The sequence below is a fragment of the Oncorhynchus mykiss genome, chromosome 5 (assembly GCF_057628025.1).
Source record: "Oncorhynchus mykiss isolate SJ-2025 chromosome 5, ASM5762802v1, whole genome shotgun sequence".
NCBI lineage: Eukaryota > Metazoa > Chordata > Actinopteri > Salmoniformes > Salmonidae > Oncorhynchus > Oncorhynchus mykiss.
The window spans coordinates 17,824,019-17,891,147 of NC_143026.1; the positions used below are offsets into that span (position 1 = coordinate 17,824,019).

A 67,129-nucleotide genomic window follows, 5' to 3' on the forward strand; every position below is an offset into this window, starting at 1 on the left:
CTGCCAATCTATAAATTATTTATCCGTAATCTAGCATGGGTCGGATGGTCATCTGAATCAGGGTTAGTTTGGCAGCTGGGGTGAAAGAGGAACGATTATGATAGAGGAAACCAAGTCTAGATTTAACTTTAGGTGGGTTGAGCACACATTAGATTGTATTACTTCAAGCTGCTCTACAGATTCAAATTTGTTGTATTTATTAGCAAAAATGATAGCAGATGAAATACAGAGTGAAAAAGTAAAAACATGGTTTACAAAGAATTTGCAGGTGAGGTGAAAAAGCCTGTAATATTACTGTTAAAACAATTGTTTACTGCCGCAAAGTACACATCAGGGTCATATCGGTTGTTCCAAAATGTGAGGTGTGATGTTGCATGCAGAATGGTTTGCCACAGTGACTTAAAAATACTAAATACTCAAGTTGTACATCTGATGTACAACACATTGACAAAACAGTTGAGGTACAAATAAATAGTTTTTCTGAATCAAAATAATTACACAAACATAGTGGAGACACCACACAATGGTTGTGTAAACATTTTTGTGCAGAGTGACTCTCCGTTGAATCAAAAATATGCTGTGCATCAGTTGTAAAACCTCAGTGTACAGTCCACTGTGAGGTGTAAAGTAATTGAATGGTTTAGATCGTGAATCGTTTGTATACAAAATGGTGTAGATACAGGGCGGTTTATATAGAAGATGGTTAAGATACAGGACAGTTTGGATACAGGGCGGTTTGGATACAAGTCAGTTTGGATACAGGATGGTTTAGATACAGGACAGTTTGGATACAGGGTGGCTTAGATACAGGAGGGTTTGGATACAGGAGGGTTTAGATAATGGACAGTTTGGCAAAGTGACAGAAGATCCGGTCAGGAGGAGGGTTTTATAACCTCTATTTCCAGGTATACTTGGCTGACTGTATGCAGAGACATAAAAATGTTATCCACGAGTTTATATGTCTCTGGGTAAGCAAAAAAAACATGAAAGGTCTCTGGTTCGAATAACCAGAAAAATCGGAGAAATCTGAGAACTCGAGAAAGGCACTTTGCTCCAGGGGCCCTGTACTACTATGGCTGACCCTGTAAAACAACATATTTCACTGAACCTACCTACCCAGTGTCTCCTAAAAATCTCAAATTACCTGGTAGAACTGATACAATTAAATGAATCATAGGGGTCTTATAACTTATTCCATTCTACAGGAATTTGTTTTGGCTCATGTCTCTTTATATTCATGTATACTTGGGGCTATATAGCATCTTATCTGCCATGTTTGGAGTTGTGTTTCTCTGTTATGCAAAGACTTGAATGTTTCTTTACAGTTGAGTTGCCCTGGTCATGTCAGTATACAGTAATTTATTCGGACTCCCAATCATGGCCGGATGTGATACAGTAACTGAATTCTGTTAGTGTCTGCTGTGTCAGGTGGGAAGATGCAAGGTACCTGAAAAAGATCTAGTCTCTCAATGTTCTAATCTCTCAATGTTCATCTCAAAGTGCACCAAACTCATGCATTTAGCTGTTGAAATTCCTTATTTTTTGTCTGGGGAGGATGCCCCCAGACTCCCCTACTGGCTTTGAGCTAAGCCACCAATGTCTTCAAATCCCCAAAATGCCCCTGGCATCTGGTGGTTTGTTTAACATAAATTACCAACAACCAAGGAGTGAAACCAAACTTCTCCTGATATTATGCTATTATCCTTAACTATTATCAATAACAACCCCATTAGCTGAATATTTTACTGTGATCGTTTAATGACAAAACAGAGTGGGATACATTTGCTTTAATTAAGGCTTAGTTTAATCTAAAAAGACTACACAATTTCAGACACTTTCTGAACCACACTTGGGACAAAGGATTTCACGAAGAAAAGAGCACTTAGTCTAGGCAGCCATTTTCCAAATTGGCAAAACACTGTATGGTGATGTGTAGCTTCTATAATGTTTCAGATAAATAATAAAAGACAGTATTACACTTAAGAATCGATTGAACACTACTCTACTTCTATGTGGAATAGTGTGTTGTATTTTCAGAGTAGAACATAAAATGGACAGCATTTAAAATATTCCAAAGGTTCCATTTCAATACAGTATTCACCATCAAAACCAGAACCAAAAACAAATGGTTGATATACACTGCTACAGGGCTCCCCAACTGGCAGCCCGAGGGTCAAATTAGTTTTATCTGGCCCCCCAAGTGTTCCCACGCTTTATAGAGAGATACGTGATTGTATACATATGTCAGCAAGATTTTAAATGCTTATGTTTTAGCCAAATTGGACATCTGTTTGGGCTTCTTGCAGTCCATTTTCAGTCTATAAATTATTTGTAATTATCTTCCGGCTCCCCGACCATCCGCTCAAGAAAAAATCGCCTGCAGCTGAATCTAGTTGAATATGCACGACTACATTGTGAAAATGTGTTGCTCTTTTCAACTGCAAACAAAAAACTTTTTTTGCCTTTAAAAGACACAACCATTGATAATTTGTTTGATTTATTCCATGATTTAATATGTGTAGATCACTTTACTCCTTTTAGCAGTGGAGTAGCGCAGTTTCTCTACGCCGCCCACTAGGTCCGAGCAAGTTCTTTTTAGTGGGAAAAACAGCTAACATCTTTCAATTCTACAAATTTTGCCATGAGGCATCGCGGAGGGGGCTGCATGGGCTGTGGGGCCTGTAGGTGCTGTAGGGACTGCGGGGCCTGTAGGAGCTGTAGGGGCTGCAGGGCCTGTGGGTGCTGTAGGGGTTGCGGGGCCTGTGGTTGTCTTAGGGGCTGTGGGGCCTGTGGGTGCTGTACGCCACTGTATTTTAGCTCCTAGTGTAGAAAAGGGCCTCGAAGTGCACATCAGGGTCATATCAGTTGTTACAAAACCCTGTGAGGTGTGATGTTGCATGCAGAATGACTTTGATAGAGAATGGTTTGGCACAGAGACTTTACCCCATGCACTCTTTGTTGTACAACTGATGTATAACATATTTGACAAAACAGTTGTGATACAAAGGAATTGTTTTTCTGTATCAAAATAATTACACAAACATAGTGGAGACATTTTTGTGCAGACTAGCAGACTAACTCTCCATTGAATCACAAATGCACTGTGCATCAGTTGTAAAACCTAAATGTGTACAGGCCACTGTGAGGTGTAATGTAGTAGAATGGTTTGGATTAATTATATTTTGGAAACAGGATGGTTTAGATACAGAATGGTTTGGATACAGGAGATATTAGATACAATATGGTTTGGACACAGGATAGTTTAGATACAGGATGGTTTGGATATAAGATGGTTTGGATACAGGATGGTTTGGATAAAGAATGGTTTGGATACAAGATGGTTTGGATACAGGACAGTTTGGCACAGTGACAGAAGGTCACACAGAGAAACAGAGGGGAACAGAGAACGAAGAGGGGATGTTTTGGGATAGTTGCAGTAAAGGAAGAGAATGTGCTCAATTATAAATCCTCTTGTGTTTTGAGATAAGCATATTGTTACAGTATAATCCCCTTCTAAAGGGAAACTGCGATACATACACAAGCATACCTGTAGACTTCCAGTCATTGCGCTAATGCTAGACATCATTTGCTATGCGAAACTACCTTTAACTTCCTTCATACTGCATGCAGAGACATGCAAATGGTATCACAAGTTCGTCTGTCTCTGGTAAGTTGACTTTTTTTTATCTCACAGTATCCCTTTAAACACCTACTATATCATAGTGAGACAACTGTTTCCACATAATTAACTAGAGCACTACGTTCCTTTTTTCTTCTTTTGTATTCTATTTTACTCTGTGATTGTACCGCAATCAGACTGAGTCATCTACAGCATGATTATCTGTAAAAGCATATGTGAATCTGAAACTAATTTAATGAGTGAGACTTTTTGTGGACTTTATAAGCAACATTCCTACATGGGCATCTGAGAGACATATATATTGATTCAGCTGGGCCACTGTGTTTCTCTAGGTATAGTAGAGCCAGTGGGAAATCTGTGGTGGAATCAGACATAATCAGTCTAACCTTATCAGAGGGAGAGATGGAGGGAAGTAGGGAGGAAGTGAGAGGGAGAGAATGAGGGAGAGTAAGAGAGAGAGAGAGAGAGAGAGAGAGAGAGAGAGAGAGAGAGAGAGAGATTGAGTGAGTGAGAGTAAGAGAGAGAGAGGGAGAATGAGGGAGAGTAAGAGAGAGAGAGAGTAAGGGAGAGAGAATGGGAGAGTAAGCGAGAGAGAGAGAGAGAGAGAGAGAGAGAGAGAGAGAGAATGCAGGAGAGTAACCTGCCCTGCATCTCATTTTCCTTCTTAACTTCATATGCATTATCTCCATAAAAAAAAAACCTGAAACAGCTTTTTCCTGGAATCTAGAGCTATAATCATTATGCTTAAATCTTTAAAAAAATATATTTATATTTTTCTGCATATCTAAGCATACCTCTTGAGCTGTCTGTATCCTGGTGGTTCTATTTTTAATAAAGAAACAAAATATGCTTCTCTGCATCACTCCAAAATTTTGATAAAAGATTAGAAGGAATGTGAGTCTTATTCGGTACATTTAGTTATCGCTTGCTTTTCTACCAACCTACCAACCTTGCCAGCAGGTCATACCGCAGCACACCTTGCGGACTGCCGCAGAATTGAATGGCGTGTTACATGCCGAACTCCACCATTTACGGTCGGCTCTCACCCACCATGGAACTGTGATTGGCCACCATGAGGCACGGATGCAGAAATTATCGGATGATTTAAGAACTCTTGTGTTTGCTCTGCAGACAGAACAGACGGGAGCAACATCTGCTGTGGCTGTTCCTAATCCTCCACTCCCTACCAGCTCAACGTCTTCCTCTCTTCGGGAGCCTCCTCTCCTGGCACCGGAGTGCTATGAGGGGCATCCTGGGAGGTGTCGTGGGTTCCTGCTCCTCTCTGGTCTTCGAGCTGCAGGCATCAACGTTTTCAACCAAGTGTTCCAGAGTGGCATACGTCATCTCCTTGCTCTCAGGACGGCTCTGGCCCGGGTCATGGCCATATGGGAGCAGCAATCAGACATTTGTTTTAATTGTCAAAGCTGTACTGCAGCGCCAGCTGCGCCACCAGAGATTCTGGGTTCGCGCCCAGGCTCAGTCGTAACCGGCCGCGACCGGGAGGTCCGTGGGGCGACGCACAATTGGCCTAGCATCGTCCGGGGTAGGGAGGGTTTGGCCGGTAGGGAAATCCTTGTCTCATCGCGCACCAGCGACTCCTGTGGCGGGCCAGCCGCAGTGCGTGCTAACCAAGGTTGCTAGATGCACTGTGTTTCCTCCGACACATTGGTGCGGCTGGCTTCCGGGTTGGAGGGCGCTGTGTTAAGAAGCAGTGCGGCTTGGTTGGGTTGTGTATCGGACGACCTTCGTCTCTCCCAAGCCCGTACGGGAGTTGTAGCGATGAGACAAGATAGTAGCCACTAAACAATTGGATACCACGAAATTGGGGAGGAAAAGGGGTTAAAAAAAAATAAAAATAAAAAATAAATAAAAGACTAATTTCAGCCGGAGCGTAGCAGATTACACTATTGACTTTCAGACGCTCGCCGCTGAGAGCGGTTGGAATACAGAGGCACTTCACTCAGCCTTTCTGAACGGACTCAGCGAGAATCTCAAGATGAACTGGCTTCCCGGAACATTGGACATCTGCTTTCATAGACTCTGGGGCTGTTTTCTGGATCGCACATTAGCTCGACACCACGGGCTGCCTCTCACTAAGCTGGACATTCCATTGTCAGTCACTGCGCTGGATGGTCAATCCCTAGGGTCTGGGAAGGTGAAGCAACTCACCATGCCTATTCAGCTATGAGTTCTGGATTACCATGCGGACCTTATCCACTTACATCTGGGGGACTCTCCTGAGCTTCCACTGGTTCTTGGACATCCGTGGCTTTCTATCCATAATCCTCAAATTGACTGGCCATCGGGAAGGATTCTGGGATGGAGTCCTTCATGCCAGCTCACCTGCCAGCAGCTCTCTCCTCATCCTTCCGGTCCTGCTCATCTGGAGGCCCCAATGCTCCTGTTCCCCCGGTTGGGGATGACAAGCCTGATCTTTCCCACGTACCTCGGGATTACTGTGATATGGGTCAGGTCTTCAGCAAAAGAAGGGCCAGCGAACTGCCTCTTCACAGGTCCTACAATTGTGCCATCGACCTCCTGCATGGCACTACTCCTCCGAGAGGAGGGCAGTATTCTCTCTCAGGGACAGAGAATGCAGCCACGAAAAGTTATATTAAGGAGGTAGCTGATTTTCTTCAGACAGGGAAGACACCGTTCAACACCCCTAATGGACATTATGAGTACCTGGTCATGCCGTTTGGACTTACTAATGCTCCAGCAGTTTTCCAGGCCCTGGTTAATGATGTGCTGCGCAACTTCCTTCACCAGTTCGCGTTTGTATACCTGGATGACATCTTCTGGTTGAACACGTCCAACATGTACGCCATGTACGCCAGGTCCTTCAAAGACTCCTCTCTCACCACTTATTCGTGAAGGCAGAAAGTGTGAATTTCATGTTCCTCACATCTCCTTCCTGGGGTACATTGTGTCTCAAGGCTGTGTACGGATGGATTCCCAAAAGGTAGAAGTGGTGGTCAACTGGCCGCGGCCCAGCACTGTCAAGCAAGTCCAGCGTTTTTGGGGTTTTGTTAACTTCTAGATTTGTGAGAGACTTTAGTTCTGTGGCTGCGCCATTGACAGGGCTAACCAAGGGCTCGGCTGGGCATGCAAGCTGGACCTCTGCTGCTGAGAGGGCATTCCCGGACCTGAAATGTCGGTTTTCTTCTACACCCATTCTAGTTCATGCAGAGCCTTCTCTTCCCTTCGTGGTAGAGGCGGATGCCTCTGACATTGGCGTTGGTGTGGTTCTGTCTAAGCGCTCGGATAAAAACCAAAAGCTTCATCCCTATGCCTTCCAGACGTCTCACTCCAGTGGTGAGGAACTATGATGTCGGCAATCGGGAGCTGCTTGCAGTCAAACTGGCTTTGGAGGAGTGGCGGCACTGGTTGGAGGGTTCGGAACATCCTTTTACAGTTTTGATGGACCACTAAAACATAACCTACATTCAGGAGGCTAAAAGCCTCAATCGCCGACATGCTCATTGGGCTCTTTTCTTCACTTGGTTCAGATTCATGTTATCCTACCGCCCAGGGTCTAAGAACGCGAAGCCGGATGCTCTGTCTTGCAAGTTCCCCAACTCCAGTGAGGATCGGCCGCTTGGGATCCATCATCCTTAAGTCGCTCATCCTCGCGACAGTGTCCTGGGGTATAGAGGCTGTAGTGAGGGAGGCGCACATCCTCAGAGGGCCACACTGTCATCCTGGTCATTGTGGATAGCTTTTCCATGGCGGCACATTTCGTTCTACTGCCTAAGCTTCCATGTGCCCGAGAGACTGCTCAGCTAGTTTTTCAGTACGTTTTCCACCTTCACGATCTTCCTCTGGACATTGTCTCCGACCGGGGCCCCCAGTTTGCCTCCAGATTCTGGAGGGCGTTCTGTACTCTTCTGGGGTAATCAGCCGGAGCGGGTGAAGCAGGATCTGGAGGCCGCCTTGCGGTGCAGTGTGTCCACCAACCCCACCACTTGGAGTCAGCATCGTCCCTGGGTGGAGTACGCACAAAAAACTCTCCAGTATTCCTCCACCGGCCTGTCACCATTCTAGGGGTTGTGCGGGTACCAGCCTCCTCTGTTTCCAGATCAGGAGATTGAAGTGGTGGTTCCATCCGCTCAACATCTCATCTTTCGTTGCCACCGGACTGGAAGAGGACTCGTTCAGCGCTCCTGAGGTCCTCTGCCCGGGCTCAACGACAGGCCAACCGTCATCTCCGTTCTCACCATCTCCTGCGTCCAGGCCAGATGGTCTGGTTGTCTACTAGGGATCTGCATCTATGCGTGGAATCTAGGAAGTTGGCACCCCAGAACGTTGGGCCATTCAAGGTTCTACAGTGCATCAATCCAGTGGCCTATCGCCTTCGTCTTCCCTGGCCCATGAGGGTTCACCCCACCTTCCACATCTCCAGACAAGCCGGTGGTGTTCAATCCTCTGGTTCCGGCCACTCGGCCTCCAACTCCGCCTCGCAGGATAGCAGGACAGCCATTCTACACTGTGCGACGCATCCTCTCCAGTCACCATTTCCAGCATGGGACTCAATATCTCGTGGACTGGGAGGTTTACGGTCCTGAGGAGCGATCCTGGGTTCCGGCTCCGGACATTCTGGACCCCGGACTCATTTGGGAGTTCCGTCGCCTCTCTGCTACCCTTAGTGGAACGTCAGGAGCCATTCATTGGGACCATAACCCCCCAAGGGAATGTCAGGAGCCATTCCCTTAGGTTACCGCTGGAGGGCACCCTTGCCTTATCTTCTAGTTTCCAGGTTACCCTAATTATTACTTATTGGTTTCACCTGGTTTTGATTACCTTCTCTGTTCACCTAATTGCCTTGCTATTTATGTTCATTTGTTGCTTGTATCTGTGCTTAGGTCTTGTGTTTTGTTCAGTGCACTCTTGTGCTGTTGCCTTGTTTTTGTCAAGACTTTAAGTACCTTTACCTCTGCTTGCTGTGTTTCTCTGTGACGAGATTCGAGTTTGTACATGCATCAGTGTAACAAGGTGTAGACCTTACAGTGAAATGCTCCTTACAGTAGACCTTACAGTGAAATGCTCCTTACAGTAGACCTTACAGTGAAATGCTCCTTACAGTAGACTTTACAGTGAAATGCTTACTTATGAGCCCCTAACCAACAATGCAGTTAAAACATATATGGATAAGAATACAAAATTAAAGTAGCAAGTAATTAAAGAGCAGCAGTAAAATAACAATAGCGAGACTATATACAGGGGGGTACCGGTACAGAGTCAATGTGCGGGGACACCGGTTAGTTGAGGTAATATGTACATATAGGTAGAGTTACAGTATTAATGTGACTGTGCATAGATGATAACAACAGAGAATAGCAGCGGTGTACAAGCACCGAATACGTCAAGGGGTATGTAGGCACTGTATGTAGACATTGGATTGATGCTGGAGATAATAAATATGAGGTTGAAAAGTAGAGGAGTTGCCGTTTAGTACTGTTCTCTGATTCATGTTATGCACTTACGACCGTTGAAATCACTGATGCATTGAAACTTTATTTTTTCTGGTTGAAGGACAAATAAATAAATACAGGACAATAAGGGGAGGTTTAAAATCACAATGCTGCACAGAGTACCAGAATGTACCTTCACACGCCCTATGGTTCGTGACTGATGTACTTGATTTTGACACACACTGTAGCTATATGTGTTTATCATATTTATCATAAGGCTGTTGTTTTGTATTTTACTATATATAATGACGATTTACGTCATCTATGGAACCATTATTTTTAAACTTATTTGCCGTCTATATAATGAAATAAGATGCTACTATATCCGTAAACACACAATTTTGATTGTTAAAGTCTAATTTCTCCATTGGGTTGCTGATAAGCAGATGCCCAAATAAAGGAATCAGAATTAATTACACATTGTGGAAAGGAGATCCAAGCTATATAGCCACATATAGAAGCACCCGCCTGCTGCATTCATGATTTACTATGTCAATGGTGTTGTGAGTTCACATTAAAGTTGCGTTAGCCTACCAGGAACAGGGTTTGAGAGTCCTGGCCTATGTGATGAGAGCTAAACACATGCCTGTGAACAGATGGGGAGGTGCAGGCTGCACTGCCTTAGCCTTGTAGCAAGTGATTTACCTTTCAACGAGGCACAGTATGTGGAGAATTAAGAACAACAACAATAACAACTGTAACAGCAGCAAACATGCAGAGTACTTTGCTAGGTTTGATTAAGCATTAGCAGGCACCGGTGGATGTGATTTGGCAATGTGCCATAGGAGGGCCGTGAGTGTGTAATCCTGCAGGATTAGTTGGAAGACAGGCAAAGATGGGAAGGGAGAGGGATAAAGGAGAGAGAGAGGGAGAGGGAGGCAGAGTGGGAGAGAGAGCAGCAGAGAGAGAGAGAGAGGCAGAGAGGGAGAGAGAGAGATAGTGGAGAGAGGCAGAGAGAGAGCGAGAGAGATAACAGAGAGAGGCAGAGAGAACGAGAGAGAGGAGAGAGAGAATGAGTGAGAATGAGAGAGAGAAAGAAGGAGAGTGCAAGTCTCAGGGTTTTCATTGACAGCGTATACCGTATACCTTCCATGTTCATCCATTAGGATTAAAAACATCTGTGGATTAAAAAGGTTTGCACATTTAATTTTGACATTTGTTTCATCCCCTTGTTTCATCCGTAGCCTGGTCTGTTTATTTTGGAATTAGGTATTATTTAAATTGAAAATTCACAGAATCCATTAGCTTAGCTAAGATGGCTGGAATCGCTACAGGGTTTACTGAACTGAACAGCCACACTTAACATGCCATAGATCTTCTACAAGTGTAGCTGCCAGTTTATTACCCTGTAACAGAACCATATAATACCGTTAGTAGGCCATAAGTAGACTAGGTGTGCAATTATGCAGTAGCACTTCACTTCACTTTCCAAAAATGGTAAGTGCTACTACAGTAGGTTCAGTAATTATAATGCTCTGTGCCATTCCTGTGAAATGTGTTGCCAACAACAAGGGCAATGTGGTGAATTCCATGTCTAAATGTGGTGGAGTCCTTGTTGAATAGACAATAATATAACTTTATTGAGTCCCAGGGGGGCATTAAGATGGAATTACTTTTATACTACTTCTGTATATGACTACTAGCCAAAACTCAGACAAGGATGATGAAACTCTAGGAACTATTTGAGCTCTCTAAAACCCAATTGACTCCATACTCCTCTTATAAATATCCAGCACAGTCCAAATCTCACAGCAGACTTGTTATACTATTCACTATTCTCTATGTTTCATCTCCAGACATAGCATACAGTAGATTTCTGGATTTTGCTAGTGAACCGAACATTGATATATTGAAAAAGTGATGTGAAACTGATAAGTGAAAATTAATTTCATGGTGAATTACAAGTCCCTCAAAGCATACATTCGTTCACAAACTCACTGACTCAACAACTTATTTTCCATGTAGATTTATAACATGTTTATTTTGAAGCCACAATGTTCTCCTCCATTAGCAATGATAAGCTCATACAGAGTACAAAGCATTTACGCAGAAGCCCAGTAACACAACATAACAACCCACATGTAAAAGTTTACAGTTTACTATAGAATACTACAGTACTTACTATAGAATTCTGTGGTAAACTGTAGAATACCCACCTACTACACACTGTAGTATACCTCGAGAATGTGTAGTACTTACTATAGAATGTTGTAGTATACTGTAGAGTAAATACTACAGTATACTTCAGACCACAAAAACACCACAGCAAATACTATAGTAATGTTCACAAAAACACTAGTCTGCAAAACACTTTAATAGTACAGTAATATTCGCAGAAAGAGCAGAAGCTCTGAATCCTACATACGTGTTATGGAAAATCTGCTCTTTGAGTATTTTGTCCAGTAGGTTTCCTCAAAGACAAAGCCATCACTGCTATGTCAATGATATAACAAAAGCAGTATTGTAAATACTACTGTAATGTCTGCAAAAACACTAGAGTAAATACTACAGTACTTTAGTCTGCATAAACACTACAGTGAATACTACAGTAAAGTCCGCAAAACCACTACAGTGAATACTAAACTGTTTTTTCATGTGGGAACACACGCCTTTGATAATCTTCAAAATTAAATAATTTTTAACTGATTTATTACGATTACTTAGCAGCTGTAAACAGTTCAAATGATTGTACAATCTCAGAGGCTGGGTGGACTCATCTTCAACCGATAAGCTGAGGTATGTATTTTTACAAATTTCTTGAACCGGACAATCACAACACCGCTATTGTGGCAACACTTCATGACAAATCACAGCCCTGTCAGTTTCATGACAACAACAGACAACCTATCATAACATTTGATGACATTTGATGACTTTGACAGATATGATACAGTACATCAACAAACAACAAACCCTTTTATACAACAAACCCTGTTCCTGTCACGCTCTGACCTTAGATATCTCTGTTTTCTTTATATTTTGGTTAGGTCAGGGTGTGACGAGGGTGGGTATACTAGTTTTTGTATTGTCTAGGTTTTTGTATGTCTAGGGGTTTTGTAGGTCTAGGTCATTTGTATGTCTATGGTGGCCTGATATTGTTCCCAATCAGAGTCAGCTGTTTATCGTTGTCTCTGATTGGGGATCATATTTAGGTAGCCATTTTCCTTTTTGTGTTCGTGGGTTCTTGTCTATGTGTAGTTGCCTGTTAGCACTCATTTGTATAGCATCACATGTCGTTTTGTTATTTTGGTTAGTTTGTTCTGTGTTCATCCTTATAAAGAATGTACGCATACCACGCTACGCCTTGGTCCGATTCATATGAAGAACAGGACAGTTCCTGTAGGTTTTTGCTCCAATCCTAATTTAGCACACCTTAATCTGATAACGAGCTGGTTGATAAGCCAAATCAGGCTATACTTCTGGGGTTGGAACGAGAACCTACAGGAGGATAGCTCTCCAGGAACAAGTTTGGAGAGCCTTGGTCTAGATCCATAATTCCCTGTTTCCTAACAGTGTCATTGTGTTGACTGACATAACTGTGATGTTAAGACACAGTGTTGCGTGGGAACTAGAAACCATGATGGAAGTGAAATATTAGGCTACCAGTTATTTTCCACAACATAAAGGTTTTCCAACATCATAAAGGTTTTCCAACATCATAAAGGTTTTCCAACATCATAAAGGTTTTCCAACATCATAAAGGTTTTCCAACATCATAAAGGTTTTCCAACATCATAAAGGTTTTCCACAACATAAAGGTTTTCCAACATCATAAAGGTTTTCCAACAACATAAAGGTTTTCCAACAACATAAAGGTTTTCCAACATCATAAAGGTTTTCCAACATCATAAAGGTTTTCCAACATCATAAAGGTTTTCCAACATCATAAAGGTTTTCCAACATCATAAAGGTTTTCCAACATCATAAAGGTTTTCCAACATCATAAAGGTTTTCCAACATCATAAAGGTTTTCCAACAACATAAAGGTTTTCCAACATCATAAAGGTTTTCCAACATCATAAAGGTTTTCCAACATCATAAAGGTTTTCCAACAACATAAAGGTTTTCCAACATCATAAAGGTTTTCCAACATCATAAAGGTTTTCCAACATCATAAAGGTTTTCCAACATCATAAAGGTTTTCCAACATCATAAAGGTTTTCCAACAACATAAAGGTTTTCCAACATCATAAAGGTTTTCCAACATCATAAAGGTTTTCCAACATCATAAAGGTTTTCCAACATCATAAAGGTTTTCCAACATCATAAAGGTTTTCCAACAACATAAAGGTTTTCCAACATCATAAAGGTTTTCCAACATCATAAAGGTTTTCCAACATCATAAAGGTTTTCCAACAACATAAAGGTTTTCCAACATCATAAAGGTTTTCCAACATCATAAAGGTTTTCCAACATCATAAAGGTTTTCCAACATCATAAAGGTTTTCCAACATCATAAAGGTTTTCCAACATCATAAAGGTTTTCCAACATCATAAAGGTTTTCCAAAAGAGTAAAACATGCATGAATACAGCTACAAAATTCCACCGCCACTGTATTTATATGACATATAGATTCCTTAGCATCCAAATTAAGTAGGCTGTCAGTCATAAAGTAATATTTTCTTTGTTAACAAGGATAAATTAGTCAGAACAACTATTCCTGTTCAGCAGAAGAGTTTACAATATTTTAGCACACAGAAAAGCAGCATAAAATTCTAGTGCAAGACACTCATCGTTAAAAATGAATATTCACAATCACTATTCAAATACAAACAAAACAACATAAAATAATATCCTTCGCTGTATCTCATAAGTACACTGCTTAACTGTTGGTGGTTGGTTGATTCTATTCCCTTTTATTCCCAGTCCTCTTGTCTAAGTGTGCAGCAGCAGGAGGCATCTCTCATCCCTGCATGGTCTCTTGTCATGTTCTAATCAGTCCCAAGGCAACTGAATAGGCACATCACTGCGTTTGCCTCGGCTCTGAGTGTCCCTCCCTTTGACTGAGAGGTGTGGAGCACAACAAGTGTCCCTCTGCATCCATCCTCTCACTCCCATCTTTGACAGAGGTGCGGAGCACAACAAGTGTCCCCCTGCATCCATCCACCCTCCCACTCCCCTCTTTGACTGAGCATAGCCCAGCAAGAGGCACAGGTATTGTCCACTGGTAAGGATGAATCCATGCATATCATATGACATTCAATAAGATGTCCCTCTTAAGTGTGAGATGTCATCCTTAAATGTCACCAGTCAGTCATGACCCTAAAGAGCCATGAGGAAATTGATGTCCACTGGCTACTGCACGGCTGAATGAAGGTTGACTGCACAATTTCTTTGTGACATTAAGTGTGTCTCATAGGTCATATATAACCTGTGGAAGGAAAAAAAGGAGAAAATGTGCCCCCTTAAACATCAGTTTAAGAACAATGTGTTCTACTTATGGTTTTCAATACAAAAGAGGTACTGGAATGGAAGGTTGCATATTTGGTGCAAGCAAATGGAATGCAATGTTCGAGACAAGACAATCAAAGTGCAGTATGATACAAGATGATGCTCAAATCAAATCTTTCTTACATCTATAGTTAATGTTGTTTTTTCCAATCAGACTTTCCCCATAGAGAGATTGGCATGTAATTGAACACAATCAAGAATTGTGTATAAAATAATTCCCTGTTAATCATCTTCCCTCTTCGCCACAATCAGTGTCTCTGTATGGATGAATCCACCATCCACTAAACATGGACACAATAATGAAACATATTCATGACATTCAGAAAGAGATGTTTAGACAGATTGTACATACTTCTGCCAAGCAGAGATGTGCCTGCAGCGTAAAAAATATTGTGCTAGTTTAGTGACAGGTAGTCTAGCGGTTATGGCCAAAAGGTCCCTAGTTCGAATCCACGATGTGACTAAGTGAACATTCTGTCAATGTCCCCTTGAGCAAGGCTTTGCTCCTGTAAATTGCTCTGGATAAGAGTCTCCTAAATGATGGAAATGTATTTTGAAAAATACTCAACATTTTGAGTATTTCCAAGATGAGGTATTCATATGTATAATATACTTAACATTTGGTGTTTCACAAGTCCAGCATCTAAAAAATGCCTTAGATCCAACTTAATTTGATCAATTCCAAAACTGTTATCTGTTAGATCTAGTTCATAATTTTGATTAGTTACTTTCAGTGATTGTGTCTTATTGTTTTAACATTGATTTATGTTTTTGATTATCAGTCATTTTAACCCACTTTCGCAGGCATTGTTGAGCATAGTGCTCAATCCACTAGCAGTAGAATAAGTGGTGGTAGAGCTGCAAGCAGTGTGGAATGTTGCATTTGCCTCGGTCATTAAGGGTGGTGCTGATGACATTGTTGATGTTTTGAAAATGTTGTGTCATTGGCTTTGATATCCATGTACCATGATCCAGTACACCTCAAAGCACAACAAACTGCTTAATACTAATATAGAACTATAGTTTTCTTTCTTCAAACATGCACATAATATTGTGTAAAAGTGTCATGAAGTCTAAAAAATTGGAATTACCCACAATCCTTTAAAAACGGGGCCACATGGCAAGTTGTTGCAATAATTTAGAGAATAGGGTGCAATTTGGGACCCAGCCTGTATCCTCTGTGCTCATTGCAGGGTCTGGCTCCTCTGGCCGGTCCTAATGGGCAATGGCACGTACAGTGTATGTGTTATAGTACATGTTAAAATTCAGTGTTTAAATCTGGGATATCTTCTCCATGGTGTTAGGGTCTTCTCAGTGCAGCGTCTGCCTCAGGTTTCTATGGCAGGTACAGTATGTGTGTATTCTGGGATACCTTCTGCATTTCCTGAACGTCTATAGCACAGTATGGGTATTGCAGTAAATGTAACAGTACATGTTTAAATGTCATGTTTAAATCTGATACCTACTCCAGGTTATGTGAATGTCTCTCTATGGCATGTGTTACAGTATATGTGATTAAAATCACATCTTTAAATCTGCCCACTACATGTCCCAATGGCACATACAGTATATATGAAATGTTTAAATCTGTCCTGTACATGTCCCAATACAGTATGTTTTGAAATTTTCAAATCTGGGATACCTTCTCCAGATCCTCCATGATCAGATCCTGCTCCTTCACGTCGCTCTCTGACGATCGCCCGCCGGATGTCCGCCCGACAACTTCCTCCCGACCCAGCCCCTTCCTGTTCACCAAAGCCAATTCCGACCCCCCTGAGCCGGCCCCGGTGGGCAGGTGCAGGTTCGCTGGTAACACTGCGTTGCCTTGGATACGATGCGAGTAGGTCTTCTGCCGCTCCATGACTGCGGAGCACAGCTGGAATTTAAATGCGGCCTGGAACCCCCGTCGGAAGTTCTCATTGAAGAAGCCGTAGATGATGGGGTTGACGGAGGAGTTGAAGAAGGCCAGCCAGTGGGCCAGCGGGTACACGTAGATGTTGATGATGCGGTGCTGGCTTGCCGTCAGGCTGGCGTAGTCGCTTAGCATCATCAGCGTCCACAGCGGGAGCCATGACAGGATGAAGAGAAGCGCTACTACCAACAGCATCTTGATCACCCTCTTCTTCTTCTTCGACTGACGGTTGTTGTCCAGGCTGGGTTTCGTCCCACCGCTGCTGCCACTACCACTGCACCCGCCGGAGGAGGGTATGGCCGTCTTAAAGAGAGTGAATCCGATGCGGGCGTACATGATGACAATGAGTGATAATGGGGCTAGATAGATGTTAGCGAATAGGACGGTGGTGTAGATCTTCCTCATCTCTTGATTGGGCCAGTTCTCACGGCACCAGTAGAAGGGGCGGGTGTTGTTGTAGCCGTCCCCCAGTAGGATAAGGACACGCTGCTCCTTGGTCACCTTGGAAATAGAGTCACAATAAAAAACTGAAGGGGGTGAAAATGTGTCTGATGCTTACGCTTTACATTGATGTTAAACTTGACATGTTGATGTGTCCCTCTCAAATCCGTTGATTAATAAAACCTGACATGCACCAGCATTAGACAGTGTACCTGGAGCATGACCCCTGAGGGACACATTATGGAGATAGCCAGCACCCAGATGATGATGATGATCAGTGTGGAGGTGGAGATTGTCAGCTTCTGCTTGAAGGGGTATACGATGCAGCGGAACCTGTTCAGACGGGAGGTGAGGGGGAGAACGTTCTGTAAAATGTCTGTATTGTGAAATTGTCTGTTGTGCTGTGAAATTGCATTGAAATTTTCTAAACACACACAAACACGCACAATAAATTTAATAAAATGATTTAATCAGTTGAAAGAAACCTCACCTATCCACAGCTATGGCCACCAGAGTAAAGACTGAAGCTGACACTGATATGCCTTGAACCATCCCACTCAGCTTACACACTAACCTCCCAAAAGGCCAGCCTGTCAAAAGAGACATATTTAGAATATACAAGAAAGGAGATATCTGGGACAAATAATGAGTCATGTGAAATGGATTCTGAGGTTGAATCTCTTTTCACATAAAATGTTATTTGTCAGTTACGCTGAATACAACAAGTGTAGCCTTTAATGTGAAATGCTTACTTTACGAGCCACTTTCCGAACAATGCAGTTTGAAAATTAACAAAGAAATAAAAAGAAAATAGAAGTAACACAAAATAACACAACAAAATAACGATAACGAGGCAATATACAGATTATATACAAGGAGTAACGGTACCGAGTCAGTGTACTGAGGTACATGGTAGTTGAGGTGATTGATTGAGGTAATATGTACATGTAGGTTTGGTTAGGTGATTGATTGATTAATTGAAGTACTATGTACATGTAGGTAGGGGGCGAAAAGCAGAACATCCGGGTAACCATTTAATTAACAGTTCAGCATTCTTATGGCTTTGGGGTAGAAGCTGTTCTCAAGCCTTTTGGTCCCAGACTTGGTGCTCCGGTAACGCTCTGCGGTAGCAGAAAGAACAGACTGTGACTTGGGTGGCTGTAGTCTTTGACAATTTTTCCTCTGACACCGCCTGGTATAGAGGTATTGGATGGCAGGGAGCTGAGCCGTACGCATTACCCTCTGTAGCGCCTTACGGTCTGATGCCGAGCAGTTGCCATACCAAGAGGTGATGTAGCCATTTAAGATGCTCTTGATGGTGCAGATTTAGAACTTTTTGAGGATCTGAGGGCCCATACCAAATCTTTTCAGCCCCCTGAGGGGGAAAAAGGTGTTGTCATGAATGGGGTGTGCTCGGCCCTCCGTTTCCTGTAGTCCACGATAAGCTTCTTTGTCTTGCTGACGTTGAGGGAGAGTTTGTTGTCCTGGCACCACATTGACAGGTCTCTGACCTCCCTGTAGGCTGTCTCATCGTAGTCGGTGATCAGGCCTATCACCGTTGTGTCGTCAGCAAACTTAATGATGGTATTGGAGTTGTGTGCCAGCCTCGCAGTTGTGGGTGAGTACAGGAAGGGGCTAAGCACGCACCTCTTGAGGGGCACCCATGTTGAGGGTCAGCGTAGAGAACCGTATTGTTGCCTAACCTCACCACCTGGGGTATGCCTGCCAGAGGGTCCAGTATCCAATTACAGAGGGAGGTGTTTAATCCCAGGGTCCTTAGCTTAGTGATGAGCTTAGAGGGCACTGAGCTGTAATCAATAAACAGCATTCTCACGTATGCATTATTTTAATCCAGGTGGGAAAGGGAAGTGTAGAGTGCAATAGAGATTGTTTCATTTGTGAATATGTTGGGGCTGTATGTGAATTGGAGTGGGTCCAGCCTTTCAAAGCATTTTATGGCTGCAGATCTGAGCGCTATGGGGCAATAGTCATTTAGACAGGTTACCTTGGTGTTCTTGAGCATGAGTACTTTGGTAGTCTGCTTGAAACATGTGGGTATTACAGACTGGGTCAGGGAAAGGTTGAAAATGTCAGTGAAGAAACTTGCCAGCTGGTCAGCACATGCTCTGAGTATGCGTCCTGCTAATCCGTCTGGCCCTGCTGCTTTGTGAATGTTAACCTATGTAAAGATCTTACTCACATGGGCTATGGAGAGTGTGATCACACAGTCGTTAGGAACAGCTGGTGCTCTCATACATGATTCAGCGTTGATTGCCAGAAGCGAGCATAGATGGCATTTAGCTCCTCTGGTAGGCTTGCGTCACACATATTTCAATCGGTGCTAGCGAAACAGTCCTGTAGTTTAACGTCCGCTTCATCGGACCACTTCCATTTTGAACGCATCCTTGGTACTTCCTGTTTGAGTTTTTGCTTGTAAGCAGGAATTAAGAGGATAGAGTATTGGTCAGATTTGCCAAATGGAGGGCAAGGGAGAGCTTTGTCTGCGTCATTGTGTGTTGAAAAGAGGTGACCTAGAGTTTTTTTCATCTCTAATTGCACATTAGACTTGCTGGTAGAAAGGAGGTAAAATATTTCAGTTTCCCTGCATTAAAATCCCTGGCCACTTGGAGTGTTGTATTTGGGTGAGCATTTTCTTGTTTGCTTATGGCCTTCGTCGTGTCTTTGGCATCGTAAACTTTTTATGGCTGCAGGGGCAGTATTGAGTAGCTTGGATGAAAAGGTGCCCATTGTAAACGGCCAGCTCCTCAGTCTCAGTTGCTAATATATGCATATTATTATTAGTATTGGATAGAAAACACTCTAAAGTTTCCAAAACTGTCAAAATATTGTCTGTGGGTATAACAGAACTGATATTGCAGGCGAAACCCTGAGGAAAATCAAAACAGGAAGTGGCTTCTATTTTGAAAACTCCATGTTCCATAGCCTCCCTTTGCTGGATTTAAAGGGATATGAACCAGATTCCTTTTCCTATCGCTTCCTCAAGGTGTCAACAGTCTTCAGACATAGTTTCAGGCTTTTATTTTGAAAAATGAGCCAGAACGATAACATCGCATCAAGTGGTCACATGAGTTTTGCTCACGCAACAGAGTTTGGATAGGTATTGCTTTTCCCTCTCCTACTCTGAAAGACATTTGCGGGCGATATATTATCGATTATATATTTTAAAAACATCCTGAGGCTTGATTATAAAAAAAACGTTTGACATGTTTCTGTGGACATTATGGAAACTGCGTTGTTGTGACCGCTCTTTCCTGTGGATTTCTGAACATAACGCGCCAAACAAACGGAGATATACAAATTACCTTTATGGAACAAAAGGAACATTTGTTGTGTAACTGGGAGTCTCGTAAGTGAAAATATCCAAAGATCATCAAAGGTAAACGATTAATTTGATTGCTTTTCTGATTTTCGTGAACCTGATGCTAAGTGTACTTAATGTTTTGTCGTGCGATCGATAAATTTACACAAACGCTTGGATTGCTTTCGCTGTAAAGCATCATTTCAAAATCTGACATGACAGTTGGATTAACAAAAGGCTAAACTGTGTTTTCTCATATTGCACTTGTGATTTCATGAACATAAATATTTTTAGTTTAGCTATTCAGCGATTGTTGATGACACTTATCCCGTTAGTGGGATTGCAGCCATAACAAGTTAAATTGAAGACATATTTTATTAAATAATTTCTCTAATTATTATTACGTGATAAACTAATCATGTAAATGTAATTAACTAGGATGTTGGGGCACCAAGGAAAATCTTCAGATTACAAAATTAGAATGTTCCTAATATAACTCAATTAATCTTCTAATTAATTAATTATTCTTTACCTCACATTAGTCTCATTCCAAACGTCGTAAATTGTTGGTTATCTGCACGAACCCAGCCTATACTATGAATCTTCCATACACCAATTGTCTTAATAATGTATTTACTAACTAACTAAATAATCACGGAAATACACAAACAAACAAACAGTAGATATGGTTACAAGGAAATGATAGGGGAGGTTCCCTAGTAGGCTAAGCCGATATGACGAGGTACGCATGGCCCGAAGAGGATTTCTTCAGGTGTGGGTTTTTGTCGTAACAGTAGAAAAGGGCTGTCCCATGAGCCAGATCATGTCTGTGCTCATGGGGGCGGGCCAATGACTTAGTTAAACTTTAAAGGGAATACAATTCTCTCACATTAACGGTTTAAAATCACATTACATAAATTCACAAATAATTTAATCTGTACTCATTCATTTTATACAATAATTAGACGCAAACCTCATAACAGAGGCTCCTGTATAAAAGAGTTATGGTAATGTGGCTGTATTGTCTTTCATGAGGTCACAAACATGAAACAAAACGGACGGGTTATAGCTGGCTTCTCCACCGACCGACCGACACATTCTCCAAAACATGGATATTGTTCAGTTCTCAAGTTCTGTGATGTAGAAGGAGTTCCTTTGCTCTCTATGTGTCTCTTTCTGCATGGCCAGAAGGAGAGAGTCTCCTCCAGGAATTTACGACCTGAGATAACAGAACCTGGGTGTAGGAGGGAGAGAGGGGGAAGCCACTCACTATACCCAAAGAGGGCCACGTCATGACACCTTATATAGCTCATTCAGTGCGGTCTTAGTGGCACCATGTATTTGTGGTGGTAACAAAAAAAATATTATGAAAAATAACATAAGCATTAACAAAAATGTATAGGGATTGAGCAAGGGGATACTTGGAAAGACAAGCAGAGTGATTGGAAACGGTGTAATAGACGTTGGGCAAAAGTAGATAGCACTCTAAGCACTAAGTTCATGACTTTGTCACTTTAAGTAAGTGCTGAGGTATAGAAGTAGCAATGGTTGATGCTCTTTGACTGATTTTATCCATTGGACCTATCAGCTGTCAGAATATGACCATTACAGTACACACAAACGTTGAAGAAAATAACTCCAATACCACAAACAACATGTTAGCAATACTATCACAGAGAAAGTGTGGAAAGTGTGTGACATGTTATAAAGTTGTTGGCATGCAGGATTGTTAGGGTTAGGGTTACTGTGGTTAGAGTTGAGCCAGAGGGTGGACATGAAGCTAGGGTTAGGGTTGTGGTCGAGGGTTAGGGTTGAGTCGGAGTGTGGACATGAAGCTAGGGCTAGGGTTGTGGTCAAGAGTTAGGGTTGAGTCGGAGTGTGGACGTGAAGCTAGGGCTAGGGTTGTGGTCGAGGGTTAGGGTTGAGTCGGAGTGTGGACATGAAGTTAGGGCTAGGGTTGTGGTCGAGGGTTAGAGTTGAGCCAGAGGGTGGACATGAAGCTAGGGCTAGGGTTGTAGTCGAGGGTTAGGGTTGAGTCGGAGTGTGGACATGAAGTTAGGGCTAGGGTTGTGGTCGAGAGTTAGGGTTGAGTCGGAGTGTGGACATGAAGCTAGGGCTAGGGTTGTGGTCGAGGGTTAGGGTTGAGTCGGAGTGTGGACATGAAGCTAGGGCTAGGGTTGTGGTCGAGGGTTAGAGTTGAGCCAGAGGGTGGACATGAGGCTAGGGTTAGGGTTGTGGTCGAGGGTTAGGGTTGAGTCGGAGTGTGGACATGAAGCTAGTGTTAGATTTAGGGTTGTGGCTGAGGCAAAAAAAAATTGGTGTTGCGATTCTGCGCTTCAGTGTTTTTTATTTTTTAAATACACTTCAGGAAAGGTGATACCTAGTCAGTTGAACAACTCAATGCATGAGAGATTTTATATGTCTAAGACACATTTTATAACTATAAAACCATTGTTTTAAGTGTTTTATTTCGGGATCACGGTGTTAATGCTGTTCTTAACAGACCGTGTTCGGCTGTATTTTACCGTCTCCTGTAGCTAAGTATAAGCATGTCAGACTCCTCTGTTTTGGAGTCAGATCCAGAGATGGAGTGTCAAGCCATAAAATGAGAGACCTGTGATACAGTATGTTCACTGTAGTGAAAGCAAAATAATTTACTGACTTAAACAATTAAGAAGAGAATGGATGCTGTTTTGATGGAACAAAGGGGATGATCCAGGGTTCTCCATGAGATTCGGTTTCTATCCTGTAGCTACTGAGGATACTACCTTGCACCACTTTGTCGTTTTAACACATCAGGAGGTTGAAAAGATTTGGCACAAATCCTCAACAAGTTCTTCAGCTGTACCATTGAGAGCATGTTGACTGGCTGCATCACTGTTTGGTATGGCAATTACACTGACCTTGATCACATGGTGCTACAGACGGTGGTGCAGACAGCCCAGTACATCATTGGGGCTGAGCTCCCTACCATACAGGACCTCTATATCAGGTGGTGTGATTGGAAGGCACGGAAAATTGTTAGACTCCAGCCACCCAAGTCATAGAGTGTTCTCACTCCTTCCGCATGGCAAGCGGTACCGTTGCCTCAAGTCTGAGAACAACGGCTCTTGAACAGCTTCTATCCTCAAGCCTCTCAAGAAACTACACTGGACTTTGTGCAAACTAGAAACTGCATATACTGAGGCTGCATTTATTTAATTAAGCAAATCTGAGGACAATGTGACAGAAGATGTATCAACACATCGTCTGCACTACTCGCTCATCAAGAATTCTAAACCATTGTTACTCCCCCTTCCGCGATGGCTACAAGGCCCTCCCCCCCCCCATCCCTTCAGCAAATCAGATCACACCTCCATTCTGCTCCTCCCTTCCTATAGACAGAAACTTAAACAGGAAGTACACTTGGTAAGGACTGTTCAACGTTGGTCTGACCAATTGGAATCTATGTTTCAAGATTGTTTTCATCCCACGGACTGGGATATGTTCTGGGTTACCACTGGTAATTACATTGACGTATACACTAATTCTGTGACCTAGTTCATCAGGAAGTACATATAGGATGTTGTTCCCACTAGAACAATTAGAACTTATCCAAACCAAACACAGTGGATAGATGGCAGCATTTAAAGACAGCAAGGTGACTAGGAACATGGACGAGTACAAACAGCCCAGCTATGCCCTCCCTAAGGCAATCAAACAGGCAAAACGTCAATACAGATACAACGGATCAGATGCGAGACGTATGTGGCGGAGACTCCAGACAATAACAGGGAAAACCAGGCACATCGCCTTGCTTCTGGATAAGCTAAACACCTTCTTCACCCACATTGAGGAAAACACAGTTTTGCCGATGCGGTCCATCTTTGCTCATGAGAACTTTGAGCTCTCATTTTCCATGGCCAACATGAGTAAGACATTTAAGCGTGTTAACCCTCACAAGGCTGCCTGCCCAGATGGCATCCCTAGCCACGTCCTATGGCCTCTCCCCTGAAGCCCCTCTCTCCCTGGCTCTTGCTCTGGTAACCCAGCCTGGATTCTTTTGCCATCGTGTGGGCCCCAGCCTGGATTCTTTTGCTATCGCGTGGGCCCCAGCCTGGATTATTTTGCCATCGCGTGGGCCCCAGCCGACTATCGCATTGAGTAAGTCTCTGCTCTGGTAACCCAGCCTGGATTCTTTTGCCATCGCGTGGGCCCCAGCCTGGATTCTTTTGCCATCGCGTGGGCCCCAGCCTGGATTCTTTTGCCATCGCGTGGGCCCCAGCCGACTATCGCATTGAGTTAGTCTCCGCTCTGGTAACCCAGCCTGGATTATTTTGCCATCGCGTGGGCCCCGGCGGACTATCGCATTGAGTAAATCTCCGCTCTGGTAACCCAGCCTGGATTCTTTTGCCATCGCGTGGGCCCCAGCCTGGATTATTTTGCCATCGCGTGGGCCCCAGCCTGGATTATTTTGCCATCGCGTGGGCCCCAGCCTGGATTATTTTGCCATCGCGTGGGCCCCAGCATGGATTCTTTTGCCATCGCGTGGGCCCCAGCCTGGATTCTTTTGCCATCGCGCGGGCCCCAGTCTGGATTATTTTGCCATCGCGCGGGCCCCAGCCTGGATTATTTTGCCATCGCGTGGGCCCCAGCCTGGATTCTTTTGCCATCGAGGGTGCCCCAGCCGACTATCGCATTGAGTAAGTCTCCGCTCTCTCTTTGCTTTTGCTCTGCTGGCGAGGCAGAGCGATTTCACATGTGTTTTAGACTGTGGGTTCACACGCTTTTTCAATTCTGCCCACAAAGTTTCTATAGGATTGAGGTCAGGGCTTTGTGATGGCCACTCCAATACCTTTACTTTGTTGTCCTTAAGCCATTTTGCCACAACTTTGGAAGTATGCTTGGGGTCATTGTCCACTTGGAAGACCCATTTGCGACCAAGTTTTAACTTTCTGACTGATGTCTTGAGATGTTGCTTCAATATATCCACAGAATTTTTCTTTCTCATGATGCCATCTATTTTGTGAAGTGCACCAGTCCCTACTGCAGCAAAGCACCCCCACAACATGCTTCAAGGTTGGGATGGTCTTCTTTGGCTTGCAAGCATCCCCCTTTATCCTTCAAACATAATGATGGTCATTATGGCCAAACAGTTATATTTCTGTTTCATCAGACCAGAAGACATTTCTCAAAAAAATATGATCTTAGTTCCCATGTACAGTTGCAAACCGTAGTCTGGATTTTTTTATGGCTGTTTTTGAGCAGTGGCTTCTTCCTTGCTGAGCGGCCTTTCGGGTTATGTCGATATAGGACTCGTTTTACTGTGGATATAGATACATTTGTACCTGTTTCCTCCAGCATCTTCACAAGGTCATTTGCTGTTCTTCTGGGATTGATTTGTCTCTAGGAGACAAAACACGTCTCCTTCCTGAGCGGTATGATGGCTGCGTGGTCCCATGGTGTTTATACTTGCATACTATTGTTTGTACAGATGAACGTGGTACCTTCAGGCGTTTGGAAATTGCTCCCAAGGATGAACCAGACTTGGGGGGGTCTAAAAAGGTTTTTGGTTCACTTCCGACTTCAACTGTAGATACCGCTACCTGCATCGTAGCACACATCACAACTGGTCTGTCAACAATGCTACTTGTAGCAACATTAACTCTCTCTGGTTTCACTCGCATCCTGCCCCCAATCTATAATCTCGTACTGTAAACCATGACTACCTACCACTATCCATAAACTCACTTCTCAGTCTCGCAATACCAACTTTGTTCTCCTCAACACTCGATCAATGAAATAAGCCCCCTTGCTAATCTGACAACTAATATCTTTATAACAAGCTAGACTTCCTCCTCTGAACTGAAACTTGCCAACAACCTGGTGATTATTTTTCTCTTAACCAAGCTACTACGGGTAAGAATACTGGATTGGATGGATGATGTGGTAGGCACAACTTGTCCCAAGAATTAATCACAAAAATTGAGGATTAGCTGATAACTACGAAACAAACATTCTGGATAATATAGAGAATCTGGAACTATTTATTGATCAGCATTTTGATATGCTCGAAAAAGAAATACATCGAAGCGAACAAGAGAAGACCTTTCCTCGAGTTCTACGAGCGAAACGGGAGGAAAGTCAACGTCTAAAATTCCAAACTTAACATTGGAGGAGGACGTTTTTATAACTAAGTCTCCAGAAGAGAGAGTTTTGCTTGTAAGCATGAGTGAGCAGTTAAGAAAAACTGGATATTTTGCCTGGGCTACTGGGGGAGGTTGAGGCCTTAAAAACAGGGATGGATTACAGAAATAAAATGATGGAAGAAATACGAGCGGAAAATAAGATATTGAAAACTACCGTGGACTCCCTAAAAGACACTACAGAGAGGCTACGGTATGATAATAAAACAGCTGAATTACTTGATCTAAAGTGCAGGAGTATGAGAAATAATATTGTTATAATGGGAATAAAGGAGGATGAAAACGAAAACTATCAGTCAACGGAGGAAAAGGTCAAGGTGTTCATGAAACATAATATCAAGATGACGAACGAACAGGTGGAAACAATTGGTTTTCAAAGAGCTCACCGTTTTGGTGGCAGAGCAGAGGGAAGGCCCCGTCCGATCGTAGCTATGCTAACCCACTACAAAATGAACATTGCCTTGTTACAACAAGGTAGAGAATGGAAGAACACCCCATTCTCAATTAATGAACAATTTCCTCATGAAATAGTGGAAAGACAACGTGCTCTGTCCCCCTTCGTCATGTGGTCAATAAATTATATGTAAATAATCAAACGTTCAAGGATTCGAAGATTACTACATGGCTGTGAGTGATATCTGCCTCCTGTTGAAGTAGTCCCTGATACATATTTACACCGTTCTTACACAGTACAAATAGGGATTCATAGTTTTTTTACAAAAAAATAATTTTTTGCATGAACAACTTTTTTGTATTTTTTATTCATGCATTATGGAACCGTGAACTATGTGGATTTAAAATAAGGTTGGATTTATGGTAATGCAGATCGGGTGTGATGAACTTATCCTTTTTCTATTTAGGCAATATGGAACTTTGGACTGTATGGACGTAATATCAGGTTTTGATTTAGGGCAAGGCGAGGATGGGTAAGGCAGACCTTTTTTTCTTTATGACTTTTATCTATTTCAATTGAAGATTGTACATTAGAAATACCAAGGTACTTTTTTTTGTTCAATATGATACGTCCTAATTGAAGAGGTCGGGTATATTAAGACTAAAACGCTGTTATATAGTGTGACCCTTGTTCACTAATGTGAATCGGAATTGTGGTATTTGGTATTTTATAAGGATCTCCATTAGCTGTTGCGAAAGCAGCAGCTACTCTTCCTGGGGTCCACATGAAACATGAAACATAATACAGAATGACATAATACAGTGCATCATTAGACAAGAACAGCTCAAGGACAGAACTACATACATTTTTAAAATGGCACATGTAGCCTACATATCAATGTATACACACAAACTATCTAGGTCAGTATTATTAGCTTTTAAGATAAAACTTAATAAATATGAATATATGTATTATAGGGCTAGGATAAAGGATTATATAATTAAAAACCTGCTTAGGTTCTCTATTGGAATAGGCCTATACGATCCTAAAACAATTGCTATTATCCTTTTACATTTTTAAAATAAATCTCAATATAAAAACGTAAAGGATGATTATTCTTCCGATACACACCGGCAAATGGATGGATTAGGTATTGTCAACAGGGTTGTTGTCTCTAGTGTGTGTGGGCTGGTTAACACTGGGATAAAGGGATTCAAGTTAACGGTATAACTAATACAATAATTGTCTTATGGAAGCACTTCTCTAAGCGAGAGAAAGGTATATTATATATTTCTATATAAGCTATTTATGCTACCTTTTATATTCTTGATCCTAATGATATAGACCTAGGTGTAAAACAGCTGAGGTGATAGAGCAACGACCCTGGAATAAAAAACATAATGTGTAGGGTGGAGAGAGGGTTGGTTTTACAGCTTTACTCGCTCTGGATTATCAGTACTGCATGTGTTCTTGGCTGTCGTGTCGTGGCTGTGTCAGAGTCGATTGTGAGTTGAACTTGAGTATGCCTTCCCATAAGGGAGTGCCCGGGGTTGGCTTGCGGTCGGCTCTGGCACAGCCATGGCATGATACAACCGGATATAATGTGATGCCTAAGACACATTTTTTACTTGCGGTCATTAGAGGCCGTTAGAATCTGTTCCTTTTTCCTTCTTCTTTTTTTTTGTCGGAATACAACATGATATAATGAGGACTACATGAAATATGTCTTGCATGTAATGGACATTAAAAAAAGGTACTGGTCTTGTGATATATTTTGGTTGTTTTCTTTTTTTAACAATTGAATCCAATGAATTGAGCAGGATAGACTGACATGCTTATAGCCTAGCTAGGGCTTTCAAATATGAGCATGCATGTATAAGATTGTGCTGTGTGCTGTTGTTATTTATTTTAATATTATGTATTATTGTTACAATTATTTTCTGACTGTTTTCCATGTTATTTGGTTAGTTCTCTTAGGCATCCTAATAGATAATGATGTTATCATGGGACTGCCCACATTTCCTTCTGGCCAACGCCAATTGGCGGCCAAGGGTTTGCCTTAGGACGCAAAGGTGCATTGTGAGTCAGGGAGATGGTCTGATGGTCTTAGTGACAACAGACCTAGATATGGGGGGAGGTTTTAGTGGGTGAAATATTAGGACAATTGGTTTACAAAGTTGCAGCTACAGTATGCTTAACAGTGCAAATTATATGGACACTTAATCATCATGGTGCTTTTTAATGGTAAGTTTACAGACATTGGTTGTGGTAAGTATAATTGAAACTTGAGTATCATTAAGTGGGAAAATAAGTATAGCAAGTTATAATTGTAAAGCAGATCATAAAAAAAGTAGCTACATTTTTACATGGCTAAAAAGAGAAATAATATAATATATATTGTTTACAGGAAACTAATTCTAAGAATATAGATGAGGTTGGGTGGAAAAAGGACTGGGAGGGAGAAATATATATTTGTCATGGGCAAAGAAACTCAAAGGGGGGGGGGGGGATTTAACTAATTAATACACATTTTGATCTGATTGTGCAAACTGTGCAAACAGATCCACAAGGAAGATGGATTATTTTAAATATGCTACTGGACCAAAAACAGATCTGACTAATTAATCTATATTGGCCCAATAATGATGAAAATATTTGAAAATATATATAATAATCCATTGAGCTCACAAGCAACAAAATAATATATTATTATGGTGGGAGATTATAATTCGGTTTTAAGTACCTCAATGGATCGTAAAGGAAATCATTCTACAAACTATCACCCTCAAGCACTTAAGGAGATCACAAAGATCATGGATACATGAGAACTAGGGGATATATGGAGGTTGAAAAACCCTGACCTAGTGAGATGTATATGGAGGAGGCTTAATCAACCTAGTCGTCTTGATTACTTCCTAGTCTCATTCTTGCTAGCATCAAAAGTTTAAAAAAAGTATTAATAGGAATTGGCCTCCATATAACTCTTACAGAATTTCCACGTGGACGGGGATATTGGAAATTTAATCAAAGCATATTGGATGACAATTTGTTCTTAACTAAGACAAAATCATTCATAATTAACTTTGTTTTGTACAAAGTCAAAAGAGATTAGACTAATAAAATAAATAGAGGAAGTAATAGCGCAGGTAGACGTTAATGGCAACTGTACTATAGAGGCACAAAAAAGGTTAGAGGAACAACAAAAAGAAATGGAGGTACTTATTCAAGAACGATCAAGTGTAATGCAGTACAAAAATAAAGCGAATTGGATGGAAAATGGAGGAAAATGCACAAAAATGTTCTTGAATATTCAACACAGAAATTCTACCGAAAATAATTTACAGAAACTCGATACAAATGATGGAGTTATCTATGATTCACCAAATTATATTTTGAAAGAGGAAGCAAAATATTTTAAGCATATGTTTTCTTTTCAGTCTACTCCATTTCCACTGAATTATGTTAACTGTAAGGATTTATTTCCTACTACTACTACTACTAATAATAATAATGTAAAATTAACAAATTTACAGAAAGACCCGTGTGAATGCCAATTTACAGAAGAGGAACTTTTTAAGGCAATACAATCTTTTCAGTCTGGAAAAACACCTTTTTTGATGTACTAAAATATCCATTATTAGAATGTTTTAATTACATTACTGTTATACAAATGGTAGATTTTCAGGTACTCAACAAGAAGGTCTGATATCATTACGACTAAAACAGTACCCAGGTGGTAAGTATAAAGATCCAGTCCATTTAAAAAACTGGAGACCTCTAACACTTCAATGTTGTGATGTGAAAATCCTGGCAAAATGCATAGCATATAAAATTAAAAAAGTTATACCAGATATTGTTAATCCTGATCAGACAGGTTTTTTGCATGGACAATATATTGGAGATAACATACGACAATTACTTGAAACAATTGAACATTATGGAACATTGAAGATACCAGGTCTGGTCTTCATAGCAGATAAAGTACGATTATAATTTATATATAAATGCCTGGAATACTTGAATATTGGTGAATCTCTTATACAATGGGTTAAAGTTATGCACAGCAACCCCATATGTAAAATAGTAAACAATGGTTCCTCTCAGAAAGTATTGAGCTTTTAAGAGGAGTAAAACAAGGCTGTCCATTGTCACCATATCTATGTATTATGGCCATTGAAATGCTAGCTATTAAAATTAGTTCCAAGAGGAACATCAAGGGGTTACACATCCAGGGGATAAAAACAAAAGTGTCAATGTATGCTGATGAGTTTTTTTCTTAAGTCCGCAATCTGGATCCCTGCACAGTCTCATTGAAGATCTGATCACTTTTCTAGCCTCTCTGGATTAAAATCTAATTATGACAAGTGTACCATATTACTTATTGGATCGTTAAAAAATACATTGTTTACACTACCTTGTAGTTGACCAATAAAATGGGTGGATGATGAGGATGATGATGATGATACTCTCAAAAAATATAAATGAACTTAACACAATTCATTTCAAGAGAAAGTTAGCAAACATGGATATCATTTTGCAACCCCAGAGTGGTAAATACTTGTCTATTAATGGAAAATTACATTGATTAACTCTTTGGTTCTATCACAGTTTACTTACTTACTAATGATATTGCCTACTCCATATTATTTGTTTTTAAAATCATATGAGCAATAAATATATACTTTTATTTGGAATGCTAAGCCAGACAAAATTAAACATGCCTATTTATATAGTGAATATGAGTTTGGGGGGCTAAAATTATAAAATATTAAAGCTTTAAACCTCTCACTAAAAGCTTCACTCATCCCAAAATTATACTTAAACCCCAAAATGGTTCTCCAGTAGATTATTAAACATCTGCTATCTGAGCAGCTAACCGATCGCTGCAGCTGTACACAGTCTATCGGTAAACAGCCCACCCATTTTTACCTACCTCATCCCCATACTGTTTTTATTTATTTACTTTTCTGCTCTTTTGCACACCAGTATCTCTACCTGTACATGACCATCTGATCATTTATCACTCCAGTGTTAATCTGCTAAATTGTAATTATTCGCCTACCTCCTTATGCTTTTTGCACACAATGTATATAGACTCCCCATTTTTTTCTATTGTGTTACTGACTCGTTAATTGTTTATTCCATGTGTAACTCTGTGTTGTCTGTTCACACTGCTATGCTTTATCTTGGCCAGGTCGCAGTTGCAAATGAGAACTTGTTCTCAACTAGCCTACCTGGTTAAATAAAGGTGAAATAAAAAATAAATTAAAAAAAATAAGAAAAGCTCATCCTTTGTTCAAAATAGCTTTTTTGCCTATATACAGATTAAAACTTCTAATTTCCGACTAATTGAAAATGAAATTTTGTTTAATGTATCGCCCTTTCTTAAATAAGCCATACTAAGCTGCTTACAATTTCATTTTTATCCTCCAGAAAAGACAGAACATATATTACAACAAACTCAAATATATTGATTAATAAAAAATATTCTTTATGGAAAAAATGTTAATTTTTTAAATTATATTTATTAATGATATTATGAATATAAATGGAGGAGTTATGTCACACATGCAGTTATCAAAAATATATGGGAATATCTGCTCTATCCAAATTTATTTCCAACTGATTGCAGCACTACCACAAAAATGGAGCTGGCAAGTGGAAAAGGGAGAAGGTAGGGAACTTGTTTGCCTGCCATATATTAAAGATACAAATTGGCTGAAAGGAACTGGCATAAATGGAAAAATCTACCAGTTTTATCTGAGGACAAAAATGTTGACCATGACACATGGTTTATGAAATGGTACAAAAAACTACACTTGACTCAACAATTAGAGTTTTTCAATTTAAATTATTATTTCAAATTCTTGCAGCAGAATGCTATATATATGGGGCATACAACAGTCTCAGCTCTGTAGATTTTGTTGCGAAAAGACAGAATCCATAGATCATTTATTCTGGTGTTGCCCCTATGTAGCTTGTTTCTGGTCGCAGGTTCAGGAATGGTTAAAAAATCACAACATGCATTTAAAATGAACCTTCCAAATAGCAGTGTTGTGCGATCTGGAAAGCCATAGTCAGTCAATAAATAATGTAATAATACTCGTAGGAAAGGTTTTCATCTTTAGCTCACAATCTGTGGAAAATACACAATTAGAAAGATTTAAAATGTTGTAAAACAGCACAGCACAATTGAAAAATATATGGTACATAGAAACCGAACAAGGGCGGTCTATGGTGATACTGTAGGTGGGATGGGCTGAGAGTGGCTGAGGGTTGGGATTAAAGAGTTTTTTTGGTAATGTATTGTTGTTATATGTAAAAGTACCATGTATGTAAAATGTATATGTAAAATGTGTATGTAAAATGTATAGGCAAAATGTATGTTAAAAAAAACGAAGATATTTGTCCTCCGTGGAGGGGTGACATTATTATTATAATTTTTAAAAAAATATATATTTACAAAAAAATAGCTACTCCCGCTGGTTTTGGCTACCAGTGTCACCCTCACTCCACCGGCCGTGGTGGAGTCCTAGCTGTACTGTGCAACTCCAAAATCAAAATAACTAAACTGTCCTACTATCTCCTCATTTGAATACATTGCTTACAAATCATCTTGCTCCATGATTACTATTCTTGTGTACTGTCCTCCTAAAGCTAATGAATAATTCCTGTCTGAACTGCTCACCGTTGCGGTCCCACTCTCCCTCCGCTTACTGTTGCTTGGTACGTGGATCAAACTCAAAACTTACCTCTAATTTCATTGCTGTTCTGGACTGTTTCAATATTACCCAACATGTCAATTTTCCCACTCATATCAAGGGACACATACTTGATCTTGTTGGAGACTATCTGACTTGAGCCCGTTTTAATCTGTTTATAATTGTATAATTAGCCTGCCAGTAGTAATTTTTGTGTTATGGGTTAGATGGAATGATCTACTGTATGTGCATTATACTTAGGCAGAGAGCAAGGATGTTTCCATGTGGGTTGAATAGAAGCCATACTCTGTAAAACATACAAGTCAAAACTGTAACTAGGCCACTCAGGAACATTCAATGTCGGCTTGGTAAGCAACTTCAGAGTATATTTGGCCTTGTGTTTTAAGTTATTGTCCTGCTGAAAGGTGAATTAGTCTACCAGCCTCTGTTGGAAAACAGACTGAACAAGGTTTTCCTCTAGGATTTTACATTTATTTTTATCCCCCCCCAAAAAACTCCCTAGTCCTTGCCTGACAAGCATACCCATCAATGGCAGTCAATGCCGTTTAAGATGAGGGAGGACTTTTTTTAAGTGAGTATGGCCTTATTTCTATTACAGCATGTTGGTTGACTGTCATTCATATTCCATTCACCCAGCTCAATGTAACATCGATAGGTTTAGGCTAATACATGATACTAAAATGTTCCCTATACCCATCATGGAGGTTGCTACAACCTAGCTACGAATGAAAGTTTACAACATAGGTGCACAGGTCAAGAGGATTTTTTTTGTAATCAAGGTGACAGACAGTGACACATTCAATACTGCCTTGCATACTCTTGCCTGCATCTAGCTGATCTAGGGTGTAATCATTAGTCCAACAGTTGCAAACAAGAGTTTCTATTGGACAAATTCCTGTATGTTCATCCCAGTTTTGCTTCCGTTCAACAGAATTGGCGGAATGAATACACACCTGATCACCGCCAGTTCACTTTCATAGCAGCCATACGCAAACAGCATGATAATTTGCTTGTTGTATAATTCCTTCTCAGATCTACGCAATCTCCTCCTCTCACCTTTTCCCATCCCTTGTGGACTTCCGTGCACTACAACAGCTGTCTATGACCAGGCGAAAAATCCTTTCCAAGCCTAACCTTCATACCATAACCACTACACACGGCCTACATCATTGTCACCATTTTATTATTATTATATTATTATTTCAGAGTCAACATAGCTAGCTACAAGAACTAATGCCTTAGTAAACATGCTACAATTATGCAGTGCAGTGTAGAGAAAGCCGTTTAGCAGTTACACTGGCAGGCCCCGGTGGCAATACATTTATAAAACCAAAAGCTTACTTGACTTGGAAAAGTTCCCATATTAGATAACCATAGCCAGCTAGCTAACATAGCATCCCTCTCTGTTTGAGACCGGGGTTTGATTGGGCTAAACTAGCCAGCTGCATTCTCTAGCTAGGTAAGTGAAAGTGAGAAAAAAAATACAAGGAAATATAGCTCTCTCAATCTCTCTCTTTCTATTGCTTCTCCTTCATTTTTGAAGTAATTAATTTGTTAAAAACTGTTCAAATATTGTGTTTCTCACTCTTTAAGTCAAAGTCACATTCTCTGCACCGCAGTGATAGCTAGCTGTAGCTTATGCTGTTTTAATTCTTAGAATTTTTGATTGGGTCGAGAAAATGTCAGTTCATACTGCAAGTGCTCTGATAGGTTGGAGGACGTCCTCCAGAAGTTGTCCTAATTACTGTGTAAGTCTTTGAAAGGGGAGAGAAACATGAGCCTCCAAAGTTTTGTTTTGAAGTAAATATACTCAGAGGAAGATGGAAACTAGCTGTCCACCCGGCTACACCATGGTGCTACCTCATCAAATCAAAATCACATTTTATTTGGCAATATGAATAGAATGCTGTTGATTGCTGTTGAAGCGACTGTAGACCTTCATCGCAAAACAGTGTGTTTTAATCAATCATTTGAAGACGTGAAAATATTTAGTATAGTTTTATCTTAAAAGGATAATTTTATTGTTTCACTATATTTATTTTTCTGAAATTCACTGAGGATGGTCCTCCCCTTCTTCCTCTGAGGAGCCTCCACTGACACCCATAACATAATGCAGCCACCACCATGCTTGAAAATAAAAAGAGTGGTACTCATTGATGTGTTGTATTGGATTTCTCACGAACACGATTGTGTTCTACGTTTTTCTCTATAGGACTCATCTGAAGATAACCCATACAAACAAATGGAAGTATAGAGGTAGTTTTGTGCCCCAAAATATAAGTTAAAGAGTTAAATATGTGTCCAAAAAATATACAGTTGAAGTCAGAAGTTTACATACACCTAAGCCAAATACATTTAAACTCAGTTTTTCACAATTCCTGACATTTAATCCAAGTAAAAATTCCCTGTTTTAGGTCATGTAGGATCACCACTTTATTTTAAGAATGTGAAATGTCAGAATAATAGAATAAATAATTATTTATTTCAGCTTTTATTTCTTTCATCACATTCCCAGTGGGTCAGAAGTATACATACACTCAATTAGTATTTGGTAGCATTGCCTTTACATTTTTTAACTTGGGTCAAAAATTTTGGGTAGCCTTCAACAAGCATCCAACAATAAGTTGGAGGAATTTTGGCCCATTCCTCTTGACAGAGCTGGTGTAACTGAGTCAGGTTTGTGGGCCTCCTTGCTCACTCATTCTTTTTCAGTTCTGCCCACAAATTTTCTATAGGATTGAGGTCAGGGCTTTGTGAAAGGCCACTCCAAAACCTTGACTATGTTGTCCTTAAGCCATTTTCCCACAACTTTGGGAGTATGTTTGGGGTCATTGTCCATTTGGAAGACCCATTTGCCACCAAGCTTTAACTTCCTGATTGATGTCTTGAGATGTTGCTTCAATATATCCACAGAATTTTCTTTCTCATAATGCCATCTATTTTGTGAAGTGCACCAGTCCCTTCTGCAGCAAAGCACCCCCACAACATGATGCTGCCACCCCCATGCTTCACAGTTGCGATGGTGTTCTTTGGCTTGCAAGCCTCCCCCATTTTCCTCCAAACATAACGATGGTCATTATGCCCAAAAGGTCCTATTTTTGTTTCATCAGACCAGAGGACATATCTCCAAAAAGTACAATCTTTGTCCCCATGTACAGTTGAAAAGCGTAGTCTGGCTTTTTTATGGTGGTTTTGAAGCAGTGGCTTTTTCCTTGCTGAGCGGCCTTTCAGGTTATGTTGATATAGGACTCGTTTTACTGTGGATATAGCTACTTTTGTACCTGTTTTCTCCAGCATCTTCACAAGGTCCTTTGCTGTTCTTCTGCGATTGATTTGCACTTTTCGCACCAAAGTACGTTCATCTCTAGGAGACAGAACGCGTCTCCTTCCTGAGCGGTATGACGGCTGCATGGTCCCATGGTGTTTATACTTACGGACTATTGTTTGTACAGATGAGGTCTTAGCTGATTTCTTTTTATTTTCCCATGATGACAAGCAAAGAGGCACTGAGTTTGGAGGTACACCTCCAATTGAATCAAATGATGTAAATTAGCCAAACAGAAGCTTCTAAAGCCATGACATCATTTTCTGGAATTTTCCAAGCTGTTTAAAGGCACAGTCAACTTAGTGTATGTACACTTTAGACCCACTGGAAATGTGATACAGTGAATTATAAGTGAAATAATCTGTCTGTAAACATGGTTGGAAAAATTACTTGAGTCATGCACAAAGAAGATGTTCTAACTGACTCGCCAAAACTATAGTTTGTTAACAAGAAATGTGTGGAGTGGTTGAAAAACAAGTTTTAATGATTCTAACCTACGTGTATGTAAACCTCCAACTTCAACTGTATTTCCTGAGCTTTCTTATCTCTTAGACATAGGACAAAGATTTGAAAACCTTAATCTTTATGATACATTTTTTGACTCTCTTTTTTGTCATTTATGAATGTGTAACTCAATGTTCTAAAATTCAAAATTAAATAGCTAAATGATCCATTATATGTCACATGTTAGCTTAGTCCAAGTGTCACACCCTGGTCAAAGTATTTTGTGTTTATCTTTATTTATTTGGTCAGGCCAGGGTGTGGCATGGGTTTTTGTATGTGGTGTGTATGTATGGGGATTGTAGCTAGTGGGGTGTTCTAGCTAAGTCTATGGCTGTCTGAAGTGGTTCTCAATCAGAGGCAGGTGTTTATCGTTGTCTCTGGTTGGGAACCATATTTAGGCAGCCATATTCTTTGAGTTTGTCGTGGGTGATTGTCCTTGGTGTCATTGTTCTGTGTTAGGTTACACAAGTATAGGCTGTTTCGGTTTTCGTTAAGGTTATTGTTTTGGTAGTGTTTGTGTTTAGTGTGTTACTTCATTAAACATGGATTGCAATAGACACGCTGCATTTTGGTCCGACTCTCCTTCTCATCAAGAAAACCGTTACAGAATCACCCACCACCAACGGACCAAGCAGCGTGTCAACAGGCAGCAACAACAGCGTAAAGAGGAATGGACATGGGAGGACGTTTTAGATGGCAAGGGCTGTTACACTTGGGAGGAGATACTGGCTGGAAGAGATCGCCTCCCATGGGAACAGGTGGAGGCACTTAGGAGAGCAGAGGCAGCCGGAGAGAGGAGCCGGCGATATGAGGGAACACGGCTGGCAAGGAAGCCCGAGAGGCAGCCCCAAAAATTTCTTGGGGGGGGGCTAACAGGGAGTATGGCTACGCCAGGTAGGAGACCTGGGCAGACTCCCTGTGCTTACCGGGGGGCTAGAGAGACCGGACAGGCACCGTGTTATGCAGTGGTGCGCACGGTGTCTCCAGTGCGGGTGCATAGCCCGGTGCGGTATATTCCAGCTCTGCGTGTCGGCCGGGCTAGATTGAGCGTCGAGCCTAATGCCATGAAGCCGGCTCTACGCAGCTGGTCCCCAGTGCGTCTCCTTGGGCCGGCTTACATGGCACCAGCCTTGCTCTCGGTGTCTCCGGTTCGCCTGCATAGCCCAGTGCGGGCTATTCCACCTCGCCGCACTGGCAGGGCGACCGTGAGCATTCAACCAGGTAAGGTTGGGCAGGCTCGGTGCTCAAGAGCTCCAGTGCGCCTGCACGGTCCGGTTTTTCCAGTACCACCTCCACACCCCAGCCCTCCGGTAGCAGCTCCCCGCACCAGGCTTCCTGTGCGTGTCCTCGGCCCAGTACCACCAGTGCCAGCACCACGCACCAGGCCTACAGTGCGCCTCGCCTGTCTAGCGCTGTCGGAGCCCTCCTCCTCTCCAGCGCTGTCGGAGTCTCCCGCCTGTTTAGCGCTGTTAGAGCCTTCCTTCTCTACAGCGCTGCCGGAGTCTCCCGCCTGTTCAGAACTGCCAGTTAGCATAGAGCTGCCAGTTAGCATAGAGCTGCCAGTTAGCATAGAGCTGCCAGTCTGCAAGGAGCTGCCAGTCTGCAAGGAGCTGCCAGTCTGCAAGGAGCTGCCAGTCTGCAAGGAGCTGCCAGTCTGCAAGGAGCCGCCAGAGCTGCCTGTCTGCAGGATGCCGCCAAAGCTGCCAGTCTGCAAGGAGCCGCCAGAGCTGCCAGTCTGCAAGGAGCTGCCAGAGCTGCCAGTTAGCATGGAGCAGCCAGGGCCGCCAGTCAGCATGGAGCAGCCAGGGCCGCCAGTCAGCATGGAGCAGCCAGGGCCGCCAGTCAGCATGGAGCAGCCAGGGCCGCCAGTCAGCATGGAGCAGCCAGGGCCGCCAGTCAGCATGGAGCAGCCAGTCAGCATGGAGCAGCCAGAGCAGCCAGTCAGCATGGAGCAGCCAGAGCAGCCAGTCAGCATGGAGCAGCCAGAGCTGCCAGTCAGCATGGAGCAGCCAGTCAGCATGGAGCAGCCAGAGCTGCCAGTCAGCATGGAGCTGCCAGTCATCATGGAGCAGCCAGTCAGCATGGAGCAGCCAGAGCTGCCAGTCGACCAGACTCTCCCAGATCTGCCAGTCGACCAGACTCTCCCAGATCTGCCAGTCGACCAGACTCTCCCAGATCTGCCAGTCGACCAGACTCTTCCAGATCTGCCAGTCGACCAGACTCTTCCAGATCTGCCAGTCAACCAGACTCTTCCAGATCTGCCAGTCGACCAGACTCTTCCAGATCTGCCAGTCGACCAGACTCTTCCAGATCTGCCAGTCGACCAGACTCTTCCAGATCTGCCAGCCGACCAGACTCTTCCAGATCTGCCAGCCGACCAGACTCTTCCAGATCTGCCAGCCGACCAGACTCTTCCAGATCTGCCAGCCAGCCAGGATCTGGTAGATTCATCAACCTGCCTGAGCTTCCTCTCACTCCTGAGCTTCCTTTCACTCCTGAGCTTCCTCTCACTCCTGAGCTTCCCCTCAGTCCCGAGCTGCCTCAGTCCCGAGCTGCCCCTCAGTCCCGATCTGCTCCTCAGTCCAGTGGGGTTCTGGGTGAGGACTACTAGGCCATGGTCGGCGGCGAGGGTGGACTATCCAGGGACGCGAGGAGAAGGGACTAAGACATTGATTGAGTGGGGTCCACGTCCCGCGCCGGAGCCGCCACCATGGACAGACGCCCACCCGGACCCTCCCTATTGTTTTGAGGTGCGTTCGGGAGTCCGCACCTTAGGGGGGGGGGTTCTGTCACACCCTGGTCAAAGTATTTTGTGTTTATCTTTATTTATTTGGTCAGGCCAGGGTGTGGCATGGGTTTTTGTATGTGGTGTGTATGTATGGGGATTGTAGCTAGTGGGGTGTTCTAGCTAAGTCTATGGCTGTCTGAAGTGGTTCTCAATCAGAGGCAGGTGTTTATCGTTGTCTCTGGTTGGGAACCATATTTAGGCAGCCATATTCTTTGAGTTTGTCGTGGGTGATTGTCCTTAGTGTCCTTAGTGTCATTGTTCTGTGTTAGGTTACACAAGTATAGGCTGTTTCGGTTTTCGTTAAGTTTATTGTTTTGGTAGTGTTTGTGTTTAGTGTGTTACTTCATTAAACATGGATTGCAATAGACACGCTGCATTTTGGTCCGACTCTCCTTCTCATCAAGAAAACCGTTACACCAAGCAACTTATTATGTGACCTGTTAAGGAAATGTGTACTACTGAACTTATTTAGGCATGCCATAACAAAGGGGTTGAATACTTAATGACTCAAGACATTTCAGCTTTCATTTTTTATGAATTTGTAAAATTGTATCTGATGATTTCTGCATACGTACTTTGTATGGTGCCCTCATTGATCCTGTCCCCACTTATAAAGATCTGGGAATCTGGATTGACTAAAAGCTATCTTTCAAAAAACATGTTGATAAGTTAGTTAAGAAATTAAGAATTAAACTAGGCTTTTTCTATAGCAGGGATAGTCAACTAGTTTCAGCCATGGGCCATCTTTGAACACAACTAATCCCAAAAACAGATTGTATTTGAAAATAACAATCATTTCAGACCTTGATTACAGTGAGGCATTATCTCTTTTTCTCTTTGTGGGAATACTTGGGAACAGATTTCCTAAATTAAACTCACTCTAAATCAAATCAAATCAAACCAAATCAAATTTTATTTGTCACATACACATGGTTAGCAGATGTTAATGCGAGTGTAGCGAAATGCTTGTGCTTCTAGTTCCGACAATGCAGTAATAACCAACAAGTAATCTAACTAACAATTCCAAAACTACTGTCTTGTACACAGTGTAAGGGGATAAAGAATATGTACATAAGGATATATGAATGAGTGATGGTACAGAGCAGCATAGGCAAGATACAGTAGATGGTATTGAGTACAGTATATACATATGAGATGAGTATGTAAACAAAGTGGCATAGTTAAAGTGGCTAGTGATACATGTATTACATAAGGATACAGTCGATGATATAGAGTACAGTATATACGTATGCATATGAGATGAAAATTGTAGGGTAAGTAACATTACATAAGGTAGCATTGTTTAAAGTGGCTAGTGATATATTTACATCATTTCCCATCAATTCCCATTATTAAAGTGGCTGGAGTTGAGTCAGTGTCAATGTCAGTGTGTTGGCAGCAGCCACTCAATGTTAGTGGTGGCTGTTTAACAGTCTGATGGCCTTGAGATAGAAGCTGTTTTTCAGTCTCTCGGTCCCAGCTTTGATGCACCTGTACTGACCTCGCCTTATGGATGATAGCGGGGTGAACAGGCAGTGGCTCGGGTGGTTGATGTCCTTGATGATCTTTATGGCCTTTCTGTAACATCGGGTGGTGTAGGTGTCCTGGAGGGCAGGTAGTTTGCCCCCGGTGATGCGTTGTGCAGACCTCACTACCCTCTGGAGAGCCTTACGGTTGTGGGCGGAGCAGTTGCCGTACCAGGCGGTGATACAGCCCGCCAGGATGCTCTCGATTGTGCATCTGTAGAAGTTTGTGAGTGCTTTTGGTGACAAGCCAAATTTATTCAGCCTCCTGAGGTTGAAGAGGCGCTGCTGCGCCTTCTTCACGATGCTGTCTGTGTGAGTGGACCAATTCAGTTTGTCTGTGATGTGTATGCCGAGGAACTTAAAACTTGCTATCCTCTCCACTACTGTTCCATCGATGTGGATAGGGGGGTGTTCCCTCTGCTGTTTCCTGAAGTCCACAATCATCTCCTTAGTTTTGTTGACGTTGAGTGTGAGGTTATTTTCCTGACACCACACTCCGAGGGCCCTCACCTCCTCCCTGTAGGCCGTCTCGTCGTTGTTGGTAATCAAGCCTACCACTGTTGTGTCGTCCGCAAACTTGATGATTGAGTTGGAGGCGTGCGTGGCCACGCAGTCGTGGGTGAACAGGGAGTACAGGAGAGGGCTCAGAACGCACCCTTGTGGGGCCCCAGTGTTGAGGATCAGCGGGGAGGAGATGTTGTTGCCTACCCTCACCACCTGGGGGCGGCCCGTCAGGAAGTCCAGTACCCAGTTGCACAGGGCGGGGTCGAGACCCAGGGTCTCGAGCTTGATGACGAGCTTGGAGGGTACTATGGTGTTGAATGCCGAGCTGTAGTCGATGAACAGCATTCTCACATAGGTATTCCTCTTGTCCAGATGGGTTAGGGCAGTGTGCAGTGTGGTTGAGATTGCATCGTCTGTGAACCTATTTGGGCGATAAGCAAATTGGAGTGGGTCTAGGGTGTCAGGTAGGGTGGAGGTGATATGGTCCTTGACTAGTCTCTCAAAGCACTTCATGATGACGGAAGTGAGTGCTACGGGGCGGTAGTCGTTTAGCTCAGTTACCTTAGCTTTCTTGGGAACAGGAACAATGGTGGCCCTCTTGAAGCATGTGGGAACAGCAGACTGGTATAGGGATTGATTGAATATGTCCGTAAACACACCGGCCAGCTGGTCTGCGCATGCTCTGAGGGCGCGGCTGGGGATGCCGTCTGGGCCTGCAGCCTTGCGAGGGTTAACACGTTTAAATGTCTTACTCACCTCGGCTGCAGTGAAGGAGAGACCGCATGTTTTCGTTGCAGGCCGTGTCAGTGGCACTGTATTGTCCTCAAAGCGGGCAAAAAAAATTATTTAGTCTGCCTGGGAGCAAGACATCCTGGTCCGTGACTGGGCTGGATTTCTTCCTGTAGTCCGTGATTGACTGTAGACCCTGCCACATGCATGCTGAAAATCTTTAGGTGCCTTTTGGCAAACTACAAGCGTGCTGTCATGTGCCTTTTACTGAGGAGTGGATTCTGTCGCACCACTCTACCTGAGGCCTGATTGGTGGAGCGCTGCAGAGATGGTTGTCCTTCAGGAAAGGTTATCCCATCTCCACAGAGAATCTCTGGAGCTCTGTCAGAGTGACCATCGGGTTCTTGGTCACCTCCCTGACCAAGGCCCTTTCCCCCCAATTGCTCAGTTTGGTCGAGCGGTAGAGTCTTGGTGGTTCCAAACTTCTTCCATTTAAGAATGGAGGCCACTGTGTTCTTGGGGACCTTCAATGCTGCAGAAATGTTTTGGTACCCTTCCGCAGATCTATCCCTTGACACAATCCTGCCTTGGAGCTCTACTGAATATCCCTTCGACCTCATGACCCAGCTTGACATGCACTGTCAACTGTGGGACCTTATGTAGACAGGTTTGTGCCTTTCCAAATGATGTCCAATCAATTTAATTTACCACAGGTGGACTCCTATCAAGTTGTAGAGACATCTCAAGGATGATCAATGGAGGGAGAATGCACCTGAGCTCAATTTCGAGTCTCAAAGCAAAGGGTCTGAATAATTATGTAAATAAGATATTTCTGTTGAATTTTTTTATAAACATTTCCAAAAAAACTGTTTTCGCTTTTTCATTATGGGGTATTGCTTGGGGGGAAATTATTTAAAGTGGGGAAAAAAAGTGGGAAAGTGGGAAAAAGGGCTGCCTAAGTATGATTCCCAATCAGGACAACGATAGACAGCCTCTGATTGGGAACCATACTCGGCCAAAAACAAGGAAATAGACAACATAGAATGCCCACCCCAAATCACACCTTGACCTAACCAAATAGAGAAATAAAACGGCTTTCTAAGGTTAGGGCGTGACATCATATGAGGAAATCAGTCAATTTAAATAAATTCTTTAGGCCCTAATCTATGGATTTCACATGACTGGAAATACAGATATGCATCTGTTGGTCAAAGATTCCTTAAAATAAATGGGCCTCACAATGGGCCTGAGAATCTAGTGACGATTTTTCTGTGCTTTCAAATTGCCATCCATAAAATGCAATTGTATTTGTTGTCCTTAGCTTATGCCTTCCCATACCATAACCCCACCTCCACCATGGGGAACTCTGTTCACAACGCCAGCAATCCGCTCGCCCACATGATGCCATCAGTAGCATTGTGTTGTGTGACAAAACTGCACATTTTAAAGTGGACTCATTGTCCCCAGCTCAAAGTGCACCTGTGTAATAATCATGCTGTATAATCAGCTGCTTGATATGCCACAACTATCAGGTGGATGGATTATCTTGGCAATGGAGAACTGCTCACTAACAGGGAGGTAAACAAATTTGTGCACATAATTTGAGAGAAACAAGTTTTTTGAGCATAAACAACATTTCTGGGATCATTTATTTCAGCTCATGAAACATGGGACCAACACTTTACATGTTGTGTTATTAATAATTATAATAATTATATACTATAATTGCAGTTAAACCAGGGTTGAGCAGGAGTGTGGACATGAAGCTAGGGTTAGGGTTGTGGTTGAGGCTAGGATTAGGGTTAAGAGGCCTTTGGCTACTAACCTGTTATGATGTTGTCCACCAGGGTAGTTGGCATGCAGAAGATGCCCACCAGTAGGTCACTGATGGCCAGGTTGAGTATAAAGAGGTTGGTGACCGTCCTCATGTTCTTGCTTCGCAACACAATGAAACACACAACACAATTCCCCACCATGCAGACCAGGAAAATGAGCAAGTAAGACACAATGAAGACTACCACTACCGAGGGCTTGTGGAGGTAGAGGTCCACGTAGGTGATGTTCTGTTGGTAATATGGGTATGGGGGGTGCTGGAGGTCCCTGGAAGAGGTGAAGAAAGTGGTGTTCCAGTCTTCTGTGCTGTTGGAGCTGATGGGATCCAGAGCGTGCGTCATGGTGGAATCTGAGGACAGAGAGAGAGAGAGAGATAGAGAGAGAGAGAGACAGAGAGAGAGAGAGAGAGACAGAGAGAGAGAGAGAGAGAGAGAGAGAGAGAGAGAAAGAGAGAGAGAGACAGAGAGAGAGAGAGAGGAGATAAGGTAGTTTTAGTTTGTGGGTTTCTTTGTGGTTTTCACACAGTGAATTATTTGTCACATTGGACACCTCTAGAATATATTGTAGTCTATATCGTCTACTGCATCTTGCCATCTTTATGTAATACATGATTCACTAGCCACTTTAAACTATGCCACTTTTATGTTTACATACCCTACATTACTCATCTCATATGTATATACTGTACTCGATACCATCTACTGCATCTTGCCTATGCCGTTCTGTACCATCACCCATTCATATATCTTTATGTACATATTCTTTATCCCTTTACACTTGTGTGTATAAGGTAGTAGTTGTGGAACTGTTAGGTTAGATTAGTTGTTGGTTATTACTGTCTTGTCTGAACTAGAAGCACAAGCATTTCGCTACACTCGCATTAACATCTGCTAACCATGTGTATGTGACAAATAAAATTTGATTTGATTTGATGTAGTCATTCACAAAATAGAAGTTCTGGCTGAGAGGGTGTGCTACCTTCTGGTTATTTTATTTTTATTTTTCTACTTTAAAAGCCATTTCTATGGTGGGGTGGAACCTTGAAGGCACTGTCCATTGACAAACAGTGCACCTTATGTGAATAATCTTCTAATGTATGTACATAGTGTGTGTGTGTGTGTGTGTGTGTGTGTGTGTGTGTGTGTGTGTGTGTGTGTGTGTGTGTGTGTGTGTGTGTGTGTGTGTGTGTGTGTGTGTGTGTGTGTGTGTGTGTGTGTGTGTGTGTGTGTGTGTGTGTGTGTGTGTGTGTGTGTGTGTGTGTGTGCAACAGTGGATGGGTGGAGGTATAACCTTTCCATTCACATCAATAAGATTTCAATTACCATGACCGTGTGCTGAGACCTTGTTAGAAACATCCCCTTGTCAAAGTCATCCAATCAAGAGAGCCCATACTTAGACAGATTAGAGCCTTTACAATACCTAGGTAATAACAGGCAACACCACACTCACAGGACGTGGATATTGATTGGTTATAACATATAAAACACAACATAGTCTCCAGAAATCCATAACAACCATTTTTCTGCCTTGATGATTGTGTGATGATTCAGTCAACTATATGCCATCTCTCACACACACACTCACTCCCTCACTCAAACACACACTCAAACACAGATGACAAAAGAATGAGCGAAGTGAAAAATGTCAAGGTATTTTTGCTAGTGATTATATTCTGCTGGTGTGCTGGTACCCTGCTGAGCACCATGGCATCAAAACGTTATTCATCAATCACATCAGCTCTGCCTCAAAAACGGTCAAAGTTTCTTCTCAACTGGAGAGAATAACTATTGACTTCAAGCTCCTTTCTCTCTGAAGTTTCTAACCTGCCAATGATTGATAAGTGGCCTAAGCTCCCTTGGGCTTTTGTTAATTAACTTTCACATGTGAAACATTGACAGAATTGACAAGTTGTTTTGAAGTCCGAAGTACTGTAAGCGAGGAATTTTAATTGGATGGAGAATAAAAACCAACCTGGGAAATGAGCAGCTAATTTCCAGGGTCAGTGCACCTGCAACACCTCATAACTCAAAATACAGGTTAGAGATCTGCTGATCAAATGTACTCTAGTAATCATTTAGAATTTCAATCCGCCTATTCTCCAGGGATGTCTCCTGCTCAGATCTGGGTCCAGATGTTCAATCCCAGTGCTAGGCACTTGTTTTTTGTTTTAAGCCTTTCCCAAACCTTCACCCTTAACTCAACCACTCGGAATTAATGCCTAAACTTAAGTTTAACCCTATCCCTAACTTTAACCGAGTGGTGTAATGGGAATATACGCAGGTATGCGTCATATACCCACTATTTTTCATATGCTCACTTCTTAATCCTCACACAAAGTGGAGTAGTGGAAGTATATGTCATATCAATTAAGGATGATGGAACAGATCAGAATGTTTAGCTTAAAATGTTGATACACTATTATTTCTTCACATTTTAGGCGCAGAAATGTACACACGGCAGTAGGCCTATGCGTGAATGTTTCAAAATGCATTTGCAAATGTGCATGCGAGCGGTTTCATGGACAGAGATGGAAATATCCGTTAGAAATTTAGGAAGAGGGGGTATTTAAAGACGTATCAACTATGATGGGTTGCCAATATGTTTAGGATAATGCCTTTGGCTGCTAGACAATGAAAGAAAGTTTAAAGAAAACCATTAAAACAGGAGATTTTGGCTATGGGCTATTTTGACGCAAGGCAAGACATGACTCATAATATCAAGTAAATCGTCCAGGTGTCAAACAATTAAGGAACAGGACAAATATAGCCACGTTAATGATAGACCTGACTGTTTTCTGGTAGATGGCAAGGCTTTCCCAAAAACGTGCCTTTTAAATGTTACCTAGCTACAAAGCCTACCTGTCAGAATATAATTTGCATCAATCCAGTGGCCATTTCTTTTGCAAACTCCTTCTCATGTTCAAAAGAAACACTGCTAATCAAACAACAGTGCTAGGTACCTGCACAATTGAATTAAAAGGCAATTAAATAAAAATGTAGAGAATTCTTAGATTTTTTCAGAGACCTCAAAAGTGGGCTGCTGATGTTGTTCAAGCATTATAATATACAATTGTGTTGTATTTCTGTTTTTTTTTTAAGTGTGACATTGAGAGCGAAATCGGAAATCTGAATTTCTGACTCAGTTTAAAGCCTACATTTTCTGTTTCAATAGTCGGCCTACTATTAATCTACTTGCACAGTACAGCTTGGTTTGGCCTGACTGAAATACCAATTTGTGATTTTTTATTTTAGGTCATTCAGATTGTGTCACTCTTTCTCAGCGGGCTGGGCTCCTGAGTGGCGCAGCGGTCTAAGGCGCTGCACCGCAGCACTACAGTCCCTGGTTTGATTCCAGGCTATTGTATAATGTATCACATTCAGCTGTGATTGGGAGTCCCATAGGGTAGCGCAAAATTGTCCCAGCGTCGTCCGGGTTTGGCCAGAGTGTGTTCCTAACTGTGTTCTTAACTGGCTTGCCTAGTTAAATAAAGGTAAAATAAAAATATATATAATTCTCATAGAATGTTTCACACAGGGAGCCTTTCCTTCGCTGGACGGGCCGTTTGGAAATGTTTTGCCATAATTAGAGTATACTGACAGCTTGACTGACAGCTAAGATATGGCACCACGTGGCATAATTAAAACGTCAAGCCATGGCGTAATTTTGTGACAGCTAAAATATGGCACCACAATGTCCAGCCATGGCGTAATTATGTTGCTGCACGGGTTGGCGTTTTATTGGAGCTTAGGTTGTCCGTAAACCTCTTCAACCTCCAGTCAACAACTAGACAAAACCAAGACCGAGATATTAAGGTAAAGAAGCAGGATGACTGAGCAGAAGTAAGTCACCCTCCCTCTGCACGTATACAGAATGTCAGATGTGAACAAATCCAGAGAGATTTCATTTCAGAACCATGGACAGCGGGATAGCGGCGTTCGGAGGTTCCAACCTTCAGCACCATAGGTCAATGGATAACGACAGTTATAGAAATAATTCAAATTCTACTCATGTACATGTTAATTCGATATGTAATTAAATGTCCATATTTAATTACATACACATAAACTCAATTTCAGTTCCTGAACTAGCTAACTATAAACTAACTAACTATTAACTAGCATTAAATTATGTGGATGGGAGAGTGTATACTGCTAAACCATCTATCATTGTTCAGAAATATCAGTACTATACACTGTAGGCCAGCCCTCTGCTCACTGAGCTCCGTCAGTCAACTCTGCAAGAGTTGAGCAAATGACACGAATATTTTAATTTGCAGTTGCAATCAAGCACGGTCAATAATTAGGTTGATTATTGACCACGGAACAGAGTCGTTCTCTTGATTTGAAGAGGCGATGCAATCTGTATGCATTTCAAATTAAATAAAGGCAAAGTCTTTTTCAATAGGTAGGCGAAATCATTGATGATTGATCATTATTTTCTAACATACTTCATGTAATTATTAAGCTATTACAATTTCTGCTCACATTCACTCCTAAAATATGCTTTTGTTGTTATAAGATTTTGTATTATTATTCAATCAGCAAAACCTTCAAAAAATAAAAACAAGAAAGATCTTACCTTGAGTAACTTGAAAAAGATGTCCAATTTATATTTCCTTCCAAAATGTGAATATGGAAGACCCAAAAGTCCAAAGAGATGTATGTGCGCCACTTGTTAATGAGAAAGCGTTGCTGTGAAGATGCTCCGTAGCCTACATCGCAACGACCGAGAGGACAGACACGGACAGAGTGCTGTTGCTCCACGCGCTTTGGCACAAATAGCTAAATCCACTAACAAGCGCCAGATACATTGAATGGGGTGGGAGGAGGCGCGCAGGGCGGGTAAGTAAAGTGCGTGCCACCCAGCGCCCCACTGTTTCTCGCGCAACAAGAGGTTGCTCAAAGAGGGAATTATAGAGGAGAGCAAAGGTGACGAGATCACACCAACTGCGTGGGTGGTGGTGGTGCTGTAATTCAATTAAATGCCTCCAATTAAAATGAAATTGTCATATCTAGCTCCATACAAAAGCAAATCCGGTAAATATCGAATTTTTGGCATCTCACAGTATCTGTCTTCGAGTTCATGCTTATTGCTCTGTATGGATTTTAATTCATAAAAAAATGTGATAAGGATTTATCCAGAGCTCTAGCCAAGCCATGAGCTGGTGGAGGTTGAAGTGGAGGGAGTAGTTCTTAGCATGTCTCTTGAGGAGGCTTAAAAGAGATTTATGTTTGGAAAAGTTGAATATGTTCAGAAGGAGTTGGGTAATTGGTTAAGGAAGGAGGACTGGAGGGAAAAAGAGGGGGTTGAAAAGACAGAGGGAGGCAGATGATGGTTTGAATCTGTTGAAGCTAGCAATAACAAGGGAGAAGGTATGTCGAGGAAGATTGGTGTCAAATTCAGTGTGAGCCAGATGCCAGTTTGAGTTCTGGAGGTGAACTGGTGGTGGTAGAAAGTGTTGTGAGGAGCTTGGAGCCTGAGCCGTTGATGGACATGGTTATGATAAAGTTGCGTTTGGTCCAGTATGAGTGATATTTTTTGAGAAAGTGGATCCTTGCCTTTTGGTGGATCTTTTCAGGGTGGGTGTGAAAGAAGTTGAATCAGTGAAGGTAACCTGTAGTGGACTTGTGATTGTTTCTTCTGAGCAGAGGGAGTGGACGCTCCGTGTCATGCAACTTGGGTCAAGATCTGTTTCTTGCTTTGCTCTTAAGAACAGGGCACTTTTGAAAGGAGTGATTTCTGTGGAGGTGTGGAGGTGGAGCCGTTGAAGATCCCTGGTGTTTGTGACGCCTGCTGTTTAGTGCGACACAGAGCCGGTGGTGAGTGTGGTGAAACGGAGGCATCACATCAGTCCTTTTGAGTCAGTCTTTACCTGACAAGGTCTTGTTAGGATATCATTTATCCTGTTAGAGCGAGTCCACCACGCTGTTTCAAGTGCAACTTTACGGTCAGATCGCAGCAGTGTAGTAGGGAGATTCCAAGATGTGGGAAGTGTGCAGGAGGGCTTGGGATAGAGGATTGTGTAGTTTCGGTGGATAAAGTTATCAACTGTAGGGGTGCACATATTGCTGAGGTCTAGGCCAATGAGTGATATGCTTCGGCAAGGTTGGCTTCTTAGTGTTCACAGCAATGGTTATCAACTTTACTGCAGAAATTGAAATTAAATCACAGAAAAGAGATGTGGTGGAAGCTGCAGAGAAGTAGTTGGGGTTATGAGATTTGACTTCAGAAGTTACAAGGTGTGTTGAGTGGTAGTGTCCCGTCCTCTCAGGCTGTTGGCCTGGGGTAGGATCAGATGGGGTTAAAATAATGGAATAAGGTGATAGGTTTTAATGAGTATAGGGTTAATTGATAGGGTAATTCAAATGTATGTATTTTTAGTTTTCCTGGTTCCCCTTTCCAATTTTGTGTCAAATTGTAATAGACCTATAGTTGAGTTGGGGGCGGTAATGCAACATATTGGATGACAAATGCCGTTAAACCTCACTGAAGAAGTGTTCTAGGCGGCTGCGCATGGGAATTGATGCAGTCCAAAGCCGTGGCAGCTTCCTGGGCCATGTGTGAGATTTGGGTTTAGAGGACAATAGAAGCTCATAGAAAATTAATACCTGCCTCCTGGGCTGCATCGCTTCCTGTGCTTGTTTCTTTTCTCCCTTATGGTATGTTTTGTGTTTATCTTGCATGGTTTTTTAAGTATACTGAAGAAAAATATAAATGCAACTTGTAAAGTGTTGGTTTCATGAGCAGAAATAAGGTTCCATACACACAAATTATTTCTTATTTTGTGTCCACAATTGTTTACATCCCTGTTATTGGGCATTTCTACTTTGCCAAGATAATTCATCCACCTGACAAGTGGTGTATCAAGAAGTTGATTAAAGAGCATGATTATTACACAGGTGCACCTTGTGCTGTGGACAATAAAAGGCCAGTTTTGTCACAACACAATGCCACGGATGTCTCAATTTTGAGGGAGTGTACAATTGGCATTCTGACTGCAGGAATGTTTGCCAGAGCTGTTGCCAGAATGACATGGCAATTTCACTACCATAAGCCGCCTCCAACGTAATTTGAGATAATTTGGCTGGACATCCAACTGGCCTAACAACCGCAGACCATGTGTAACCATGTCAGCCCAGGATCTCCACATTGAGCTTCTTCACCTGCGGGATCGTCTGAAACCAGTCCCCCAGACAGCTGATGAAATTAGTATTTCCTTCTGTAATTAAGCCCTTTTGTGGGGAAAAGCTCATTCTGATTCTGCGAACCTGCTTAGCAAAGTGAAATCCATAGATTAGAACCTAATTAATGTATTTCAATTGACTGATTTCCTTATGAACTGTAACTCAGTAAAATCTTTAAGTGTTGCATGTTGCGTTTATTTTTGTTCAGTATAATTTATGGGTACAACTTAAAAGTGCAATGTTATGGAAAGAACCATGCCCTAAAATGTTATGGAAATAACCATGCCCTAAAATGTTATGGAAATAACCATGCCCTAAAATGTTATGGAAAGAACCATGCCCTAAAATGTTATGGAAAGAACCATGCCCTAAAATGTTAGGGAAAGAACCATGCCCTAAAATGTTAGGGAAAGAACCATGCCATAAAACAATGCAAACTGTTCCTTTGTCTGCCTCTACTTCACGCTGTCTGTTCAACCCAGATTCTAAAGAACTTGTCACTTTTCCACCTCGTGACAGAATCCTAAATGTTTCTGAGAACCACATGGTGCCATCTTCCTCTGTAATTTTCCATAGACTGCCTGCTTTCTTGTAGCCTAATGGCTTACACTTCCATTAGCTACAGATTGTAACACCAGACAATGTGATTTAACTAATACATTTTGGATCATTAAACTGGTAGTTACAGATGTGGCTATACAAAATGTTGCCAGAGATTTTTCAACCAACCTGTTATTCGTCTTCAATTCGTGGAAATGGGAGTTTCAAGTCTGTGTCCAGTTGAAGGGGCTCAGTTTGAATTTAGAAAATGCTCCCTTATTAAAATAAATGTGTTAGTCCAAGAAGTAATCCAACAATGCATACACCGCCTCTTGTCTTTTTCAAATCTCTCGAGACAGGTCGGTCCATTCCAAATTGCCGCATGTCATGATGTCAGACACCTGTCTCGATCAATGAGAGAAGACTTGAAATAGACAAGATGGCACCGTACCCTATACCAGGCTAGTTGAAAAATCTCTGCAAACTTTTTGTATAGCCACATCTGTAACTACCAGTATAATGGTCCAAATTGTTTTGGTTAAATCACATCTCGTGTTACAATCTGTAGCTACACTTCCTGGTTAGAGCGCACAGCATACACACCGGTGTTCAAATACTATTCAACATCTTTCAAATACTTTGAGTTTTTGCTTTAGAGTGCCCGGCATGCAAGGATTACACTTTTGGGACTTTTCTATTGGTTGCAGCGTAACTGGCAAGCTCATTCAAGAGCAGCAGAAGTATTTGAAATGATTTCAAATAGTTTGAACCCAGTCCTGGTTCGATCACATTTTAATGAGCTTGGATGGTTTCCCTAGAGACAGACGGATCGAGAATCACTTTCACAATGTGTTTTCATAATGTAGTTGCCTTCTCAAAACAATATTGTACTGTCAAAATTGCAAATAGATTCCACAAAAGAACGCAACGGCCTGCAAAAGATGAATGCATAATCCATACTGCATAATAAAACCATATTTTGCGTCCAAGCAGACAAAACAGAAAGTTAGAATTGTCTTTTAAAAATCCCAGTAGAGCAGTCACTAAATCATGATGATAATAATTGGGAGTACTATCCAAAAGAGCAGAATTATAGGCCTATTTCAACAAATAATTTCATACATGTCAAATATTATTCCTGATTTTAAAATAAATAAGGATTCATCATCGGTATCATCACAATCCAATTCCATGTATTCAATACAAAGGCTGCTTTGCTGGTTGTTTTGTAGACTTTCCATTGGTGCACAGAAACACTATCACAATATAAATAAGGAGAGGTGACTGACATGAAGATACAGTATCTATATATTTTTTTTACATTTAACCTTTATTTAACTAGGCAAATCAGTTAAGAACAAACTCTTATTTACAATGACAGCCTACCAGGGAACAGTGTGTTAACTGCCTTGTTCAGGGACAGAATAACAGATTTTTACCTTGTCAGCTCAGGGATTCAAACTAGTAACCTTTTGGTTACTTGCCCAACACTCTAACCACTAGGCTACCTGCCGACACCAAGTATAGTCCTCGATCCACACTAAAGAGAAGCTTTATGATGGTAGGTCACATGTTGGAGATGATGACTTAGTCGTAACCCAAAGTTACTTAGAAGTAACATAACATAATTCTCTGCATCAATGCATGTCCGCAATATTGTAAAAAATCGTAACAATTACATCAGACGGTCCACATTGACTAGATCTTTCCATATACTGTACATGGTATGACACTGATGAGGTGATTTATAATTTTGTGCAGTAATATTTACTGATTGCCGGAAACAGTGAACACAATTGCACACATTTCTCTTCTAATGAAAACAATGTGTTATATTCTGTAAACTGACCACTTAATAGTGAATTTTGTTTTCGTTGATTGCATTTGTATTTAAAGTTGTGCAAAAGGTGGTCTAAGCTATGCAAGTCAGGTACTAAGGCAAGAAAATGATCAGAACTTCTCTAAATGTATTTGAGCATTTGATCATTGATGTTCTGCTATAGATACATTTCACCACAAATCGCAAAATTGCTTGTGATTAAGAAAAACTTTAATGAACTGATACAGGCTATGTTTTATGAATCCAAAACATGTTTGTCTTGACAATGAGTAAAGGAGTTGGCAAGAGCACACACATAGATCTGCGACCAGGCTAACATGGAGTTTGCTCTTCTAGTAATGTGTTTCTCAACTGTCTTTACTCTTTACTTTCTTCCCCATTCCAGGTGTGCAAGGTGTGATGTACCTTAGGCTATGATACAGACAGGGTTTCAATTACCTGTGCCATTGACTAAAGAAGTCAATATTCTTGATGCTGTCACCCTGCGCATACAGAGGCTCCGCAGAGGAGGAAGGGGAGGACCATCCTCCTCAGTGAATTTCATCAAAATAAAAAGTGAAACATTAAAAAAGTTATCCTTTTTAGATAAAACTATACTAAATATATTCACGTACCAAATATTTTATTAAAACACACTGTTTTGCAATGAAGATCTACAGTAGCCTCAGTAGCACTCTGTAGCACCATGCCTTAGCCGGAGGACAGCTAGCTTCTGTCCTCTTCTGGGTACATTGACTTCAATACAAAACATAGGAGGCTCATGGTTCTCAACCCCTTCCATAGACTTACACAGTAATTATGATAACTTCTGGAGGACGTCCTCCAACCTATCAGAGCTCTTGTCGCATTAATAACCTCTTTGGGCTGAGATCCCGCTAACGGGATCTAATGTAATTGTTACGATTTTTTACAATATTGCGGACATGCATTGATGCAGAGAATCATGTTATGTTACTTCTAAGTAACTTTGGGTTACTACTAAGTCATCATCTCCAACATTGTGACCTACCATCATAAAGCTTTGCTTTAGTGTGGATCGAGGCCTACACTTGGAGTCGGCAGGTAGCCTAGTGGTTAGAGTGTTGGGCCAGTAACCTAAAGGTTGCATCCCTGAGCTGACAAGGTAAAAATCTGTTGTTCTGCCCCTGAACAAGGCAGTTAACCCACTGTTCCCTGGTAGGCTGTCATTGTAAATAAGAATTTGTTCTTAACTGTCTTGCCTAGTTAAATAGCCAGTGAAACTGCAGGGCGCCAAATTCGAAACAACAGAAACCCCATATTTAGAATTCCTCAAACATACAAGTATTTTACACCATTTTATAGATGCACTTCTTGTTAATCCCACCACAGTGTCCGATTTCAAAAAGGCTTTACGACGAAAGCACACCAAATGATTATGCTAGGTCAGAGCCAAGTCACAGAAAAACACAGCCATTTTTCCAGCCAAAGAGAGGAGTCACAAAAAGCAGAAATAGAGATAAATGAATCACTAACCTTTGCTGATCTTCATCATATGACACTCATAGGACTTCATGTTACACAATACATGTATGTTTTGTTCGGTAAAGTTCATATTTATATCCAAAAATCTGAATTTACATTGGCATGTTATGTTCAGTAGCTCCAAAACATTTTTGATTTTGCAGAGAGCCACATCAATTTACAGGAATACTCATCATAAATGTTGATGAAAATACAAGTGTTATACTGTACATGGAACTTTAGATAAACTTCCCCTTAATGCAACCACTGTGTCAGATTTCAAAAAAGCTTTACCGAAAAAGCACACCATGCTATAATCTGAGTACAGAGCTCAGAGACCAAAACAACCCAAACAGATATCCGCCATGTTGTGTAGTCAACAGAAGTTAGAAATAGCATTGTAAATATTCACTTACCTTTGATGATCTTCATCAAAATGCACTCCCAGGAATCCCAGTTTCACAATAAATGTTTGTTTTGTTCGATAATGTCCATCATTTGTGTCCAAATACCTCCTTTTTGTTTGCGCTTTTAGCCCAGTAATCCAAATTCATGACGCGCGATCACTAGGTCCAGACGAAAAGTCAAAAAGTTCTGTTACAGTCCGTAGAAACATGTCAAACGATGTATAGAATCAATGTTTAGGATGTTTTTAACATAAATCTTCAATAATGTTCCAACCTGAGAATTCTTTTGTCTTCAGAAATGCAATGGAACTCAAGCTAACTCTCAAGTGAACGAGCATGGCCAGCTCGTGGCTCTCTGGCAGACCTCTGACTCATTCGCTCCCACTTCACAGTAGAAGCATCAAACAAGGTTTTAACGACTGTTGACATCTACTGGAAGCCTTAGGAAGTGCAATTTCACCCCATAGACACTGTGCATTCGATAGGGAATTAGTTGAAAAACTACAAACCTCAGATTTCCCACTTCCTGGTTGGATTTTTTCTCAGGTTTTTTGCCTGCCATATGAGTTATGTTATACATCATGTTAGACATCATTCAAACAGTTTTAGAAACTTCAGAGTGTTTTCTATCCAAATCTACTAATACTATGCATATATTAGCAACTGGGCCTGAGTAGCAGGCAGTTTACTCTGGGCACCTTATTCATCCAAGCTACTAAATACTGCCCCCAGCCATAACAAGTGTTAACTGACATGATGTCCACCCAATCAAAGGATCAGATAATTAATATAGTACTGAAAGCATATGCTACAGCTAGCTAGCACAGTAGTGCATAAAATGTGGTGAGTAGTTGACTCAAATAGAGAGAAAGACAATAGTTGAATAGTTTTTAAATATTAATTTCTTCAAAATGAAAGAGAAGCAAGAGAGAGAGAGAGAGAGAGAGAGAGTGTGTGGGAGAGAGAGAGAGAGAGAGAGAGTGTGGGTGAGAGAGAGAGAGAGAGAGACATACAGTGCCTTGCAAAAGTATTCATCCCCCTTGGCGTTTTTCCTATTTTGTTGCAGTACAACCTGTAATTTAAATTGATTTTTATTTGATATTTCATATAATTGACATACACAAAATAGTCAAAATTGATGAAGTGTAATGAAAAAAATAACTTGTTTCAAAACATTTACAAAACAATTAAAAACGTAAAAGTGGCGCGTGCATACATATTCAACCCCTTTGTTATGAAGCCCCTAAATAAGTACTGGTGCAACCATTTTCTGGATGTTTTTTTCTAATTTTGTCTGTCATAGTTGAAGTGTACCTATGATGAAAATTACAGGCCTCTCTCATCTTTTTAAGTGGGAGAACTTGCACAATTGGTGGCTGACTAAATACTGTTTTGCCCCACTGTAACCCTGAAGGAGCTGCAAAGTTCCACAGCGGAGATTGGAGTATCTGTCCATAGGACCACTTTAAGCCGTATACTCCACAGAGCTGGGCTTTAAGAAGAGTGGCCAGGAAAAAGCCATTGCTTAAAGAAAAATTAAGCAAATACATTTGGTGTTCGCCAACAGGCATGTGGGAGACTACCCAAACATATGGAAGAATGTACTCTGGCCAGATGAGACAAAAATGTTGCTTTTTGGCCATCAAGGAAAACACCATGTCTGGCGTAAACACAAAACCTCTCGTCACCCCAAGAACACCATTTCCACAGTGAAGCATTGTGGTGGCAGCATCTTGCTGTGGGGCTGTTTGTCAACGGCAGGGACTGAGAAACAGTTCAGAATTGAAGGAATGATGAATGGTGCTAAATACAGGGAAATTCCTGAGAGAAAACTGTTTCGGTCTTCCAGAGATTTGAGACTGGGACAGAGGTTTACCTTCCAGCGGGACAATGACCCTAAACATACTGCTAAAGCAACACTTGAGTGGTTTAATGGGAAACATTCAAATGTCTTGGAATGGCCTAGTCAAAGCCCAGACCTCAATCCAATTGAGATTCTGTGGTATGACTTAAAGATTGCTGTACACCAGCGGAACTACTCCAACTTGAAGGAGCTGGAGCACTTTTGCCTTGAAGAATGGGCAAAAATCTCAGTGGCTAGAAGTGCCAAGCTTATAGAGACATACTCCAAGAGACTTGCAGGTGTAATTGTTGGCGAAGGTGGTTCTACAAAGTATTGACTTTGGGAGGTGAATAGTTATGCACTCTCAAATTTTTTGTTGTTGTCTTATTTCTTGTTTGTTTCATCTTCAAAGTCGTAAGCATGTTGTGTAAATCAAATGATACACACCCCCAAAAATAAATTTTACTTCCAGGTTGTAAGGCAACATAATAGGAAAAATGCCAAGGGGGGTGAATACTTTCGCAAGCCACTGTATATATTTGTTTCACTTTCACTTACCCAGCTAGTATCAAATGCAGCTAGCTAGTTTAGCCTGTTCAAACACCAGGCTCAAACAGAGAGGGATGCTATGTTAGCTAGCTGGCTATGACTATCCAACACTGGAACTCTTCCAAGTCAAGGTAAGCTTTTGGTTTTATACATGTATTGCCACCGGGACCTACCAGTGTATCTGCTAAACTTCTTGCTTCTGACTGTAGACTGTAGTGCTTGATTGTAGCAGGTTTACTAAGGCGTTAGTTCCAGCAACTGTGGTTATTGTCTATGATCTGACTATTTAGGCTGTGTGTAGCAGTTTGTGGTCATGATATGAAGGTTTGGCTTAGAAAGGTTTTTTCACCTGATCACAGACAGCTGATGTGTTGTGCACTGAAGTCCACAAGCTAAGGAAAAAAGTGAGAGGAGAAGAACATGTAGATATTTGCTAGGAGGAATTTTATATACAACAAGCTGTTTGTATGTGGTTGCTATGAAAGTGATCAGGGGTGTATTTATTCCGCCGATTCTGTTGAAATACGTTTCTTAAACAGAAGCAAAGGGAACAAAACAGGGTAAACATACCTGCATTTGTCCAATAGAAACTTGCAACTGTTGGACTAATTATTGCACCCTAGATCAGCTAGATGCAGGCAAGAGTGTGCAAGGCTGTATTGAATGTGTCACTCACTGTATGTCACCTTGGGTGTGTTCGTAAATTACCTCCGGATTGCTAGAGTACGCTCATGTTGCACTCTGGTTGTGTGTAAATTCAGAGAGTTGTCAGATTTTCTGTTTGTATATTCAGAGCGTGTTGCTTTCAGAGCGTTCAGTAGGGTTGATGCGAGAGTTCTAACCTCACAATGGCAGTCAAGCACCCAAGCTAATTGGCTAAAGTTGGGTAGCTACTTCCAGACACAAATGAGAGAACAACTCACTCTGACCATTTTACTCGCCCTAGCATATTATCGAGAGCCTTAGTAACTGTGCTGCTGTCAACAATTTAATTAATTTTCTTTGTCAATGTTTACTGACACCTCCCCATATTCAACGGTGTTGCACATTCATAAATTCATCAGTTATTCTGCGCTCTGGCACACAGACGAGTGCTCTGAAATCAGAGTAGATAGCCAGAGTGAATTTACAAACACACCCCTTGATTACTTACATTATTCTCTCGACCTGTGCACCTACGTTGTAAACTTTCTTTCCTTAGGCTAGGTTGTAGCAACCTCTTGATTTGTATAGGGAAAATTCTAGTATCATGTAGTAGCCTAAACCTATCGATGTTACATTGAGCTGGGTGTATAGAATATGAATGACAGTCATCCAATGTGCTGTAATAGAAATAAGGCCATGCTCATAAAAAAAATTATAATCCTCCCTCATCTTAAACGGCACCGAACGCCACTGGTCTATACCAGGGAAAACAATTACTACAGTATTCTTTACTGTAAAGTCTGGTTGCAGACGTGGGAGGAATTAACGGTGTGATTATGCAGTGTGTGTGTGTATATTCAGTATATCATGTATGTATGCTGTAACAACTCTGATACTCATTAGTCTCTAATTATTATTCACCATTTTCAAGACTTTTATATCAAACCATAGCCTACATCCCAAATGGCACCCTATTCCCTATATACTGTAGTGCACTACTTTTGACCAGAGCTCTATGTGCACTATATAGGGAATAGGGTTCCATTTGGGATTAAGGCATTTTCTCCTTGTCTTTTACTATGCCCTTTGTACTGGCCTTGTTTAACCCATCAGCTGTTCCAGGAAAGAGAACAGAATGTCTCTTTCCATTCTATTCCTAGTCACAGAATTCCAGAGGGGGAAAAACGCTCATTATTGTTCTGGCCTTTATGTAATGTAATCATCAACTGGGTCAAAGTTCAGTGTTTTCCTCTATATTAGAGTCATTAATAATGGATGACTATAAGCCTATTTGCATGTGTGATTCCGGTCTCAAAGGGTTCTATCCCAAAATATTCATCCTATTTCAGGGTTGTGTCCTGAATGGCACCCTATTCCCTATACAGTATAAACAGTGCATTCAAAAATAAAATTATCCTCATCAATCTACACACATCGATCGGGTTCAAGTTTGGGCTCAGAGACTTATTCCGAAGCCACTCCTGTGTTGTCTTGACTGTGTGCTTAATGTCGTTGTCCTCACGCCCTGACCTTAGTTATCTTTGTTTTCTTTATTATTTCTGTTAGGTCCGGGTGTGACGAGGGTGGTTTCTTTAGTTTTTGTATTGTCTAGGGTTTTTTGTAAGTCGAGGTATTTATATGTCTAGGGTTGCCTAGATTAGTTCTCAATCCGAGGCAGCTGTTTATCGTTGTCTCTGATTGGGGACCATATTTAGGTACCCATATTCCTTGGGTAGTTTGTGGGTTCTTATTCTATGTTTAGTTATTCTATGTTCCCAACACTCGCCCTGAGGTGCGTGTCAACAGACCAGTACCACCAGTGCCGGCACCACGCACCAGGCCTACAGTGCGCCTCGGAAGTCCAGCACACCCTGTTCCTGCTCCTCGCACTCGCCCTGAGGTGCATGTCCCCAGCCCGGTACCACCAGTGCCGGCACCACGCACCAGTCCTACAGTGCGCCTCGGCAGTCCAGAGCGTCCGGCGACAGTACCCAGTCCAGAGCGTCTGGCGACAGTACCCAGTCCAGAGCGTCTGGCGACAGTACCCAGTCCAGAGCATCCGGCGACAGTACCCAGTCCAGAGCGTCTGGCGACAGTAACCAGTCCAGAGCGTCCGGCGACAGTACCCAGTCCAGAGCGTCTGGCGACAGTACCCATTCCAGAGTGTCCGGCGACAATACCCAGTCCAGAGCGTCTGGCGACAGTAACCAGTCCAGAGCGTCCGGCGACAGTACCCAGTCCAGAGCATCCGGCGACAGTACCCAGTCCAGAGCGTCTGGCGACAGTAACCAGTCCAGAGCGTCCGGCGACAGTACCCAGTCGAGAGCATCCGGCGACAGTACCCAGTCCAGAGCATCCGGCGACAGTACCCAGTCCAGAGCTTCCGGCGACAGTTCACAGACCGGAACCTCCAACGACGGGCCAGAGTCCGGAATATCCAACGATGGGCCACAGTCCGGAACCTCCAGCGACGATGCCACAGTCCGGAGCCTCCAGCGACGATCCCCAGCCCAGAGCCTCCAGCGACGATCCCCAGCTCGGGGTCTCCAGCGATGGTTCCCAGCCCGGGGTCTCCAGCAACGGTCCCAAGTCCAGATCCTACGGCGATGATCCACGCAGTGAGGGTCCCCAGCCCGGGGCCTACGGCGAGGATCCGCAGTCCAGAGCCTCCGGCGATGATCCACGAGTCAGTGCTACAAGGGCGGAGGGATCAGTGTAAAGAAGGGGGGCGGCATCCAGAACCAAAGCCGCCACCGAAGTTAGATGCCCACCCAGACCCTCCCATATAGGTTTAGGTTTGCGGCCGGGAGTCTGCACCTTTGGGATGGGTACTGTCATGCCCTGACCTTAGTTATCTTTGTTTTCTTTATTATTTTGGTTAGGTCAGGGTGTGACGAGGGTGGTTTGTTTAGTTTTTGAATTGTCTAGGTGTTTTGTATGTCTAGGGGTTTTTGTAAGTCTAGGTGTTTATATGTCTATGGTTGCCTAGATTGGTTCTCAATCAGAGGCAGCTGTTTATCGTTGTCTCTGATTGGGGACCATAGTTAGGTAGCCATATTCCTTGGGTAGTTTGTGGGTTCTTTTTCTATGTTTAGTTGCCTGTCTGCACTAGCCATATTAGCTTCACATTTTGTTGTTTTGTATAGTTTGTTCAGTGTTCTTTCTTTATTAAAGAAGTATGTACGCTTACCACGCTGCGCCTTGGTCTCCTCCATATGACAACCGTGACAGTTGGAAGGTGAACATTCACCCAAGTCTGAGGTCCTGAGCGCTCTGGAGCAGGTTTTCTTCAAGGATCTCTCTGTACTTTGCTCCATTCATCTTTGCCTCGATCCTGACTAGTCTCCCAGTCCATGCCGCTGAAAAAATACCCACAGCATGATGTTGCCATCACCATGCTTCACCGTAGGGATGGTGCCATGTTTCCTCCAGAATTGACGCTTGGCATTCTGGCCAAATAGTTCAATCTTTGTTTCATCAGACCATAACATTTTGTTTCTCATGGTCTGAGAGTCTTTAGGTGTCTTTTGGAAAACTCCAAGCGGGCTGTCATGTGCCTTTTACTGAGGAGCAGCTTCCGTCTGGTCACTCTACCATAAAGGCCCTTTTGGTGGAATGCTGCATAGATGGTTGTTCTTCTGGGAGGGTCCTTTCCAAATCATGTCCAATCAAATGAATTTACCATAGGTGGACTCCAATGAAGTTGTAGACACATCTCAAGGATGATCAATATAAACATAATGCATCTGAGCTCAATTTTGAGTCTCATAGCAAAGGGTCTGAATACATATCTAAATAAGCTATCTTTTTTTTATACATTTGCAAAAATGTAAAAAAAAACTGTTTTCACTTCATCATTATGGGGTATTGTCTGTTGATTGCTGAGGATTCAGAAACATGTAATCCGTTTTGGAATAAGCTTGTATCGTAACAAAATGTGGAAAAAAGTCAAGGGGTCTGAATACTTTCCGAAGGCATTGTATTTTTATTTATTTTCCCCAATTGAGACCAAGGTGTCTTTTCAAGGGAGCCTTGCAGTGCAACCCTTAATTATAATGAGCCCTTTTGGATATAACCCACTGGGATAGAACCTTCTGAGATAGAACCATTTGTGACAGAAATCACACGCAAATAGGCTTCCATCCATTATTAATGCAGTGCACTATGTAGGGAATAGGGTGCCTTTTAGGATGCAGACTAGGTCATTGCAAGAAATTTCCTCAGAATATGTACAAAACACTAGCCAGTAGCCACATCAAGGGAGTTACACAATACACTAGCCCTGTAGCCCCAACTAATCTCTTGTGATCATCCTCTAATAACATCAAAATATATTTTATTTTCCTGTCATCGTTGGCATGCCCTGCATTGCCCCTCTGGAGAGCACAGTGATTGGATTGATCAAAAGGGTACTTTTAAAGTATTTATAAGGATCTCAAAGAATCATAAGTACATAATTGTGTGATGACACGTTTGTGGCGTGAGTGTGTGAGTGCTCTGCCCCAGTTTCGCACTCAGATAAGGTGTTATGTTATGCATAATTACAGTGGCACTGTACTGTAGCAAGTGACTGTATAGTGGAATAGCTAAAGCACAGACATTAACAATTAATTAAAATTAAGAATACAAAAGAGGAGGTCCAAGAAAACACAACCATGTAAATGAAAAGAGTACAATACATAATACATCTGTGGTAGCACTGAAGTGTGACCCCAAAAACCCACAAGATATGTTCAAGTCTATTGCACAATTGATTTTCCCGAGCTAGATTGCATGAGTTTAAAAGTCTAAATACACATTTTAATCATGTGCAGATATAGGTTTGAATCAGACAAATAATACTATTTAGGGTATTTCAATTACTTTCAAAACATTTCGAAATAAGTATTTGGATATTTTTTCTATGGAAATACAAATACAATATTGGAAAGTTTTTGGAAATACACTTGGAAAGTATTGGAATCTATTTGAAAATACAATACACCAACAAGTGTAATTTCAAATACTTATTTGAACCAAATATGCATTTGAACCAAGGTCTGGTTGGTCCCAGGGGTATTTGAAATAATGTATTTATCGGGAAGTTATAGAATAAGCTGATTTGGCCAAATTATTTAAAAATACATCAAATATGTTTCATATAAAAAATCATTAAATACCTATGTATTTTCACCTAGGTCTGGCTTGAGTCCAACGGCATGCATTGTTACAGGCCCATTGGACACAGCAACACAGAGAAAGACTAGCTAGATCTGGCCCGTGGGCCATATGCGGCCCGCAACCTGAATCAATACGGCCCGCGGAATCATGCTCAGATCACATAAGAATTTGCGATAGTAAAGTTTTGAAAAAGGTATTTGTTCTTCAAATCAAAAGCCCAATGAATACTCCCCTATGTGTAATGATTTAACTCCCACCGCTAGTGGGACGTTCATTATGAAGACACATAAATAATAACTGCACGAGGACAGACTAACTGACAGGTACAGTTACACAGTTACAAATAGTAGCTAGTTAGAAATTGTGCAATGAATGTAGGGTGTTCCAGCAAGAGTAGACATTGACATACTTCTTTATTGAGGTATCAGGGAAAGCTGTGTGCTTAGTGTGCAAAGAGAGCATCGCTGTTTACAACTTGTCCTGACGCTTCCAGATGAAAAATGCAGAGAAATATAGGAATATATCTTCTGAGCAGAGGGCAGGTGCATCAAAAGAGTTGCTTTCTCAGTTGCAAAAGATGACTTTTCAGTTTCTCAGTTGACTTTTCACAAAACTGCATATTTCACAAAACTGCAAAGACTTATGGATGACCTGGAGCCAGTGGGTTTGGCGACGAAAATGAAGTGAGGGCCAGCCAACGAGAGCATACAGGTCGCAGTGGTGGGTAGTATATGGGGCTTTGGTAACAAAACGGATGGCACTGTGATAGACTACATCCAATTTACTGAATAGAGTGTTGGAGGCTATTTTATAAATGGCATCGCTGAAGTCAAGGATCGGTAGAATAGTCAGTTCTACGTGGGTATGTTTGGCAGCATGAGTGAAGGAGGCTTTGTTGCAAAATAGGAAGTTGATTCTAGATTTAATTTTGGATTAGAGATGCTAAATGTGAGTCTGAAAGGAGAGTTTACAGTCTAACCAGACACCTAGGTTTTTGTAGTTGTCCACATATTCTAAGTCAGAACCGTCCACAGTAGTGATGCTAGAAGGGCGGGTGCATGAGGGCAGCGATTGGTTGAAGAGCATGCAGTTAGTTTTGCTTGCATTTAAGAGCATTTGGAGACCACGGAAGGAGTGTTGCATGGCATTGAAGCTTGTCTGGAGGTTTGTTAACACAGTGTCCAAAGAAAGGCCAGAAGTATACAGAAGGGTGTCGTCTGCAGCAAGAGCGACATCATTGATGTATACAGAGAAAAGAGTCGGCCCGAGAATTGATACCTGTGGCACCCCCATAGAGACTGCCAAAGGTCCGGACAACAGACGCTCTGAGTTGACACACTGAACTCTATCTGAGAAGTAGTTGGTGAACCAGACGAGGCAATCATTTGAGAAACCAAGGCTGTTGAGTCTGCCGATAAGAATGTGGTGATTGACAGAGTCGAAAGCCTTGGCCAGGTTGATGAAGACGGCTGCACAGTACTGTCTAATATCGATGGCAGTTATGATATATTTTAGGACCTTGAGCGTGGCTGAAGGTCAGAAACCAGATTGCATAGCGGGGAAGGTAAAGTGGGATTCGAAATGGCCTGTGATCTGTTTGTTAACTTGGCTTTCAAAGACTTTAGAAATGCAGGGTAGGATAGATAGGTCTGTAACATTTTGGGTCTAGAATGTCCCCCCCTTAAAGATGGAGATGACCGCGGCAGCTTTCCAACCTTTAAGGATTTCAGATGATACAAAAGAGAGGTTGAACAGGCTAGTAATAGGGGTTGCAACAATTGCTGCGGATAATGTTAGAAAAGAGAGGGTCCAGATTGTCTAGCCCAGCTGATATGTAGGGGTCCAGATTTTGCAGCTCTTTCAGAACATCAGCTATCTGGATTTGGGTGAAGGAGAAATGGGGAGGCTTGGGCAAGTTTCTGTGGGGGGTGCAGAGCTGTTGACCGGGTTAGGGGTAGCCAGGTGAAAAGCATGGCCAGCCGTAGAAAAATGCTTGTTGAAATTATCAATTATCGTAGATTTTATGTGGTGACAGTATTTCCTAGCCTCAGTGCAGTGGGCAGCTGGGAGGAGGTGCTCTTATTATCCATGGACTTTACAGTGTCCCAGAACTTTTTGGAGTTTGTGCTACAGGATGCAAATTTCTGTTTGAAAAAGCTAGCCTTTACTTTCCTAACTGCCTGTGTATATTGGTTCCTAACTTCCCTGAAAAGTTGCATATCGCGGGGGATGTTCGATGCTAATGCAATACGTCACATTATGTTTTTGTGCTGGTCAAGGGCAGTCAGGTATGGATTTATTTTTAATAGGGCATGCTTATTTAAGATTGTGAGGAAAGCATTTTTAAAGAATAATAAGTTTGTGAGTGCTTTTGGTGACAAGCCGAATTTCTTCAGCCTCCTGAGGTTGAAGAAGCACTGCTGCACCTTCTTCACAACGCTGTCTGTGTGGGTGGACAAATTCAGTTTGTCCGTGATGTGTACGCCGAGGAACATAAAACTTACTACCCTCAACTACTGTCACGTCGATGTGGATAGGGGGGTGCTCCCTCTGCTGTTTCCTGAAGTCCACAATCATCTCCTTTGTTTTGTTGACATTGAGTGTGAGGTTATTTTCCTGACACCACACTCCGAGGACCCTCACCTCCTCCCTGTAGGCCGTCTCGTCGTTGTTGGTAATCAAGCCTACCACTGTAGTGTCGTCCGCAAACTTGATGATTGAGTTGGAGGCGTGC

The 67,129-nt window shown here is 42.0% G+C and overlaps 1 protein-coding gene across 1 annotated transcript; it reads right to left on the minus strand.

Annotated features, from left to right (window-relative positions):
* Positions 1-11,064: 11,064 nt before the first annotated feature.
* LOC110523354 (neuropeptide FF receptor 2) lies at positions 11,065-49,495 on the minus strand. Its single transcript, XM_021601980.3, has 6 exons — positions 49,324-49,495; positions 44,738-45,094; positions 17,407-17,506; positions 17,129-17,249; positions 16,206-16,976; positions 11,065-14,483 (listed from the first exon to the last, which is right to left on the minus strand). Exons 2-6 carry the CDS (start codon positions 45,084-45,086, stop codon positions 14,466-14,468), a joined length of 1,359 nt encoding a protein of 452 aa, XP_021457655.1. The 5' UTR covers positions 45,087-45,094; positions 49,324-49,495; the 3' UTR covers positions 11,065-14,465.
* Positions 49,496-67,129: the final 17,634 nt, after the last annotated feature.

What these genes read in the sequence shown, in the direction of transcription:
- LOC110523354 (XM_021601980.3), bottom strand. Translation starts at nt 45,086, where the DNA reads ATGACGCACGCTCTGGATCCCATCAGCTCCAACAGCACAGAAGACTGG. An exon ending in GGTGGACAACATCATAACAG is followed by an intron (nt 17,507 to 44,737) that starts GTTAGTAGCCAA and finishes CTCTTTTGACAG; the next exon opens with GCTGGCCTTTTGGGAGGTTA. An exon ending in GTGGCCATAGCTGTGGATAG is followed by an intron (nt 17,250 to 17,406) that starts GTGAGGTTTCTT and finishes CCGTCTGAACAG; the next exon opens with GTTCCGCTGCATCGTATACC.